We start from the raw sequence: 72,089 nt of genomic DNA on the forward strand, positions 1-72,089 counted from the left end.
ACCCATAAAGCACCCAGTCACCCAGCTCTCTAAAAAGAGAAGCGTTATGGGCTAAACCTCGTTTCTTCCGCAACAAGGCCCGGTTACCATTCAATTCAGCCTAAAAAGACACTTTGAATGGATCCGGTTGCATAGCCTGCCCCAGCAAGGAATATTCCAGTGGAGCTTCAGCATAGCACATCTTTACTCGTGACCAACACCTAAGACATTGGCGAAAAAACTGAGGTACTCCCAGTAGTGGACTTCCTGTCTTAGGGTGTGCCAGTGTCCATCACCTGAAGGTGGCCTATAACCCACATAGTAACTACTATGGCTATGTGTCCCGTGATGTACAATAAACAAAAAAAAAAAAAACAGGACTTTACAATCACATTAATCCCTACTAAACAGGAAATTCAAACACTTTGCTTCAATATAGTGCTATTGTAGAATTAGCATACATCCCAACTTTGGAACTTAAAAAAAAAAAAAAAAAAATACCTGTAAGGCAATTGCATAATGTGCTAGTATGTGCTAGTACTAGCACATTATGAAATACTTAGAACAAAGCCCTTCAGTGGCGCGCTGTCAGCGCTGATAGGGCTTCCATCTTTCCCCGGTCTTTCCTCCGAGTTCGCGGGCTCTGGCTGTATCAGTGTCTGGAGCTGCGATGACGTCACTCCCGTGCATGCGGGAGCCCTTGGCTCTGACACAAAACTCTGAAGGTCCGGCACGGTATGAAGGTCCGGACCTTCAGAACACATGCGCCAGTGATGTCACTGGCTGCATCCAGGGTGAATATCTCCTAAACGGTGCACGTTTAGGAGATATTCATTTTACCTACAGGTAAACCTTATTATAGACTTACCTGTAGGTACAAATCTCAAAGCGGACTTTAGTACCACTTTAAGAAAAAGAAAAAAAGAAGAAAAAGAAAAAGGGACTGCAGAGAGAATATAGAGCAGCTACATTTTGCTAAACTTCGGGTGTGGATTAAAGAAGCATGGGGAAATAAAGTCTAAACACGCTACATATTGTATACATTGTACACAGTTCGCAGTCCTTGTAACACTTTGTCTGAGCTTACCCTAAAGAAAAACGTAATTAAATCAGTTGCAAATTTCACAATAACAAGTAACTGTTGAGACACACTTTGGCCAGGAGTATGTAACATATAACATCTTGGCCTATTTATAAAACATCTGTTGTACAGATGTGAGAAGCGATTGTGCAGGCTGCAAACATTTTCCTTGTAGTTTATTTAAGAGATTAACCACTTCAGTCCCAGAAGGTTCTACCCACTTCCTGAACAGGCCATTTTTTTGTGCCCATTTTTATGTGGCCATTTTTTTTTTTTTGCGGCTACTGAACTCGCTCATTGGCTCCTGCTGTGTCCAATCTCAGCGGGAGCGGCGCTCCGGCAGCGCGTGCATGCACCCTACACCACGTGCACAAAATCACGTACAGGTACTTGATTTTGCACAGCCAACCGCCCTGCCGCAGTATATGTACGGTGGCCGTTAATTCTTAGAGCCGGCAGCTCCATCTAGTGGCCATAATTCAAGATATTTTCTCATTGAAGTATTTCAGAAAACTATACCGCATTTTGGTCACTAGATGGTGCAGGCGATCATAAGAATTAATCTATTAATGCTGAATTCAAGAAATTCATCTCCTTTGTAAAAAGTGAAGGCACACTATGATTTAAAGCAGAGTTCCAAGTTGTTCCAGCCATTTTTTTTTTTTTAATCACCCCTGTGATAGTCGTCAATTATGTTTTAAAAATCGGCATATGCTACATCTAAAAAACGTTTTGTGTGTTATTAAAAGTATTGGTACTCACTGTACACTCCTGATCCAGCAAGTGTCCATCCTGAGTGTGGGCATCTGAAGCCCACTAGGAGTCTCTTCTGGGATAAGGTGCTGCTAGCTACCCAGCAAGCACCTCCCGATCTCGCTCATGTGCAGTGGGACTTTACCAAAACCATAGCAATGAATTGCGTCATTTCAGGTTTAGAAATAATGCAATGCTAGCCGCGGAGGATGCCCATTGACTCCTGGGATTGATTACACTGGTATCCCAGGAACCAATGCGAAAAAGTATAAGCCGCCGCAGTTGTACTGCGGCAGGTTGGCTCCCCTGTGCGAAACCACGTAGCTATACGTCAGCTCGTGGGGTCCGGATAGCAGGCGCGCCCGCACCCGCTGCATAGCGAGGGTGCTGATGCTCGTGGCCGACGGTTACGATGTTCTGTTCTGACAGGAGTGACAGATCGTGTGTTCCTATTAGCTAGGAACCACGATCCGTCACTTCCTCTAGTTAGTCCCCTCCCCCTTCAGTTAGAATCACCTCCCAGGGAACACAGTTAACCCCTTCACCGCAACCTAGTGTTAACCCCTTCACTGCCAGTGACATTTTTACAGTAATCAATGCATTTTTAATCGCACTAATCGCTGTATAAATGCCAATGGTTCCAAAAATGTGTCAAAATTGTCCGATGTGTCCACCATAATGTTGCAGTCACAATAAAAATCGCAGATGGATGCATTACTAGTAAAAAAAAAATAATAAAAATGCTATAAATCTATCTGCTATTTTGTAGACGCTATAGCTTTTGCGCAAACCAATCAATATACGCTTATTGCAATTTTTTTTTTTACAAAAAAGAATACATATCAGCCTAAACTGAGAAAAAAATTAGCTTTTTTTTTTTTAAAACATGGGGATATTTATTATAGCAAAAAGTACAAAACATTGTGTTTTTTCAAAATTGTCGCTCTTTTTTTGTTTATAGCGAAAAAAATAAAAACCGCAGTGGCGATCAAATACCACCAAAAGTAAGCTCTATTTATGGGGAAAAAAGGACATCAATTTTGTTTGGGTACAACGTCGCACGACCGCACAATTGTCAGTTAAAGCGATGCAGTGCTGAATCGCAAAAAACGCTCTGGTCAGGAAGGGGGTAGATTCTTCCGGGGCTGAAGTGGTTAAATGACACTATCCAAAAAGGAATGGAGGAGCGATCAGCAACACATGCGAATGTGCATGCAAATTAGGGTGGAACGCCACTTTAAGTCCAAGGAGCTGCATGATATCTCCTAGGATTATCTCTATTATTTACATCTAACTGTTTTATTGCCTTCATGGAAGACCACGGCTATTTCCAGGAGCCCGATGCTGATGCTTCAGGTCTAAGCATCTTCAACATTAGAATCTGTTTAGCTGCTATGCCTGCCTCTCCCCTCCTCCTGCCCAATCACAGAAGCCTTGTATTATGGGAACTCATTCACAAAATACAAATGCTTCTCTGAATAGACAGAAGGGGCGGGGGTGGGGCATAACTGCTCCGTGTGCCCCTCTCAGCCCCAAGTGTTAGTGTATGCTCCAGCAGAGCTATAAAGCTGTCAGATATAAATAATAGAGATACGTTCAGGAGATATCATGCATCTCCTTGGACTGACGTCATAGTGTGCCTGCACGTTTTACAAAGTGGCTGAATTGCTGGAGTTTAGCTTTAAAGAAAAGATGGTCAAAATGATTGAAGCCAGAATGAATGCTTATGATATTTGTACAACTATAAAAAATTATAAATAGATCCCATAGTCTATAGAGAGCAGGGGTCAGATCTATGTAACATACCATGCAGTAGGGGGAAGGGGGAAAGTCAGCGATCTCTGGGAGGAAAAAAAATGCCCAGATTCGTAGTCAGGGGAGAAAAAATGTCTCGTGTAGAGTGAGAACAAAATGCCCAGTTTCAGTTGTCAGGGGTAGAAACATGCTTGGTGTGGTGAGAAAAATAATGATTTAATTTAATCACCACTGTGTTTTTTATTTTTTGCTAAACAAACTAAAAAAGACCGAAACTTTTAAAATACAAAAGAAAATTTTTCATAGTTTGTTATAAAATTTTGCAAACAGGTAATTTTTCTCCTTCACTGATGTGCGCTGATGAGGCTGCACAGATGGGCACTAATGAAGCGGCACTGATAGGTGGCACGGATGGGAACTGATGAGGTGGCACTGGTGGGTACTGATGAGGAGGCTTTGATAGGCGGCACTGATGGGTACTGATAGGTGGCACTGCTGGGCGGCACTGATTGGCAGCACTGGTGGGCACTAATTGGCAGAACTAGTGGGCACTGTTGGGAATGCACTGACAATCAGGACACTGATAATCAGTGCACTGATTATCAGTGCTGATATCCCTTTAACACAAGCCAGTTATCGGCTCTCTGTTTCACTCCTCATGCTATCAGCGTAAAGAAAGGAAAGCTGATAACCGGCTTGTGTTGACATCCATGATCACCTGTCATTGGACACAGCTAATCATGTGGTACCCTGATCTGTGATCAGCTGAGTCTAAAGAACTCGGCGATCACAGAGGAAGCACGATTATGGGAGGACGGCAATAGATGCCCTTACAGCAAAGTAACCCTGTCATTCAGGTATATCACGGACAGGAAGGGGATACTTACTCCTTTTTGGCACTGCGTTACTTTAACTGACAATTGCGTGGTCTTGCAACACTGTACCCAAATTAAATTGATATTGTTTTTTTTTTTTTTTTTTTTTTTTTTTTTTACAAATAGAGCTTTCTTTTGGTGGTATTTGATCACCACTGGGTTTTTTTTATTTTTTGTGCTATAAACGAAAAAGTTTGAAAAAAACAATATTATCTATTTTCAAACTATGGTATATATGGTATATGGTACAAACTATGGTATATACTGGAATTTCTAGTTTATACAAATAATATCGGTCATCATCGACTTATAAAGGGAATGTGATAGCGTGGAGGGCATTCTGACACTAACTGACACTTTTGACACTTTTTGGGAACCAGTGACACTAATACAGTGATCAGTGCTAAAAATATACACTGTCACTGTACTAATGACACTGGCTGGGAAGGGGTTAACATCTAGGGTGCTCAAAGGGTTAAATGTGTGCCTAACAGTGCTTGGGGCATTCACTGTGCTGTTTTTACTAAGGGATGTGCAGGTTTTTATTCCCTGCTTTGCAGGGAAACAAAAACTGGCACATCCCCACTGTCAGGACAGAGCTCTGTACTGTTTACATTCACAGAGCTCTGTCCTGTCATCCTGTTCGGCCATCAGTGAGTTCTGGCAGTCAGTCATTGGCTGGGATCCAGTGATTGGGTTGTGCTGTGACTAATCACAGCACAGCTGTTGCAAGGGCTCCACATGTGCTACGAGAGGCGGTTGCCAAGCGGTTAAGGTACAACAGTGGATTACGTGCCATATCTTTCTTAGCCTTTTATGAGGTATGGCAACTAGAGGGCGCTGTCAAACAATTCATTGCTACCTAGTGCCATGTCACACTAGCAGAATTTTGTTTAAAGTTTTTTGTTTAAAGAATGTTTGTTCAATTTTCAAATCATTAGTGGGGTCAATGCAATGTTCATTTTTGAGTGCAGTGACAAAAAAATTCAAAAGAGCAAGATGGGAAATAATTTTTGAACAAACAAATTCTAAAAGTGTATGTGGTTTTTTATTTGGGAAATTATTACATTGATTCCAAAATCGACTGTTAAAAGCAGGGGCAGGCAGTTCATTTTGCCATGGGGTTACATGAGAAAAGGGGACTGTTTTAGAGGGCCTACCTTCATTTTGGACCTAGGAAGGTCCATAAGTAAGTAAACACATAGAAAGCAAACACATGTAATAGGCATATTGACTCATGAAATAGGTCCCACTACTGTATAAGTCACTCTCTTTACACCCGTGGGTGGGGGGGGGGGGGGGGGGGGGTCACGCAATTTGTCATCTTTGGCCTGGGCACTGGATGACCTTGTCCCAGCATTGCAGCCAAGCCTTGGTTTTTTCACCCCCTGGTGACCCACATGACCTGTAAAATAACAGCTAGATGGACTGTTTACATGCTGTGGACACAACAATTTTAACTGGAGGTGCAGAGTTTGATAAAGGTACCGCTTGTCAAATTCGCCCATTGAGTTCAATGGGATCATGCCACAACTGTGTGCAATGCACATGATTGTGGCGCGGTAGTGTGGAGGTGATATAACATCTCTTCACCACCTGTCAAATGCTCTCTGATAAACATTGTGACTGGAAGGAAAGAGCCTGAGATTGGTGCAGAGGGGATTTCTGCCAATCCTCACCTGGAGTTAAGAACAGATGCATGGTTCCTAAAGTTGTAAGTTGCAAGCGATAACACAGGAAGATCTTGGCCAGGTAGCAGAGTAGCGGGAGAGTGTTGGGATGTCTCCTAGGCAAAGCTTCCCCATCAGAATCGAGCCCTTCTACTGTACGATCAGCTCCTTGGGCTCTCTCCCTCCAGTTCTTGCATGCTCTCCACATGCTCTCCACACTGGCATCTGTCAACATACTGCTCTGAGCAAGCTAACAGGCTCAGAGAGGCATGCTGACAGTGGAGTTTTTAGCAGTGTTTACAAATGTCTGACAAACGTCAGCCCCCTACTGTAGCCTCCCAACTTGTTACTTGGTACAAAGTTGCAGCATTACAGTCTGATCGCTGGAGCAGAGGTGACAGAGGAAAGGCTACCTCTTGTCTGTAGCAGACAGATAGCATCTCAGGCCTCAGCATAGGACACTGTTGTAGAGCTGAAGAATTATTCATTTTTTTTATAAAATGTACAAAAAACTATACTGTTGCTAAATGCATGTAGCGCACTCCTACATTGACTGTGAGGTAAAAATATGGTATGAAGCTTCTGCTGCAACCACAGGAGACAGGGTTGCTTGGTTTGGTCTGCTCTGGACTCCACCGGCTTGGAGTTTGATTGCCTCCCCCTGACTGTAGGAGAAGCTTCTGGAGATTAGGGTTGCCACCTCATCCCTTTAAACCCGAACACATATTAATTACACAGGTTCTGTGGCTGAATAAGATGGTAATTAAACTCACTTGGTGCCTTATCTGCAAAAAAATTAGCCTCAGAACCTGTGTAATTCATATGTGTCCGGGTTTAAAGGGATGAGGTGGCAACCCTAATCCAATCCCTGGAGAGATTTGCCCAGATAGCGGATGGATTCCTGTTAAATAGGCGGGAATCCAGAAAAGCTTGTGCTTGTTTCCCCTGTGAGGAAATGGATCTGTGAGCTCCAGAGGCTACTTGTCCAGGAGCACTCCAGGGCTGGATGCTGAACTTTTCCTTTGGGGGTCATGCCTATGGACTGTGTATGCTTTGGGCCCCCATGAGTAAAGCCTTCTCTCTTAAGCTGGAGTTTTCTTGGCCTCGGGAGTTGAAACGTGGACTACCTCAGACTTCCAACCTTTGGTGCATGGTTCTCAGTAGGGTTGCACCGATACCGATACTAGTATCGGTATAGGTGCCGATACCAAGCATTTGCACGAGTACTTGTACTCATGCAAATGCTCCGATACCTGATACCTGCGTCCTCAATGTAGGTGGGGTAGCTGCACAGATGATCGGTGCAGGCAGTTACAAGCACAGATCTCCCTGTACACCTTTTAATAAAGCAGCTGACAGCCGCTTCTCCTCTTCTCCATCCCGCGGCTTTCAGCTGCTTTAATAAAAGGTATACAGGGAGATTGGTGCTTGTAGTTGCCCGCACCAGGTTCTTCGACGGCTCCCTGGGTGTGCTTTGGTTCACCTCTGTGCTCCTCCGGTCCCCCCGTCTCCTCCTGCGGCTCCCTGGGTCCTCTGCCGGCTCCCCAGGTCTGCTCTGGTCCCCCTCTGTGCTTTACTGCCCCCTCTGTGCTCCTCTGGTCCCCCCTCCTCCTGGATCTGTCAGGATGAAAAGTGGAGAAAGGAGCCAGTAAAAAATGGTAAAAAATAATAAAAATGAATTGTAAAAAATAAAAAAACTACTGACACAGTCCATGCCTCATCAGTGCCACCCATCAGTGGCCATCAGTGCTGCATATTAGTGCACTGTCACATGATATTAAAAAAAGTATCGGTAATCGGTATCAGCGAGTACTTGACAAAAGTATTGGTACTTGGTCTTAAAAAAGTGGTATCGGTGCAACCCTAGTTCTCAGTTGTGCACATAGAGACTGTCCTAGATGATAATCATTCCCCTGGGAATTACTAGTGCTACTATCAAGATAGAAGTGTTCTTCATTAGCAATCTGCTTAGTTTAGGTGTATTCTGCATCACTCCCTGATCCCCTCCCAAGTTCTAATAGCAATAAATCTACACAAAGACACCCCTAGACTGTTTACTGATCCGGAGTGGATAGATGACTGCTGTGCGCCTGGCTGCCTTGCAATTATTAGAGAAGGAACCTGTTCTAAAATGCAGCGGCCTTTCTTAGGGGTAGCACTACATGCAGTATACGAAAAATATAGTTGCATGTAAACTATTTATTCATACAGAGTTGTAAAGTTACTGAAAGGTACACTTTAACTGCTTGCTGCCCACGCTATAGCCAAAAGACGGCTACAGCGCGGGCCTTAATTGCCTGGATTGCGTCCATGGACGTCCTCTCGAGCAATCGCTGTCTGCGCATCCTTGCGGGTCGTGCACGGCACACTCTGTGATCACCGAGTCTCGGCTGATCACAGATCAGAGTACAGGGTTGATCCCAGCCCCTTACCACAAGATCAGCTGTCAGCCAATGACAGCTGATCATGTGATGTAAACAGAAAATCGGTAATCAACATTTTCCCTCACGCTGATAGCATAAAAAAGACGAAAAAAAAGCCAATCACCGGATTCTGTCAGAGGGACACCGGTCCCTCCCTGCATTTGTGCCAGCTGCCAGTGCCCACCGTGCCACCTACCAGTGCCACCTATTAGTACCCACCAGTGCCATCTACCAGTGCCCAAAGTGCCACCCATCAATGCCCACCAGTGCTCCCATTTAATGCCCATCAGTGTCTCATAATCAGTGCAAACAGTTCTGGCATGAATTTTGTTGACCTACTTTCGAGTGCATCAGTTAACAAAAACCCCTAAACGTTATTTTGATTACTCACAGCAAGCTCTGACTGCAAATTTCTGACCAGATGGATGGAAGAGGACGTGCTTTTCTTTTTTTTTTTGCTTCAGTTTTGTGTAATGTAAACTTCATTGCCACAACATTTCTGCTCTGGTGATAGATGATTCCTGTTATTGAGAAAGAAGATTTCAGTAAGAGCAGGTGCAGACAGCTGGAGCACAAGGCAGAATGGCTTTACGGGAGTTATACATTTTTGTCATCCTCTTCACTCTTTTTAGCATCTCTAATGCTTCCTGCGGTAAAGGTAACTATTGATCTATTCATTTTGTGTATATTTGTGTAAAGATGTAGAAGGAAAGGCTGAAGGGGAAATATTACAACACAATCCCCCATCCATGTAACACAACGTGGATGGACATATCTCCCGCTATGGCTATTGTATTTTGACAGCCAGTTTTTTTTTTTTCTTTACTTTTTATACACCAGTTTGTAATTGTGTGATTTATATTGCTGCAACAAAGTCCCATGGGAGATATCTTTTGTCTGTTGTATTTTGACAGCCAGCCCTGCCAACTGTCAAAATACCCAAACAGTGCCTGCAAATGATTGAATGCGGATACTATTCGGCCAACCTAAATGAGTTGGTGATGATCTCTGAGGTTTTTACTCATTGTGAGTGGATTAGGTCAAAAGTGCATACTCTGAACATCAGTGGCTGGATATTATTATCATACAGGATTTATATAGCACCAACAGTTTGCGCAGCGCTTTACAACACGAGGGCAGACAGTACACTTACAATACAAATCAATATAGGAGGGATCAGAGGGCCCTGCTCGTTAGAGCTTACAATCTACAATCTGGATATGGTAAGTCTAAAGTATTTCAGATTTTTTTTTTTCATTTAGTGACTTGTTTTAATGTTGGTATTGTAGCTGTTGCTATTAGTGATTACTTACTAGGTGTTACGGGTACAGGGCTAATTTTTTACGCTGTATAGTGGTCACAATACATATTGGATGTAGAGTTCGAGTAGTCAGAGTTCATGGAAAACTTCTAACACAGTTGCATTTAGAACTGCTGAATGGATCAAACTGCTTTAGGCTTTCCACAGGACTCAAATTTCCAGGCTGAACAAGAGAAATCATACCTTGTATGGCCAGCTTTGCAATCGTGCTTCAAGCCAACTCCCCTTATTTATTTTTCTTAGCAGGTCTACCTTTAGGTTTCGCATTTTTTCCCTTGCACATTTTTTTTGTTCAATATGGTTTTATTTACCAGATAGAGAACAGTAAAGCTGGCTATACACTAATAGATTTTTGAGTGATATGAAAAATCTCAGCATATTAATAATTGATTTTGGGACTAGTGGACTTTTACAGAACGCAAACCACATACACTGTTATGCCACGTACACACAATCAGATTTTCCAACAACAAATGTTCGATGGGAGCTTGTTGCCGGAAATTCCGACCGTGTGTAGGCTCCATCTGACATTTTTCGTCGGAATTTCCGACAGACAAAATTTGAGATCTGGATCTCAAATTTTAAAACAACAAAATCTGTTGTCAGAAATTCCAATCTTGTGTACACAATTCTGACGCACAAAGTGCCACACATGCTCAGAATCAAGCAGAAGAGCCGCACTGGCTATTGAACTTCATTTTTCTCGGCTCGTTGTACGTGTTGTACGTCACTGCGTTCTTGACGTTTGGAATTTCCAACAAGATTTGTGTGACCGTGTGTATGCAAGACAAGTTTGAGCCAACATCCGTTGGAAGAAATCCAGGATTTTGTTGTCGGCAAATCCAATCGTGTGTACGTGGCATTAGAGATGCATTTGTTTGTTGATTTTACCACACAAACATTTAGAAAATCAAATAAATGTTCCTATAACTAAACATTTCAAACTAAATTCTACTAGCCTTTTTATATAGCCATTTTTTAAACATATATATATTCTAAGTTTTTAGTTTTATATCTTATGTTGGAGCACATACCTGCAGTTTTGTACAATAGCGTGGATATAAGTTCCCAACCACTTCATGCAATATTTAGGACACATGAGATAACGAAATGTAACTACTTTTCGGTGCCAGTTCACACTTGTGCGCTGTAAATTTTCAGTGAATTCTGTGCGGATTCCACACCTCATTCCAAATTTTACCCCATTCATGCAAACCGTTGCGGGTTTATATATTAAGTTGACACCCCGAAATCGGTTTGCAAAACGCAGTGCGATTCACAGAATCGGATTGTATGGGTGCAGCCAAAAAAAGGGTCTTGCACGATTTTGATGTGGATTTTGAGCGATTTGAGCTATACAATATAATGGCTCATGCTGAAGAATCGCATGTGATTTGAACAGGAATGCGGTGCAATTCCTGTTCAGAATCGCATGAGGTTCCTGCATTGCATAGTGTGGACCAGCACTCGATGATACATACAGTAGTAGATCAACAGAAAGGGAGGCAGAACTATATGACAAACTATAAGCTATATCTTTATACAAAGGGGAATAAAGAGGATAGGAAGGAAGGATGAAGGGAACCTGAGCTTGGAGCCGTGACCTGCAAACACACTGAAACAGTTAGAGCACCAGTGTGAACTATGTGAATGCAATGATGGATAGAGCAAGTCACTTTGAAATGTGATACTAAAGTTGTATACTTTGTAGTGATTATGAAGTGGATCCAACCAGCCCAGCTGTAATAGATCTGGTAATCTGTGTTTTTTAACTAGATATTTCTTCAAGCAGACATATTTTGTTGACTTTGTGCAGCCATTCCTGGCTGTAGGGGGGCTTGAGCCTTTCAACAAGTAGGAAATACATTGTAGATGTAGCACCCTGGAGTTTAGGCAGGGTTGCTCCTCACAAATTTATTTTCCAGGAATAATTATCCTGGTTAATTGTTAGAGATCTTTTGATTTCTCCCTAAGTTTGGCCTCTTTTCTCTTCTACCACTAGGTGGCCGGGGACTTGGAGGTACTAGATATGAGAAGGGCAACGCAAGGTCAGGTTATGGGTATATGGGGTATCTCAGCCAATGGGCAGGGGTTTTCTTGAATCCCTTGGTCTGCTGGGAGAGCCTATATATACGGGTAGAGTCATGTAATCAACGAGATGGCGTGGTGACGTCAGCACGTTACCTCCTTAAACATCACCACGCCATCTCGTTGAGAAGGACGGGAGCTTGAATTGTAGCCAGCCGGTTTCGTTTTTTTCCATGTGTTTTAAAGATGTCATAAATGTAAATGCAACTTTTTAATTGATTTAATAAAATCGGGATAGAGACAATATCACGCTATGGTCTGCCTTATCTCTTTTTGGGCTGATTATTGATGTACTGTTCACAGAGCCATGGAGCATATGGTATCCGCCTGAGAACTTTATTACTCCCCATATCATTCTTGGTATCCTCTGCTGAGCAAAGGCCTGGGCTGGATTAAAGCCAAATGTCTATTTGGGGTGTCATCTGGTAAGCGTGCTCTCTGTGAGGTGGCGGTGCACTTGTTTGTGTTAAAAATCACTGGGGTGTTCCGTATACAATACAGTATCACGCTATGGTCTATTATATTTTTTCCCTTTGGGCTGATTGTTAAATCATCTCCTACGAATCTACGGATTTCATGGTATCTGTTTGAGGGTTATATCAACATGTATGCAGAGTCCTAGTGAATCGCGGAAAGCAAATGCCTGGACTGGGTTAAAGCCATCTGCTCGTATTTGCTTGCTATTTGGTAAGCGTGTTTTCGATGAGGTGGTGGTACACTTTCTGTGATCACATCACTGGGGTGCCATTCTTTGAAGTTTTTCAACCATATATACAACTATTGGAACGCTATGCTATGTCCTGCAATTTGATACACGGACTGTAATTAGCGCAATTTTTTCTCCTTTCCGTTTTTGTTTGTGCCATATCTCATAATTAATTGCTGCTTTTGGACTGGTTCATCCATTTATAACACTGACCTCTTGTGTTTTATTCTTAGCGCAATTTTTTCCCCTTTTTTATCTAGAGTGCCAAGCTGGGGACCCAGCAGAGAAACGGGGGTGAGGAAGATACCACCGTGAAGATTGGAGAAGCTCAAGGGATTCAGTGGCAGTGAATAAGCAGGTTTAGTGAGAGACCGGGAGCTCAGTGGGCTGAAGAACTACAAGGAAAGGTTGTAGTGAAGGAGAAAGGAACTGTTACGTTTGTGTTAGGAACTGTTAAAGTCTGTTGCCATAGGAGATAGAATTCCTGCACATGCAGATGTGGCGTCTTGCTGGATGCCTTTTCCTGCATGGCTGTCTTCCTATTGAAGTCTTGGGGTCTGCTAATTAATCTTGCAACTACCTAAGGGCCCTAACCCTCTCTCCCCCAAAAAAGTTTGTTAAGAGAAATAAACTTTCTTTTGCATTTAAGAAGTGTCTGGCGCCCAATAACTTTAACTACTCTGCACCCACAATGCCTCACAACCCACTACATACAGAAGGATGTCAGCTATCCCTGGCTCTGGAGGTTCTCATTAGATCAAAGAAGGCCTGGGACCTTGCTACATTTGGCACCCAACGTGGGGCTAAGGCATTATCTCTGCAGCTGTCACCCTTAGCAACCGGCCTCAGCTTCATTGTGATTTAGTCTGGCTCTGTGGGAAGGTGGCAAGTAATCTTTACACTTACACTGTGTTGTCATGTGTACTATCAATGTTGGGAAGAACCAACAAGTCTCACTACTCAGGGAAGAGGATCAGTCTGGTCTTTTGACACTTCCAGCACCAGCGCTGTGAGGGTTAATACAGACTCCAAAATGGACTCCGGTACAGTTTTGGCGCGCCGCAGCATGAAGAAGGCGGGCGCCACAGTTCCCAGAAAACATTTGTACCAATCTGTTTGCTCTGCAGAGGAGGATAAAGAAGTGCTGCCACGTGTGTCTGATTGTGGGTTGGAGAGAAAGATGGCACAGTTTGTAGGAGACATGGCGGATTGGAGAAAGTACGCTCCGGGTGTTTGTTTGGGTCTGAGCGATACGAAACCTGTCTTGACCGTCACTGGAGTGCGGTATACACCGAGGGGTAAGATTGCCCTGTATACGGCTGGAGGCTATGAGGCTCTGGGACTGATCTGCGAGAGATGTCCTGGCCTGACCACGCAGTTGAGGCCTTGGATCGTCTGTGGACGATGCGGAGAGCAATTGTCCGAGGTTATTTCCCCAACTCGACCTCCGCGGATTCTGCAGGTGGATGGGACAAGAATGTCGCCACCTCGGCTGGGAGTGATATCCCAAGCCCACCTGTCATCACTGGAGTCATGCTGGAGACTGCTGTCCTTGCCTCGGTAACTGCCCCAGGAACCAGTGCACCGATCGCTCCTCGAGGCCGCAGCCGGGCCCAACTGCTCGCTCTGATGTCCGAACCGCCTGGGAGGAAATGACTGGAGCCAGGTAAGCCAGCGAGAAGTAAAAGTGGTGTGCCTGTGGGGGAGGTGATGCCTGTGGATGTCAAGGGGGATGCCATAATGGCGCCAGTCAAGGCACGTGCTAAGCGCAACTACATCCCGGCCGAAAAGTGCTCTACCATTTCTGATTCAGACATTCCGTCTGACGGTCTATCTGAACTCTTTTCGGATACTTTATATTGCACTAGGAAGTGGAGAGACAGTGATGAGGAGCCAATGTGCGATATAGAAGAAGATAAGGTTCCTCCGGGGCATAACACCAGTGTTAATATTGAACTGCCTACTAACCTTGCATCAATTGTGTGTGTCGTCGAGTCCTTTGAAGAGGATTGCTGGGAACGCTGGGCCCCTAAAATTACCAGATACTGTGGCAGGCACATCTGGCTGCTAGGCTGTCTGAGGGCCTATCAAGAAGCAAGAGAGCAGGGCAGGGTTGGGACTGCGGCTTGCAGTCCAACCAGAAGTAACGTTTCTGCCAGCCGGAGAACCTGTCATGGTCGGAGGTAAAGGGGAAGCTGTCACCAGTAAGGGACTATCCTCCTAATTACCAGGGACCACAGTGAGTAACTGAAGCAAGTACCGGAGCAGCATTCTCACCAAACGGGGCGGTGAAGAATCTGGAAACTTCAGTGGGAATCAAGCCAGGGACCCAACCAGTGGGGGTGTCGCTTGCAGAGCAGCTTTGTGTGTCAAGCCAGGGACCGAGCAGGCCAGCGGGGGTGAAGCTTGAAAGGTATCTAGAGTGCCAAGCTGGGGACCCAGCAGAGAAGCGGGGGTGATGCTTAAGGAAGATACCACCGTGAAGATTGAAGGAGCTCAAGGGATTCAGTGGCAGTGAATCAGTGGGTCTAGTGAGAGACTGGGAGCTCAGTGGGCTGAAGAACTACAAGGAAATGTTGCAGTGAAGGAGAAAGGAACTGTTGCGTTTGTTTTAGGAACTGTTAAAGACTGTTGCCATAGGAGACAGCATTCCTTCACATGCAGATATGGCGTCTTGCTGGATGCCTTTCCCTGCATGGCTGTCCTATTGAAGTCTCGGAGTCTGACAATTAATCTTGAAACTACCTAAGGATGTCCTAGCCCTAACCCCCTCTCCTCCAAAAAAGTTTAAGAGAAATAAACTTTCTTTTGCATTCAAGAAGTGTCTGGCACCCAATAACTTTAACTACTCTGCACTCACCATGCCTCACAACCCACTACATACAGAAGGATTTCTGCTATCCCTGGTTCTGGAGGTTCTCATTAGATCAAAGGGGGCCTGGGACCTTGCTACATATCCATAGCCAAAAGTTTTTTTTCTTAATTTGGATAGAATGGGGAAGAATTGGCACCCCTCTCTCCTAACTCACTATCCTGGGACAACCGTATCATCAGATAGGATGGAAAGGAAACTCCCCAAAAGCAACACATACAAAAGTATATATTTTTTTTTCATTTCGTTTTAATTTAATTAAAGCTTCAGATTTTAAAATATTATAAATGAGTTTTAAAATTACGTTAGCTATACAATATTTTAGTGATTGGGATAACATATACCTTAATATATTCTTAGATACCTGAATATACTTCTAGGCTGTATACCTTTTGTAAATGTGTATTTTTATTATTTTACTTTCAATTTTAGTACCATAGCGTATTGGCTTTTTTTTTGGTAGAATATTAACCATATATGTGTTGTATTCATTTGAATACAGTATGTGCATTAGCTGTTTGTTTAGAGTCTTGCTTTAATTCTCCACCAGGTGGAAAGGCGGGGTGGTGACGTCATGCTCTCCTCCTTGTCTAATCTGAGAATACTTGCATTGATTGTGAAAATGCAAAGCTTTCTCTGAATGGTGCCCATGCTGATTGGGCGACTTCCTAAAATCACAATGCAGCAGGACAGTCACTCAGAACAGGACCCTGAAGCTAGTGGAGATTGCTTGAGTAGCAGCAGTATCTACTATAGTGTATTCCACCTTCTGAAGTAATCCCACAGGTGTGGTATGAGGGCCGGATTAAGAACATCATGGGCCTGGTGCTGAGGATTATGGTGGGGCTTTTTATTAAAAAAAAAAATAATTAAAAATGCAAAAATTTTTTTGTTATAACAAATTAAATTAAATAGAGGGAGGATGGGAGAGAGAGTGAAAGGGTGGGAGAGAGGGGTGAGGAGTAAGGGAGGGAGGATGAGAGAGAGAGGGGGGATTAGAGAGAGAGAGAGGATGCGAATGAGCATGCGTGGAAGTGACAGCAACACAGCCCTGCCAAGGCAAGTGACCGAAGGCACAGAACCCGGAAGGAAGACAGGGTGAAGATGGAACAAAAGTGTGCCCATTCTAGAGCTGGTAACATTGAGGATATTCAATATCATTTTAAAGAACTGTTTTGTGTGTTAGAGGCAAAGGGGAGGAGTATGGATTGTATAAAAGTGGGATGTGCAGGTGAGGGAGAGGAATGTGGAGGGTATAACAGTGGGCACTATGTACAGGAAAGGAGGGTGGAGGGTATGCCAGTGGGCAGTATGTACAGGAGAGGAGTGTGGAGGGTATGCCCGTGGGCAGTATGTACAGGAGAGAAGTGTGGAGGGTATGATGGGGGCAGTATGTACAGGAGAGGAGTGTGGAGGGTATTATGAGGGTGGTATGTACAGGAGAGGAGTGTGGAGAGAAAGATAATTGGCAGTATCTACAGGAGAGGAGTGTGGAGGGTATGACAGTGGGCACTATGTATAGAAGAGAAGTTTGGAGGGTATGACAGTGGGCACTATGTATAGGAGAGGAGTGTGGAGGGTATGACAGTGGGCACTATGTACAGATGAGGAGGATGTAGGAATCTGGGAAGGAAAAATGTAAAGGTTTGTGGAAGGATATTTAGGGACTGCGTAGTGGTTAAGCGGGCCATACATGAATTGAAATTAGGCCAATTAAGCAGAGACCAGCTGTAATCTCTGGGATATTTCCCAAAACAGTCAGTGCTGCCATCCATAGTTAGCAACATTGATCATTGTATTCTGTGGATTGGGAAGGCTCCCCACTGGCAGAACACAATAACACTGCGGGATAGATTCCCCCATCCACAGGTCAGCAGATGAGAAGGTGTGTGGGGACAGGCTGGGGAGAGAGGTCTGTCAGCAGGGGGGTATTAGGTGGTCATGGAGGGATATCAATCAGCGGGTGGGGGGAGTAACTGGAAGTGATATCTTTTGGAGTAGGGTCTGTCATCTGCAGGTTGGGAAATGGTCACCTGTGATATAAGTTAAAGGGAGGTGGCAAACATGGGAAGTGGCTGGGGAGTGACCTGGTTTGTGGTAAGTGTGAAATGGATGATGTGTTTCAAGTTTCTTTCACATTTGCAGTAATGCTTACTGCCCTCTGAAAAGTGATCTGCGGTGTATTGCTTTTCAATGAGTGGTATAGCAGCAGCTGACAGGTGTTCATGAGGTGCTACTGCTGCCTCCTTTTTTTTTTTTTTACATTGCTGAATGGCAGTTTTACATTGTTGGACTATGCTGCTACTGCGAGCGAGTTTGACAGGCGGTGCTGCCTGTCATACTTTGCAGGCTCCAAGCTATTCATTGAGCTCAGTGCCTCTAACAAGAAGTGAGGAGAGGTACTGTGAGCTCATCCTCTCAGTCTGCTGCAAACAGAGTGTGCCAGCTTGTATTTAAACTGGAAGCTCTGTATGTAGCTTCTGACAGGCTGCGCAAGGAGCCCCGTATCTCCAGAACCATAGGTGATAGGAGCCCCACATTTTGACCAGTAGTGGGGAAGACATTCAGCTACATACCCCCTAAATTTGGTCTCTATGTATCCCCTGGTCGCCGAGTCACGACCCTTGAAGTAAATTTTTTGGGGTTTTTTTGTGATTTTTTTTTTTTGTTAAATGGGCCTATCTTAAGGTAAGGGGCCTGGAGCTGCAGCTCCAATAGCCCCTATGTTTATCTGGCCCTGTGTGGTATATGCATAGTTATGTTGGTCCAAGCTGAACCAATATAACAAAGTAAATATGTCCATACCTAGAATTCTTTTTTCAACATGTAATGCCTAACCAAGGACTGCCAAAGCAGATCTGAGATGACAGCACAACAGAACCTTATTGCTTCAGGGCTGCTTGCCCTGGTTGGAATCTGAGACAGTCATCCAATAAGCAGTATAAGAAGAGTGATTATTCTGTCTAATTCCCTTGTGTGTGTAAATATCAGCTTTACACACACTCTGTAAAGAGCAGGAGTTTTACAAGTGGTAAGAAAACATAAGAAGGAGCCCAAGGCTCTACCTGCTGACTCAATAGAATATTGATATTTACATGCAATTTTTCACCTTTACCTGGCTATATTTTTTTAGACCTTGAGTGTAATAAAACATAATATAATGAAAAAACACTGTATATCCTCTGTATTCCCTTCCTGAGGGTTGCCGGTAGCTCTTTAAATGGGCTTTAATGGTGGGAGGCAGAACGGCTTTTGGACCACATGACTGCTGTGATTGGCTCTGACAATGGTTGCATGATTAGGTGGTTAGCCTGCTGGCTCCCGATCAACAGCTGTGACTGGGAGTGCACAGGGTGCTGGGAGTGCAGAGTGAGCGCATGCACTGAGCACACAACCTCAGACTGCCATGGATGCACATGTGCGGTGGTTGGGCATTAAAGCCCACTTTTCCTGCCCCAATCGGGAAGAGGTTAAGCAAGTCTTGTAAAAATAGACATTTAGGCTGGGTTCACACTGGATGCCGATGTTGCTCCCAGCAAGGCTCCTGTGCGTCCTGGTTCACCGTTTCAGGGCAGATTTCTGCCTGAATTTTGGGCTGAATTCAGACCTGAAATGGACAAAAACACGCACAGGGCTCCTGTATTCGCACTCCATAGAGAGCCGGTCACATTCTCCTGCTATTGCGAATTGGATGCAGAATCTCCGCATCCAGTTCGCAATAGTGTGAACCCGGCCTCAATCACGTTTATAATACAGTTATTTGTGAGGATAAGTTTGAGGATGTTATAAGATCATGAATCTGGAACCCTGTGCTGTGATTCGGCAGAGGCTGCTCAAATTCAGAACGAGTGCCCAGAGTACCGACTGGGGTCGAGGTCTAGGTTGCGCAGGAGGATCCTGACGTGCTTGATGAACTGGCAGCCACTCAAGGGGTTGGTCGGGAAAGCTAGTAGGGGACTAGATTTCGATTGCCTTGGTAGGAGCGACAGTAAGTGGTCGAGTATCACTACTGGGCACCAGATGTTGTTTGTCTTGAAAAGATGGATGTCGACCCCGGGGCCAGATTGCTGGGTTTTGTATACTGCGAGGTGGAGAATGAAATGATCTTGGAAGCGAGCCAGGTGACATCTACACAATCTACACAGCTATCACAGGTAAACTCGCTAGGTCGCAAAAAAATGTAGAAGGCTAGGTAGATGGCCGCTTGAATGACCAAGCTGGGAAGGAGGCCAAACGGGGAACGAGAGAGGATGGTCGACATGTCTCTAAAGATGGTACTCGTGATGGGCAAGAGTTTGGAGTTGGTTATGGGCTGTTGCTTCTGAATGCCGCGCAGGATGGCTCGGATCGCCTGGGTTGCGAACAAGAACGGCATTGCGGGATCCTGTAAGGCCAGGAAGTGTTGGATTCCAGCTAGGTATAGTCTGATGGTGTTGTGTGATAGAGCCAATTGATTGTGGCAATATGAAATGAAAGCTAGTATGTGCTTAATGTCTGTTGACGTTGCCGCGGGGCAGGATGCCAGAAACTTGCAGAAGGCATTCCAAGCTGTGTGGTAGGCCTTGAGTGTGTTGCGGGATAAGGATTGATTGATGAGCTGGGTCGCAGTGTGAAGGTGCTGCTTTAATCCAATGTCAGCTGAGACCAAGGTGGGATAAGAGATGATGTTGGGTTGGCTCTGGGTTTCTGCTGAAAAAATGAAATGAAGTTAAAACGGATCAGTGCGTCTGCTGCGACGTTGCACTTGCCCGGAATGAATGTGCAGTGGACATTGAACTAATGCTGCAAGGATAATTGTACCAGCCTGCATAAGTAGGACATAATAAGGAGCGACTTGGACCTGCCCTTATTATTGATATCAGCCGTGGCCTGGTTGTTAGTGGCGAAGGCCAATGTTTGTCCGATCCAGGTATGGCCCCAGACCCGAGCGGCTGCCACGATCGAGTATAGTTCTAACAATGAGGAAGACCAGATAAACCAGAGGATTAGAAGTATCTCTGGAGGCCATGGTCCTGTAAACCAAAAATTGCATCAAAGCCTGTGGAGGCTGTGGCATCTGTTACTACCTGCGGTGATAGAGGCGATACTGACGGTATGAACATGGATATGACATTCCAACTAGTAAGGAACTAATCCCACATAGACAAATCTGCTACTGCTGCTGTGTCTAATCTAAGGATTTGATCGGGGTCCTGTGTCTGAAAGAGGAAGACCAAGAGTCATAAAATAAAAGATCGTCCCTGGGGAATGATTCTCATTGCAAAGTTGAGCATCCCTAAGAGGGATTGAAGCTGCTTCTTAGTACACTGTGCATGGGTAAAGTCATGTAGGGGGGAGGCTGGCCTGCATTCAACGAGTGTCCAGGTTGACCCCGAGAAAGGTAATAGAGTGTGCTGTGCCTTCCACTACGTGTTCTGCAATGGGCACATTGAGATTCCTAAACACCACTCTTAACATATGTAGGTCTACTGGGGGCACGCCGGGCTGTTTGATTAGTAAGAAGTCATTTATAGTAATAAATGACCCTCTGGCACTGGGCTTGGTGCGACAGGATCCAGGTGAGGGACTGTGTGAAGGTGTCAAAGAGCCACGGGCTACTTTTAGAGCCAAAGGTCAGTTTGGTAGCAAAGTGATATGTCTCTTTCCATTTAATGCCGTGCCAGCACCAGAGGGAGGGTTGGATGGATAGAAGCTTAAATGCATCTGATATGTCGGCTTTAGAGAGCCAGGCGCCTGTGCCTACTTTGATAATGACCTGAATCGCCATGTCTGCTGAAGCATATTTCAGGGAGAATTCCTCTGAAGGAATTAGGGAATTCAAACTGTGGATGTGGGAAGAATGAGGCGCAGACAGGTCATACACCAAGCTAATTTTATTCGAAAACCTGCCCTTGACAAGCCCAATAGGGTTAACTCTCCAGATTTTGAAAGGGGGCTGAGCGAAGGGGCTAATGATGAAGTCTCGGTCAAGCTCGGCCTATAACAGCTGGTCTATGGCCTGTTCGTCGGTGGCCGATGAGCGGAGGTTCCTGCACTTGTGAGTCGTGTGGGGCAGTGTGATGAGGCCCATATGGAATCCTGCTGTAAATCCTTGGATAAGGAAGGTGGCTATTGAGGGAGTGAGGTGTGAGGTGAGGTAAAACCTTAACCATAAGATGTCCACTCGACCCAGTCAGGACGTTTTGCTTGATCTGTCATAGGGCTTTAGGATGTGCTCTATGACATATAATACAGATATGGAGCAGCCAGCATTGGCTGTAGTTGCACGATCCAAAATTAAAGTTATTACAGATGGATGCTCCCCCTATTGACAGAACGGTACATCCAAACTTATCCACCTGGGGCGTCTGAACTGAACTGTGGAATATGGGATGAAATGAGGACGAAATTAAATTAAGCCGACACGAATCAGAGTGCTGCTAAAGCGACCGGACTCGGATCGGCATGTGGGGTATATGAAATGAATGAATGAAATGTTTGCCATGACAGTGGCATGAATCGGTGTGCTACTATTGCGACTGACAACGAACTAGACTGTGGAGCATGGAATGAAAATGAAAATGAAATGAAATAAAATGACTAGAATGAGCCGGCGCGAATCAGTGCGTCGCAGATACGACTGGATTCGAATCGGAGTGATTTGCCATGACAGAGGTACGAATGGGTGTGCTGCAATTTGCGAATGCTAACGAACCGGACTGTGGAGCGTGGAATGCATGAGACGGAATGACTAGCACGAGTCTACACTAATCGGAGTGAAGGGTATGCGAAATGTAACAAATGAAATGACTTGCCATGACAGAGGCATGAATCAGTGTGCCACAATTTGCGACTGACAACAAACCGGACTGTGGAGCATGGCATGAAATGAGATAACAAAACTAGCTGATACGAACCAGTGAGTCGTTGATGAGACTAGATTCGGATCGAAGGGTAATGCGAACTAAAGTAACTGAAATGATAGGCAGTGTGTTTCTTAAAGTGAAATTTGCCGACTATGTGGCGTATGATGCAGGAAAACTCTCACCGCACAGGCATGGATCCACTCCAGGTATCATATGTGGCGTATGATAAGGTACGAGAATGTTCGAATGAAACCATTGAAAAACGGCTCAGTGTTTGTGCTCACAAACTGAGCCACAAGTTTGTGGTTTTGCTGGCAGCACTCATATGTCTATTTCCCAAAGACAACCTCTGGATATGATGCTGAGCACATGCACTCAGCTCCTTTGGTCGACCATGGCGAGGCCTGTTCTGAGTGGAACCTGTCCTGTTAAATCACTTTATGGTCTTGGCCACCATGCTGCAGCTCAGTTTCATGGTCTTTGCAATCTTCTTATAGCCTAGGCCAGTGATGGCAAACCTAGGCACCCCAGAGGTTTTGGAACTACATTTCCCATGATGCTCATGCACTCTTCTGTGTAGTTAAGCATCATGGGAAATGTAGTTCCAAAATATGTGGGGTGCCAAGGTTCGCCATCACTGGCCTAGGCCATCTTTATGGCAAATAAATAAATAAAGTTGCGCTAGGAAAAATAATTGTGGAAAAAGACATAAATAATACATATGCATAAATAATTAAATGCACTACGTGAACTGTTAAACATAACGTGAAAAGCAATTGCAAAGTGCAGTAAATGAAACATATAATAATGTCCACAATTTATAGCGTGAAGGGATAAGTACACACAACTGATGTGTGATGAGTTCCAAGGTGGGAAATAATACGGTGAGATATTAAGAAACTCCCAGGGGCTTGGATGGTGGACGAATTAATCACAATAGCAGAGCGGCAATCTGTATGTGCAGACCCTTACCAGAAAAGGTGGACCCCCTCCAGCGCAGGGTCATGTGAGCAGACAGATTACCCTCTGTAAGGAGCTGTAGATATGTTAGTATCTGGTGTCTCGGATGTCCGGTTCACTTTTCACGTTATGTTTAACAGTTCACGTAGTGCATTTAATTATTTATGCATATGTATTATTTATGTCTTTTTCCACAATTATTTTTCCTAGCGCAACTTTATTTATTTATTTGACTTTTCACCATGGAGATATTATATGGTTTTTAGTTTCTGCTCCAAACACATTATCTAGCTTGGTATTTTTTTCTTTATTTGTGGCATCTTTATGGCAACAATTCTTTTTTTTCAGATCCTCAGAGTTCTTTGCCATGAGGTGCCATGTTGAACTTCCAGTGACCAGTATGAGAGAGTGAGAGCGATAACACCAAATTTAACACACCTGCTCCCCATTCACACCTGAGACCTTGTAACACTAATGAGGGGAGGGATATCGGGGAGGGAAAATGGCTAATTGGGCCCAATTTGGACATTTTCACTTAGGGGTGTACTCACTTTTGTTGCCAGCGGTTTAGACGTTAATAGCTGTGTGTTGAATTGTTTTGAGGGGACAGCAAATTTACACGGTTATACAAGCTGTACAGTCACTACTTTACATTGTAGCAAAGTGTAATTTCTTCAGTGCTGTCATATTAAAAGATAGAATAAAATATTTACAAAAAAGTGAGGGGTGTACTCACTTTTGTGAGATGTATGTAGATAGATAGATAGATAGATAGATAGATAGATAGATAGATAGATAGATAGATAGATAGATAGATAGATGTATTCACACATTCACACACACTCACTCACTTTCTAAATATCATAAAACACTTGTCTACAAATTTTGGGGAATTATCGACCTTCACAATAAAATGTGCTAATTCTTCAATATTTGATTTGATGAATTAGAAAACAGGTGATAAAGGTGCTGGTTGGCTAAAGTTTTCAAGATATTTCACAATAAAGATTTATACACAGGCTAGTATGTTTGCCTTCAAGGGAGGGAGTTGTCTGATCATGATGGTAACTTCTCGACAAAGTATGGTAGAACAATGAAAATGGTACCACATGGAAGTGTATATATTTATCTTCACTTTGAGACTAAAGATTATTATTAAGTGTAATTTTTTGTTCTTTTATTGCAAGGTACATTTGTCTTAGTCAGATCTAAGAATCATATAGTTACATCCGGTGGCTTGTGAAAGTGCCTTTGCCTAACATTTCCAAGGAACAGTTGTGTAATATTTTCCTTTAAATGCAAGGATGCCTTATAACTGTGTAAACAACGCAGATAACTTCTGCTACATTTGTGGCAAGGTTACATTTGCATCTCAAAAGTGCAGTATGATGGCAGTGGTAAAAAAGGCATACCAACTATATTTTGGATGTAAAATATGGGACCAGGACAAGAATTGGGCCCCTCATTATTGTTGCATTACATGTGTAACTTATCTATGTCATTAGCTAAACAAGAAGAAAAGGTCCATGCCTTTCGAAGTCCCAATAGTGTGAAGGGAGCATGAAAATGTCACATGAAAAAAACTATAAATGAATGGAAAGTTTTCATTGCTATATCACATTTTGCAGAAAAGTTATAGAACATAATCCCACATCCCTCTCACAATTTTGAATTATTTTGATGCAATTTTGATCTGAAGCTGTATCTTGGAAACTGGAGCCAATTAATACTCAGTACTTAATTTTCCTTTATTAGTGACCCAATTTGGTAAAATTTAGCTACTTTCATTTCTGAAGCTTTCTCTTTGTAGACCAGTGATATTGTTGACAGGTGCGTGTTACTGAACCCAGGACCCTGCATTCACCATATCTGGTCTCCCACAGAACTTGGAAATGCAATTACCGTATTTTTCGCACCATAAGAGGCACTTTCCCCCCCCCCAAAAAGGGGGCAGGATGTGAGGCGCATCCTGGTGGGGGCATACCAAGGGGGAGTGGGGGGAGGTGGTCTGCCCCGGCTGCCAAAACATGGGGGGGGGTGTCAGTGGCATCGCTATGCAGGTGAAACACGCCAGAGGTGACACCATCCCAAAAGCGGTGAGAGCACTGGCTGTTTTTATTTTCAGCCGGGACACCCCCCGACGCCGTGATATGGTCCATTCTCACTTCCTGCTCCTTCCACCGGCAGCTGCTGCTGCAAACTATGTCCTCAGTCCTCCTTCCTAGCTGCTGCCCAGGTGCATCTGAGGCTGAGAGCCAGTCAGCCAGCCAGAGGGGGTTGTGCATTGTATTGGCAGTATCCTCCGCTGCCTGAGGTGAGCTGGTGATAAGAGGGTGGGAGGTGTGGGCTGGCATGGTATCCACTACTCAGTCACCTGAGCTGTTGTGATAGAAGAGGCTGAAGGGGTGATTGTGTCTGCCCTGCCACCCTGAGCTGATCTGGGAAGGGGGGAGGTTGCTGTGTCCACCACCAAGGTATAGTGTAGCTGAGCTGATTTGATAGCGGGGCTGGTATTGCTGTAACCCACCTATATTAGTAGCATAATATTAAATATTTTAGTACACCATTTGGTTCAGAATATTTTTTATCTTGTTTTCCTCCTCTAAAATCTAGGTGCATCCTATGGTCAGGTGCATCTTATGGACCGAAAAATACTGTAAATATACTGCTATATACCTTTTCTCATCAGCAGTATATAGCAGTCTTGTGACTTCTATCAGCGTCTGGTTAAAGCTCGTAGGAGGAGTTTTTATTCTAATCTGACTGTCCTATAAGGACCCCCGACCTTCTGTCTAGACAGTGCTGATCACATGCCCCCCCTCCAAAAAAAAAAACAATCTAGCAATACACACTAAACTGAGCATGTGCAGAGTGACTCCCAAAGTCTCTGTCTTATCAGCAGAAGGCTGGAGACAGTGGAAGAAGGGGAGGATCAGAAAAGACGGGATCAAGCAGCCTTTTTACACAATGCAGAGGATTAACCCCTTAGGTTCAACAGTGAGTATAGCAAGCATGCTTTACTGCATATACAGACTGATTTTAATGTTGTGTGTTTAGTAACACTTGAAGGAAAAACCTTTTATTATACAGAGAAAAGACATAGGGGGTTATTTACGAAAGGCAAATCCACTTTGCACTGCAAGTGCACTTGAAAGTGCACTGAAAGTGCACTTGGAAGTGCAGTCGCTCTAAATCTAAGGGGTAGATCTGAAATAAGTGGAAGCTCTGCTGATTTTATCATCCAATCATGTGCAAGCTAAAATGCTGTTTTTTTATTTTCCTTGCATGTCCCCCTCGGATCTACAGCGTCTTTACTTCCAAGTGCACTTTCAGTGCACTTTCAAGTGCACTTGCAGTGCAAAGTGGATTTTCCTTTAGTAAATAACCCCCCAGTTTAACCATAGATGCAGCTACAAACTTATAAACACTGCCATCTACTGGCTGATGTAGTTGTTGCACAAAATACATGAACACTGTATTCCAACAACCCCACTCAACAACTATTCCTTACATTAGCCCCATTTCAGATCTCAGTTCTATAAATCTGTTTCTTGTAAGCGGTTTTGTCAAATGCTGTGATTCACTTTTGTTTCTCATGGGTTGAACATCTTTGCATCTCATCCCATGAGTCTGGCTCTGGTTTTAATGCTACGCGAACAACATAGGACAGACGTGGCTGGGATGCCTATGATGATTCTGGTGAATTTCCTGATCGGAGCCTCTTGTGGCCTGGTTTCTTCTTTTACAATATTTGAGTTGTATGTGTTAGTTTCTATTTCTGTGTCACTTTGTTGCTTATCTTCATCGACAATTACACTTCTACTGATGCATACCTTTTGTTTGTGTCTTGGTGTACAATTCTGTATCCCTTTTGAGATTCACTGTACCCCACACGTACACCTTCCTTTGCGCAAGCATCCCATTTTGTATGTTTTTTATGTTTTTCTTTTGGGATGTGCACATAGGCTGTGCTTCCAAATTTTTTTAGATGGTTCAAATTCGTGGCTTTTTCATTCCACAGTGCCCTTAAGATATTGCAATGTCAGTTCATCATCTGGACATGCAACAAGTGCTGTGATAAGCGTTTCATAACTTTCTGGTAAAACACTTAAGACACAGGTGTGCCTTATGGATTCCTGCATTTTCTGGCCGTTCATCAGCTTGGTTTGGTACAGCTTTCTAATCAAATATAGTTTATTGCTGAGATTAGCTCTTTCATGCACCTTTTGTAATCCTTGCCACATTTCTAAAGCAGTTTCACACTTACAGTATATATACTATATGTATGATTTTATCATCTTCCTTGCTAAGTGCGATTGTGCTTTGAGCTTGTTGGTCTTTCTCTATCCACTCATCTGAAGGGTGTTCTGGCCTGACTTAATTTATACATTTCCATGTACCTTCTCCTATTAGCAGCATTTTCATCTTGAATTTCCAAGACTGGTACTATAGTTTTGGTTGGTCAGGTTTGCAAATGGATGCTTTGTTGCAGCTGTGTTACTGGCCATCTTTATTATTTTGCATTCATCTTTCTGTATGAATGGACACAGGGAGCTGTGGGTCGGCTCTGGGCCCTTGTAGCAAGCTGTTTGCTGTGGCGGCAGTCAACAGGAGGGAGGGGCCAGGAGAGCCGAAGAGGGACCTGAGAAGAGGGGGATCTGGGCTGATCTGTGTAAACCCACTGCACAGAGTGGGTAAGTATAACATGTTTATATTTTTGACCTAAAAAAAACAAACGAGATTTTACAATCACTTTTACTGCAGACAGGAAATGGGAACCTTTTATTATACAGAGAAAAGACAAAAACTTTTACCATAGATGCAGCTACAAACTTATAAACACCGCCTCTACTGGCTGATGTAGTTGTTTCAAAAAATACATGCACAATGTATTCCAACAGTTTGTGCTTGACTATTTGTCTTTACCATTAGGAATTAGCTACTAGTTTGGGTTTGGGCTGAATTTCAGCTGTTCAGAAGATTCAGTGAATGGCTGCACTAAATTGGTGTTCGGCCAAGCTGAACCTCCAGCTGCAGCAGGAAGTGAAACATTTAGCAGCAGTATTACTTAACACTAAGGGCCGGTTCACACAGGGGCGACTTGTCAGGCGACCTAGTCGCCTGACAAGTCGCCTCCCGTTCTGTGCTACGGAACCGTTCTAATAGGAGCGACGCAAGTCGCTCCGACTTAGAAAAAGGTTCCTGTACTACTTTGGGGGCGACTTGCATAGACTTCTATACAGAAGTCGTCTTGCAAGTCGCCCCGGCAGTCGTGTGCAGGTCGCCTCGGTGAGGCGACCTGCAAGTCGTGCCGCGTCTAGTGTGAACCGGCACTTAATGTGACAGATTTCTGCTCAAGGCTCCTGGTAGTTGGGGAGCCAGCAGGGACAAAAAGACAAAATGGAGTTCCCCCAAAAATGAATACCAGGTCCTTCAGGTCTGGATTTTAAGGGGCACCCTGCCAAAAAAACTGGGGGGTGTCCCCCCAAATTCTATATCAGACCTTTCAGTGCTGGTATGGATTTTAAGAGGGATTGCTTCACAAATAACTTAAAATAAAAAAAGTGTGGTCCCCTCCAAAATCCAAAGCAGACCCTTGTGCACCCCTCTTGAAATATATCATGGCACATGCCCTCAACAAGGGTAGGGGACCTTTCTACAAAAAAAAATCCTTGTAAACCACCCTCTGAAAAGTAATCTACCATGGATCACTTTCAAAGGGGTAGCAAGGGCTGCCGCCTGTGCAAGCAAGGCCTTGCTGTTTCATTAACATCAATGAGGTTTTAGATTTGGCATTGGGTTTGCGAACTTACTCCAAATCCAAACCCTGACCAATCGACTCATCAATAGTAACCATGTTACAATAAGGAGAAGAGAGAAGATATCTGTAGAATAGAAAAATATGTTTGTTTTGTTACACCGTTGTCAAGTAATCACTTAGTGGAAAAAACTCACATACTGTAGGACCTCACCCAGATTCAGGCTAGGGCCCTGAACGTCCTCTTCTGGGGTTCCCCGTGGATGCTCTTGTCTCCTCCCCTTCTTGGTGCGCCCCTATAGGGAGCTGCTTCCTATGGTGGTGCACCTGGGGGCTTGCTCCCTCACACAGCGTGGCTCGGCCTCTTCCCCTCTCCCTCCTTACAGCATTTGATTTGATAGCAGCAGGAGCCAATGGCTCTCACTGCTGTCTCTGAACCTGTGAGAGGGGAAAGAGAAAGCCAGCGCTGCTGCAGATGGCACAGCGTTGGATTGAGAAAGAAAGTATTTAGGGAGGGGGGTGGGGGTAGCAACTTTAAAACTTTTTTCTACTTTTTTTACTATGAATGGTTATATTTAGAGGTGTCATTGCATAACTTAAAGTGATTATAAAGGTAATTTATTTATTTTTAATAACAAACATGTCATACTTACAATCTCTGTGGAATGGTTTTGCACAGAACAACCCTGATCCTCTTCTTCTGGGGTCCCCCGCCAGTGATCCTGGCTGTTCCCCCCTTCTGATTGCCCTCATAGCAAGCTGCTTGCTATGGGGGCATTTGTGCAAGCTCGATCCTGAGACAGGCTCTGTATGTCCATTGACGCACACAGCACAGCTCCTTCCTGCCCTTTGCTGTCTCCTCACAGGCTGTGATGATAGCAGTCGGAGCCAGGGCCGGTGCTACCACTAGGCAAACTAGGCAGCTGCCTAGGGCGCACTGCTGCCTAGGGGCGCCCGGCCGCTAGTTTTCCTCCGCGTCTGCATGCTCTGCAGGCTGCAGCATGTAACTAACTCAGTCTCAGGCAGCTGCTCCATCTGACAGGTAGAGTAATTAGAGGTGCAGCACAGCATTTGAGCCAGCGCTAGAGGAAGCAGAGCTGATGCTTCTTGTATAGCGCCGCCTCCTGTCACATAGGCAGGGCAAAGGGGGTGGGGTCAGGGGTGGGGCCAATGGGGCAGCCTAAATGAGGTTCCGCCTAGGGTGTCAAAAATCCTTGTACCAGCCCTGGTCGGAGCCAATGGCTCCCATTGTCACCTCCATGGCCAGTAAGAACAGAGAGAGCGTTGATCGCTGCTGTTCTCCAGTACAATGCTAGATGGAGATTGGGCTCAGTTAAGTATTTTGGGGGGCTGTGGGGGAGCAGAACACAGAAGAAAAATAGGATTTTTTAAAACAGCTTACCTGTAAAATCCTTTTCTTTCGAAGGACATCACGGGACACAGAGCCACAGTAATTACTGATGGGTTATATAGGTATCACTGGTGATTGGACACTGGCACACCCTATCAGGAAGTTCAACCCCCTATATAATCCCTCCCCCTTGCAGGGATACCTCAGTTTTGTAGCCAAGCAATATAGTGTATTAGAAGAGGGGCGGGACCTCTGTGTCCCGTGATGTCCTTCGAAAGAAAAGGATTTTACAGGTAACCTGTTTTAAAAAATCCTATTTTCTTTCTCGAACATCACGGGACACAGAGCCACAGTAATTACTGATGGGATGTCCCAGAGCAATGCTACCTGAGGGGGGGGAACCACGACCAAGTAGGGTGCAATCAGACCTGAGGACCCTGTACCGCTGCCTGCAGCACACTACGCCCAAAGGCGATATGCTCATGCCTTCTCACATCCACCTGATAGAATCTGGTGAATGTATGAACTGAAGACCAAGTTGCGGCCTTGCAGATTTGAGCCATAGAGGCCCGGTGATGCACTGCCCAAGAAGCACCAATAGCCCTTGTGGAATGTGCCCTGATCTGAAACGGAGGAATCTTCTGTTTCAAACCGTAAGCTTGAATGATCAACTGTCGAATCCATTTAGAAATGGTAGCTTTTGACGCTGCCTGTCCTCTATTGGGACCCTCTGGCAGCACAAACAAAACATCCGTCTTGCGGATCTGAGTAGTTGCCCCTAGATAGGCCTTAACTGCTCTTACTACATCCAACGAATGTAGAGATCTCTCTTCCAGAGAACAGGGATCTGGAAAAAAGGAAGGTAGAACAATGTCTTGGTTTAAATGAAAATCAGAAACCACCTTCGGTAAAAAACTAGGATGAGGGCGTAGTACCACTCTATCCTTGTGTATAATCAAATAAGGCTCCTTACAGGAAAGAGCTGCTAATTCTGATACTCTTCTAGCAGAAGAGATGGCCACCAGAAAAATTAATTTCCTTGTCAACAAGACCAAAGGAATCTGACTTATTGGTTCAAAAGGCTGTTTCTGTAACACAGCCAGGACCAAATTCAAGTCCCAGGGGTTTAGGGGCGCTTTAACCGGAGGATTAAGACGCATCACCCCCTGCATAAAGTTTCGGACCAAAGAATGCGAAGCAAGTGGCCGCTGAAATAATACTGATAAAGCAGAGACCTGGCCCTTGATGGTACTCAAGGCCAGCTTCATCTCTAATCCCATCTGTAGAAAATCAAGGATTCTACCTATGACATATTTCCTGGGATGCCAACCTCTGGATTCACACCAGGTTATATAAGCCTTCCAGACTCTATGATAAATCATCCTGGAAGATGGCTTCCTTGCATTAATCAAGGTAGATATGACAGGACCTGAGAGCCCACGACTCTTCAGAACGTGGGTCTCAATAGCCAAACCGTCAAATTTAGCGTTTGTAAGGCAGGATGGAACACTGGACCTTGGGATAACATGTCTGGGCATACCGGTAGGGTCCACGGGGAACCCACCGTCATTCTTACTATTTCTGCATACCAAGTCCTTCTGGGCCAAGCGGGGGCCACCAGAAGTACCGACTTCCTTTCCTGCCTGATCCTGCGAAGGAGTCGTGGTAGTAGCAGAGTAGGCGGGAATGCGTAAATCAGTGAGAACCGATGCCACGGAATCACCAACGCATCCGTCCTGCATGCAAGAGGATCTTTTGTCCTTGCCACAAATCTGTCTATCTTTTTGTTGAATCGGGATGCAAAGAGATCTACATCTGGAACCCCCCATCTTTGGCATATGGCCCAAAAGACGTCGGGATGCAGAGACCATTCCCCTGGAAGTAACTGCTGGCGACTTAGATAGTCCGCCTGCCAATTTTCTATTCCCGGGATGAAAACTGCCGATATGCATGGCACATGCATCTCTGCCCAGACTAAGATCTGGTTCACCTCTTTTTGAGCAGCTCGGCTCCGGGTGCCTCCCTAATGATTGACATAAGCCACTGCTGTGGCATTGTCGGACTGGATCCTGACCGGACAACCCTGTAGCCTGATAGTCCAGGCTTTTAGAGCTAGATGTATCGCCCGGATCTCCAGAATGTTGATGGGTAAGGTCCTCTCTGTCTTGGACCATACCCCTTGGACCGCAGCCTGTTCCAGAACTGCTCCCCAACCTGACAGACTGGCATCTGTTGTTACCACCGTCCAGGTAACCGGTAGAAAGGATTTCCCCTTCTGCAGGTTTTCGGGTATGAGCCACCAATTGAGGCTCTGACGCACCGCATGCGACAGGTGCATCGGAAAGTCTAATGCCTGAACCTTCTTGTTCCAGGTCGACAGAATACTGTGTTGCAGCATTCTTGAGTGAAACTGAGCATAGGGAACTGCTTCGAATGAAGACACCATCTTCCCTAGTAGCCTCATACAAAGGCGGACTGAGGGACCCTTCTTGGTCCTTACTGTCAGAATCAGCTCTCTCAAAGCAGTGATCTTTGCCTGGGGTAGAATATTTTCTCCTGGCTCGTATCTATAATCAGACCTAAATACTCCAGTCTTCTTACTGGTTTTAGGAAAGACTTTTCTAAGTTGAGGATCCAATCCAGGTGTTCTAGATACCTGACCGTGGTCCTCAAGTTTCCATTCAAAGAGGCTACCGACCGGTCTATCAAGAGCAGGTCATCTAGGTATGCTATGACAGCTATACCCTGAGCCCTTAATCTGGCCAGAGGAGGAGCCAAGATCTTTGTGAACACTCGAGGTGCAGTGGCTATCCCGAAAGGCAGAGCCACAAACTGGAAATGGCGCCCTCCTACCTCGAAGCGCAGAAACTTCTGATGAGCAGGAAAAATGGGCACATGCAGATATGCATCTCTGATGTCTATTGATGCCAGAAATTCTCCTCCCTGCAGGGTGGGAACTACTGATCGAATTGATTCCATGCGGAAGGATTGAATCCTTAGGAATCGGTTCAGATCCCTTAAGTCCAAAATGGGCCTGACATCCCCATTTGGCTTTTGGACCGTAAAAAGGTTGGAATAGAAGCCCAATCCCTGGTCCTTTGCGGGAACTATCATAATGACCTCCTGCGACAAAAGTCGCTCTAACGCTAGAAGGAGCGACTGCTTCTTCTCCGGGTCTCTGGGAACATTTGATCTGAGGAACCGAGGAGAAGGGAATTCCTGAAACTCCAGCTTGTACCCTAAGGTTACCGTGGAGACTACCCATCTGTCCTGGAAGTCCTCGTGCCAGAGCTCTGAGAACTGTCGCAGTCTTCCCCCCACTCGAGTGAGCGGGGGCACCCCCTCATGCAGAGGTCTTAGTGTTTTGCCTAGTAGGCTTCTTTCCCCAGGACTTCTTTTGTCCCTGGGGTTGACTCTTGTCTCTGGACCCCGATGGAGGCGGCCGTCGAGACTGCCTGGAGGCTGAAGCCCCCGGCGCTGGGGAAAGAGTCCGTTTGAAAGAGGGACGCTTACTCTTCTTCTTGACAGGTAAGAGAGTGCTTTTCCCACAAGAGATTCTCTTGATATAGTTATCCAAGTCCTCTCCAAACAACCTTGCACCACGAAATGGAAACCCAGCCAGTAGCTTCTTACATGGTGCTTCGGCTGACCAATTTTTCAACCATAGGATTCTACGTATATGCACCAACCCCAGTGAAAGACGGGAGGTTTGCACGATAGAATCTCTAATGGCGTCAACCACAAAGCATAAGGCCGCTGGAAGGTTAGCAAACCCCTGGGCCTGCTGTTCAGGTAATACTTTGATGACCTGCTTAACATGGTCTCTTAAGTATTGACAGACTCCAATCGCTGCTACTGCAGGTTGAGCCACTGATCCTGCTAAGGAGAAAACATCCTTCAATAGGGATTCCATCCTTTTATCTACAGGATCCCTGAGCATCTGAGCATTGTCTACAGGACAAGTCAGGCTATTATTTACGGAGGAAATGGCGGCATCAATAGCCGGTATTCCCCACATTTTAATAAACTTTTCTTCCATCGGATAAAGTGTTGAAAACTTTCTCGGCGGAAAAAAACGTTTGTCTGGGTGATCCCACTCAGAATAAATAAGCTTTTCAAGTAAAGTATGAACAGGAAAAGCATGTGCTGCTTGGAAAGGTTTCAGTGACCCCAAAGCAGAAGAGGATTCTTTAGCAGTTTCAGGTATGGGCAACTTAAATGTGGAGCGGACCAATCCAGTGAGGATCTGCACTAAGACTTTCTCCTCTTGGGAAGTCGCAGAGGGTCCCTCTCCACCTGAATCCTCCGAAGAGGAATCATCCATCCCATCCCGATCCTCTGAAAGGGATTCATCTCCTTTATCCCAGAGCTCCTCTGTCTGAGGGTCTTGGGGAACAGAGGAAAGCCTAGTGCGTTTTCTTCCACTGAGTGAAGACGTAATCATGGCCATTAATCTTTCCTCTAGACCATTAATGGTTGAGGTAACAAGATCTGCCTGAACGGCTATCTTGAGAGATGGTGGCCATTAGGCCGCAGAGCCCGGGTGGTATAACCACTTTCTAGACCCCTGTGGCCCCTCTCTAGCCTGGGGGGGAACATTCAAACATGAGAAATCCCCCTTTCCACCTTACCTGTTTGCAGCCTGCTTGATACGCTGGGACATAAACAGCGATTACAACACCTGAGACAGAGTCAGCATGTGTAGGTTTGTGCTCTTGGCAGCCCCCGGTGGTCACAATAGGCATAGCATGCATTTACCTTAAAGGAGAAAAGCCACTAGAACTCAAAAATTCTGTGGAATCTCCTCTTACCTTATCCAGCCGCAGGGTGCTGTTTACACAGACCCAATCTTCACCTCTCACGGTGGGCTCCGTTTGAAAAAACCGTCAGAGACTGGGGCCCCCATCAGTAGGGGGATCCAACAGTTCTGGGACCGTAAAGCACCTCGCCAGAAATTAGGAAGTTTAAAGCCATTTTCTGATCTGCGGGGTCCAGCTCTCTAAAAAGAGAAGCATTACGGGTAAAACCTCGTTTCTTTGGACACGAGGCCCGGGTACCATTCAATTCGGCCATGAAAAGACACTTTGAATGGATCCGGTTCGCCTGGCTTGCCCCAGTATAGGATATCAGGATATTCCCTTTGGAGCTCAGCACAGGACATCTTTACACGTCCATCACCTAAGACACTGGCGTAAAAACTGAGGTATCCCTGCAAGGGGGAGGGATTATATAGGGGGTTGAACTTCCTGATAGGGTGTGCCAGTGTCCAATCACCAGTGATACCTATATAACCCATCAGTAATTACTGTGGCTCTGTGTCCCGTGATGTTCGAGAAAGAAATTAAGATAAAAAACCTTCTGCTTTTAGAACCACTTTAAAGCCCAACTCCAGGAAATCTGAAAATGCTCCCTTGCAGTGGGGCTGCCCATGATTGCTAGGGTTAATTGCTCATTTAGTCTAAGAGAGAGTAAGGCTGGCCATACACCTATAGATTATCTGCAGATTTTCTATGGTTAGATGGAAAAAGTGCAACAGATTTCTCCATGTATGCTAAACTGTGTGCACACGAGCGGAATGTCCGACAGAAAAAGTCAGACGGAAGCTTTTCATCGTCTATTTCGATCGTGTGTATGCCTCAGGGCTGGTACAAGGCAGGGGCGGAGGGGCCACTGCCCTGGGCGGAGTGTGGGAGGGGGCGCCAAAACAATGGAGCATCATCATGCATTGTCTCAGCCTCTGTGATGCTAATTCTGTCCAAAAGCAGAGCCGAGAATATGCCCATACCTGCTGCAGGCTTCCCAGAAAGGACAGAGACACTCTCCTGGGCACAGATCCCTGACAGGCTGGGCGGCTGGATCAGACAGTGAGAGCTCCAGTACAGGTGGGCGGAGCAGGCAGACAGCACTACACTGAAGCCCTGATCAGTGCTTTACATCAGAGCTTTCCTCTCTCCTCTGGCCAACTGAAGATAAGAAGTGACAGATAACAGACTGATTTTCTCCTCCTGTAAATACAGACCTGTTCTGCTATCCACACTGTGCAATGCTGTGCTGTAAACCTGTACTGACCATTGCAGTGCAGGTTTACTAAAGTAAAATGTTAATAAATAGGTTAGAAATATACTGGGACTTTTCAGGCTCTACATAGATGTATTATACACACACACACACTGTATCTTTATGAAAATCGTGCATTCTAATAAAACATAGTGTGTATGTGGAATACATCTATGTAGCACCTGAAAAGTCCCAGTATATTTCTAACCTATGGAAAGATGTGACCGCAAACAGCAAGTGATGTAATGCAGCCCAAAGTAAAAAAGTCCACCCTTGCAGTGCTGGGGGAAAACTTGTACTTGCTCCAGCCACTTGCAGTGCTCTCCTCCCTCCACCCAGACCTCAGCATTATCATATACCATCTAGGAACATTAACCCTGTATGGTATGATGAGGCTTACGTGTGACCACAGCCACTCACAATTCACCCAGGAGCTCCGCAGGACCAGTCACAGCACTGGGAGAGCCTAGTGGACCAAGAAATAAGGTAAAGCTGGGTACACACAGATCACAATTCTTTTGGTTTAGCAGGGACCAGCTGAATTTTGATCTATGTGTGGCCTTGCCTGTTAAGCCTCATACACACAATAGGACTTTGTACAAACTTTCCCTTGGATTTTTGTTCAAAGGGCGTTGGCCATAAGTTTGTATTGCATACACACGGCAGAACTTTTTCAGCCAACTTTCACCAAATCACGTGTTTTTTCAGCTCTTTACCACCACCCTTTGGTCAACTTCTGTATTGTTGACTGATATTGTGTGCAATTTTTTTTTTTTGTGCATTTTTTTGTGTGCTATTTTTTTTTTTTTTGTGCAAATACCATGCTAATTATACGAAAATCTTTCATTCTGTTCTCTTACAAGAATTTTTTTGTGCTTATTTTGTGATATCTTCACATGAACTGCCGTAATCAGCTCTTGAAAGCTGTGTACTATTGATCAGATTATCAAACAATTGCTCCAAATGCCCATGTTCTCATCATGTGTACTAAGCATTATTGAGCATTTAACCAATGCACAACCCGGGGGGGGCGCAGTTTGGCATGTTCGCCCTGGGCGCTGAATGACCTTGTCCGGCACTGGTAGGCCTCATCGGACTTCTTTTTTTGAAAATTCTGACGGACCTAGAAATGGAACATGTTCTAAATATTTCCGACGGAACCAATTCCTATCAGGAAAACCGATCGTCTGTATGCTGTTCCGTCGGACCAAAAATGCCGCATGCTGTGAAGCAAGTACGAGACGGAAGCTAATGGCTACAGGCTATTGAACTTCCTTTTTCTAGTCCCGGCGTAAGTGTTTTATGTCACCGCGTTCTGGACGGTCGGACTTTGGTCGGACTTTGGGTTGACCGTGTGTAGGCAAGACCGCTTGAATGGAATTCCGTCTGAGTTCCATCGGAGAAACCTTCGGAGTTTAATCCTGACGGCTAAACCGGTGGTGTGTACGCGGCATTATACTTACCTGCTCTGTTGCAGTGGATTTGCACAGATCAGCCCAGATCCTCCTCTTCTCGGGTCCCTCTTCTGTGCTCCTGGCCCCTCCCCCCTGTTCAGTGCCCCCCCACAGCAAGCAGCTTGCTATGAAGGCACCCGAGCTGAGTCACCGCTCCCTGTGTACATTCAGACACGAAGCCCCAACCCGGCCCTGCCCCCTCTCTTTCCTGATTGGCTTGCTGACTTTGATTGATAGCAGGGGTAGGCAACGGCGCCGTTGCTGTGTCTAAGCAAATCAGGAGGGAAAACTTCGGACAGCTGGACATCGCTGGATAGAGAAGGACCTCAGTTAAGTATTCGGGGGGCTGAAGGGAGCTGCTGCACACAGAAGACTTTTTATCTTAAAGTGGAGTTCCGCCCACTTTTACAACTCTTCAACATCCCTCACTAAACTGTGCACTGTAAACGAATTGGATATTTTTTTATTTTTTTTCTCAGCACCTACTGTATATCTGCTGTATTCATTTTTCACTTCCTCCTCCCTGGCCGCGGCCCATCGCATCATTTCCTGTTTGCAATGCCTTCTGGGAGGGGGCGGCAACTTCCTCTGACACTGCCGTTGCTATGGAAACCTGACCTGAAACCTATTACACTGCTTGTGCTGCACTGAGCATGTGCGAGATCTGCAAGGATGAGGAAGTAATACAGTCTGGCTTCAGATGCCCACACTTAAGATGGCCACGGCCTGCTGTAAGTTTATAAAATAACAAACTACTGCTATAAACTAACAAAACAGACCTTAGTTTACAGACTAACTTTACTAGAATACATTAAGCTTGTGTATTATAGGGGTATTTTTATCTAAAAAGTAAAATTTCGGCCTGAACACCACTTTAATGCATAGAATGCATTAAAATAAAAAACCTTCTGCCCTTACAACCACTTTAAGTTTGCAGCATGAGCCCTACTGCAGTTCCTGCACAATTGTTAATGCACCTTTCTGCACTGTAAACATTTTTCAGTGCCTATTATATATAGGTACACATTAAAGTGTTTTTCAATTCTGGACCCATTTCAGTTCTTTGAGAACAATAGCTTGTCTGCAAAAAGCACACAAATACATTTGAAATCCTTCTGACAAAAGCACTGTGACATGCACACTGGAAACCTAGATGTGCCCTTTAGCTTTAAAGAAAAGGTGTACTGTTTAAAGGCTGACATTGCTGACCTCTCCCTCTGAAAATGCTTCTAACCTGATAATCATGTTAATCTACTGACTTTATTACTGTACATTGTGAGTCACAGTTATTGGTTATTGGTCAGCTTGTAAAGGTGGGTACACACGGATCGAAATTCAGCCAGTTCAGCAGGATTTCTATCTCAGTCTCAGAGGCAGGTCGTGTGGCATGTCAGGGGAGGGAACGATCGGCGTCACGAACGTCAAGTCACATGTGACTTGTTGAGCTTGTGGGCTGGGGCCAGGCACTGGCTTGAGGAGTGGCTGCAGAAAAGAGAAGACGTGACAGAATGAATCATCACCCCTCCCCGAAGAGGTGCAAGGACCTGGCTCTCCACTGAAACACACAGCCCTCCCCAGCCTGAAGTAAGGTGTGATGACCAAGGTTGTGATAAAACTGATTTACTGTAAAAAATCCCCTTCAGTAGTAAAATTAAGAAATTATGCATAGCATAGTAGTCATCATGACAATTTTAAAGTTTGGCAGTGGCGGCTCATGGGTAATCAACCAACCCCCCCGCCAGCGGACTCAGTCAGAACCCCCCCCCCGCCAGCGGACTCAGTCAGCACTCCCCCACCAGCGGACTCAGTCAGCACCCCCCCACCAGCGGACTCAGCCAGCCCCCCCCCACGCCAGCAGACTCATCCAGCACCCCCCCTGCCCACGGACTCATCCAGCAACCCCCCCCCCAGCGGACTCATCCAGCAATCCCCCCCTCATCCAGCAACCCCCCCAGCGGACTCATCCAGCAATCCCCCCCTCATTTAGCAACCCCCATGCCAGTGTGCTCATCCAGCAACCCCCCGCCAGCAAACTCATCAAGCAACACCCCCCCCGTGCGCGCACAGATGCACATAGCCACCTCACCCCCCTCAGCGGAGCAGACTGATCCAGGAGGACCCCCGCCCACTGTCTGCCCGGGACTTACCCTATCACCTAGCTCTAATCAGATGTTTAAAAAAAAAAAACAAAACCTGGCCGCTGTAATTCATGTGCCCGGGACTCAGTCAGCACCCCCCCACCAGCGGACTCAGCCAGCCCCCCCCCACGCCAGCAGACTCATCCAGCACCCCCCCTGCCCACGGACTCATCCAGCAACCCCCCCCCCAGCGGACTCATCCAGCAATCCCCCCCTCATCCAGCAACCCCCCCCAGCGGACTCATCCAGCAATCCCCCCCTCATTTAGCAACCCCCATGCCAGTGTGCTCATCCAGCAACCCCCCGCCAGCAAACTCATCAAGCAACACCCCCCCCGTGCGCGCACAGATGCACATAGCCACCTCACCCCCCCTCAGCGGAGCAGACTGATCCAGGAGGGCCCCCGCCCACTGTCTGCCCGGGACTTACCCTATCACCTAGCTCTAATCAGATGTTTAAAAAAAAAAAAACAAAACCTGGCCGCTGTAATTCATGTGCCCGGTGTCTCGAAAGGGGCCAGATGCATGAATAGGGGGCGGCAGTGGATAGATTCATGCTAGGCATGAATCTATCCACTGCATATAGGGGGTGAAGAGGAGAGAGGGGGCGGCGCCCGGGCACCCCTAATGGGCCACCACTGCATTTTGTTTCTGCTGTTTTGAACTGAGCCCTCAGTGCTTCATGTGAATGTAACCCAGTCATACATCGAAGTGTATTTGGACTCTAACCGTGAGTTGCACCAACACTACACTAACATCAGTACACACCGGTACACTTGCCACCCCCCCATCACCCCCCCCAGTTAACTCCTACACTCCCTGTCACTGTGTCACCAATTGCAATTTTCAGATTTTTCACTGATCACTGCATTGATGTCATTTGTGACTGAAATAAGTGTTAGGGCAGTTAGTAGTAGCCCCCATTAGGTCTAGGTTACCCCCCTAAATCCTCGTAACATAGGTTTAACCTCTTGATCACCCCAAGTTAACCCTTTCACCCCCTGTCGCCAGTGTCACTAATCGATCGCCGTGTTTGTGTCACGGGTGACGCTAGTTAGCCAGTTAGTTGAATAGTTTCACCGTCAGGTACCCCCATATACTACCTAATAACGTATTTAACCCCGTGATTGTCCCCAGTTAACCCTTTCACCCCCTGTCACCAGTGATCACCATATTAGTGTTACGGGTGACCCTGGTTAGTTTGTTTTTTATAGCATCAGGGCACCCGCTGTATATTACCCAATAAAGGTTTAACCCCCTACGATCCTGTAGACAGCAGCGGCACCCTGACAGATAGCTCTGACGACGGAGTTGTGGTCCCTGCTAAGGTCAGGCGTACCTGACCCCATTCTTCTGCTGTCGTTGAGGTGCAAGAGCTGCAGGGCTCTCGTATGGAGCAGAGAGCCAGTACTCATCCTTGAACAGTGAACTGGCAAGCACCAGCGGCCTAGTACACCCTGGTCGTAGTCAAGCCAGCACTGCAGTAACACGTGCTGACGTGGCGAGTCCCATAAATGCAGTTCAAGCTGGTGAGGTAGCTAGCACAACTAGTGTGCCACAGCCACCAAGAAGACAAGGACAGACCCGTCGAGCCCATAGTGCCCTTCCTGCTGCATTTGCCAATTCTAATTGGGAGCCCACCACTTCTGCAGTGGGCACTGAGGGCTAGGACAGACGTGCAGAGATTTGCTATACTACATAAAACTGTGAGTTCGCTATCCCACAAGAATGATCAGTGATGGACACTGATCAGGCTGCATTGATGGGCACTGCACTGGTGAGTCTGCACTGATGGGCACTGTCTGCACTGATCGGGCTGCACTGATGGGCACAGTCTACACTGGTGAGGCGGCACTGATGGGCACTGTCTGCACTGGTGAGGCTGCATTGATTAGGAACTGATAAGGCTGCACTGATGGGCACTGTCTGCACTGGTGAGGCTGCATTGATGGGCACTGATCAGGTTGCACTGATGCCTAGGCACTGTCTACACTGGTGAGGCTGAACTGTCTGCACTGATGATGGGCACTGCACTGGTGAGGCTGCATTGATGGGCACTGATCAGGCTGCACTGATGCCTGGGCACTGTCTGCACTGGTGAGGCAGCAATGATCAGGCTGCACTGATGGGCACTGTCTGCACTGGTGAGGCTGCATTGATGGGCACTGATCAGGCTGCACTGATGGGCACTGGTGAGGCTGCACTGATGGGCACTCATCAGGCTGCACTGGTGAGGCTGCATTGATGGGCATTGCTGAGGCTGCATTGATGGGCACTGGTGAGGCTGCATTGATGGGCACTGGTGAGGCTACGTTGATGGGCACAGGTGAGGCTGCATTTATGGGCGCTGGTGATGGTGAGCTGATTTGGTGGTTTAACCACTTCAGCCCCAGAAGGATTTACTAACTTCATGACCACGCCATTTTTTGCGATGCGGCAATGCATTGCTTTAACTAACAATTGCACGGTCAAGTGACGCTGTAGCCAAATAAAATGTATGTCTTTTTTCCCCACAAATAGAGCTTTCTTTTGGTGGTATTTGATCACCTCTACAATTTTTTTTTTTACGCTATAAACAAAAAAAGAGCGACAATTTTGAAAAAAAACAATATTTTTAACTTTTTGCTTTAATAAATATCCCAAAAAAATTCTTCATCAGTTTAGGCCAGTGGTCTCCAAACTGTGGCCAGATGCGGCCCTTTGCTTGCCTCTACTTGGCCCTTGAGACATTATTCCTCTAACTGACACCAATGATGGGTCGCCCTTCCTTCCACTGAAACCATGGATGGGGCACTATTCCTCCTGATAAGACCAATGATGGGGCACTATTCTTCCCACTGACACCATCGATGGGGCACTATTCTTTTCATTGTTACCCATCATGGGGCACTGTTCCTCCTGCTAAGACCAATAATGGGGCACCATTCCTCCCCCTGACACCATTAATAGGGCACCCTTCCTCCCACTGACAACATTGATGGGGCACTGTGGCAGACCTAGCCGGGACAGAGGCTTTTGGAGAGGACTGAATGCAAGCCTCTTGCCGACCGATTATGGGCCTTGGATTTTAAGGGAACAATACTCTTTGCAAGCTGAATGAGAAATCCAGTCTGATCTGTACTAATCGGACTCAATCTTGTTTATATGTATATATTGTATATTGTCTCATTTTGTTCATCTAAGACTGTTTACTGAGGAGAAGTTTGAACTCACCTGACCTGTGTGTCTATTGTCATTGGCCAGTCTAACCCACCCTGTTTTCCAAGGGTGGGGTGAAAGATTCTCTGAGTCATTTAATCTGTTGTGTCCATGTGTGATAATAAATGAGTTTGTTGTTTGCCACTCCAAGACTGGTGTTGTCTGGTGACTGGGTGGGCGAAAGGATCTTGGATAGTGCTGGTTCTGGACAGAGGAAGCATTTACGGTGGACAGAGACCTGTTTGAGGACAGGGGTTCGTCACAACTGGTTGGCAGCAGCGGGATTGTGCTTCCTGGCTCTGAAGACGTCCAAACCTCTACCTGGATCCAAGATCGGCATAGCAGACTTCAGTCACCCCAGCGGAGATATGGATCCGGCATCAAAGTTCCCGGGGCTGCTGTGGATTGTCCTTTCAGCAATCCCCAGGACTGTGTCTGCGGATGAATACCTGGAGCTCAGGCAGAAGATTCAGGTAAGACACTGGATTAGAGCCCTCCAGGTTGCTGGTATGCGACAGGGCAAGTGCTTTCCAACCCCAGAGCAGCAGGCCAGTGAACAACGGGAGATACGGATGCAATTCCTGGCAGAGCGGCCCCAGGAGCAATGGGTGACTGAGTTGGACAGGCTGGTCCAGCCGGAAATAGAGCTGGACAATCGGTATCGGGCTCTGAAATGGCACGCGGAGGAGGAATATTTAGTGGAGACAACAGAATGCTCTCCGGAGGGATATGACTTTGGTGGCCCTGGATTGCTGTGGGAGAGCCTTTCAGATTATTTTGTGTATGGCGATGAAGGGGAACCTGCCCTTGAGGACCTGCGAGGATACAGAGAGGCTATGCTCAGTCTTGCAGGGGTCTCGGAGCTTAAACCTGATCTAGACTATTTGCTAAGGAAGGAACATCATCTGGAAAGGGCATACAGGAAACTGCTATAATGCGTTCAGCAGCATGCCAGAGAATCAGCAGTGGAAACTCCGGAGATTGCCATCTCCAAAGCTGAAGTGTTGACAAAAGGGCAGAGCTCTGCTAACCTCTGCCCAACAGCAGCTTCAGCCTCCCGGAGAGAAGAGGCAGTTTGCCTTTCTCCCACAATACTGACAGAGACATGGTATTTTCTGCCAGCAGCATCGGTGGCGTCACCAGAAACTTCTGCAGCTGAAGCGATGGCCACCGGACAGAGGGTCCAAGACCTCTGCCCCACACCTGTGGCAGTTCTGGAGGCCCAGGGTGAGGAGGTGGTGGTCACTCCCGAGCAGCAGATCAGGACCCAAGGAGAGAATGCAATCTGCACCTCACAGCTGCAGCTTGAGCTGATATCGGTGGATGGGACTGCGGTCTCCACTCACAGCAACCCAGCAGAAGGGCTGGCAACAGAGCAGAGTGCTGCTAGCCTCTGCCCTCACCTAACAGAAGAGGGAGTTCCTGTGGTAGTGGAGGGCACTTTGGTCTTTACTGACACAACCCAAAAAATTGGTGCGGCATTGGGACAGGAGGATGTCAGCCATGCCTTGCAAGCACTGGGGGATTTTCACCTACCAAAAGTGGATGGGACTTCAGTCTCCACTTGTATACCCCAGGGATGCTGGGCGGTCAGCCCAGATCCCCAACAGCATGATGGAGTGAGCCCAGTCACCCTGTCTTCTCTCCAGTGGCTGAAAAGACTCCAGGGAGAAGGGCCAGTCCAGGCCTCTCCCCAGCGGCGGGCGTGTTCTCTGAGAGAGGCAGAGGTTGACTGGGTGAGTAATGCTCTGTTTGGGACAATTTATTAGGGGTACTGTGTGGATACCGGCATTGGGGGACTGGAACTATGGACTAACTTTGGAGTCAACCCGTCTGGGGTCTCCTCCTGTGTTAGTCTCCTGCCTAAAGGGGAGATGTGTGACAGACCTAGCCGGGACAGAGGCTTTTGGAGAGGACTGAATGCCAGCCTCTTGCCGACCGATTATCGGCCCTGGGTTTTAAGGGAACAATACTCTTTGCGAGGTGAATGAGAAATCCAGTCTGATCTGTACTAATCGGACTCAATCTTGTATATATGTATATATTGTATATTGTCTCATTTTGTTGTGGACTGTGATCGGTTAGGGTGTGGCTGTATTCCAATGTTCTATTGTGTCTGTCTGCTCTGGATATTATGGGATGTTTCTCTCTATGGAGGGAGGGGGGATTCCTCCAGCAGCCCCCTGCTAAGACTGTTTACTGAGGAGAAGTTTGAACTCACCTGACCTGTGTGTCTATTGTCATTGGACAGTCTAACCCGCCCTGTTTTCCAAGGGTGGGGGGAAAGAGTCTCTGAGTTATTTTATCTGTTGTGTCCATGTGTGATAATAAATGAGTTGATTCCTGTTTGACCCTCAAGACAGAGCCTTGTCTCGTATTTGGGGGGAAAGAATTATTGGTATGGGGTTCTTGTTCAGCTGATCAGAGTGTTCGGTAGCTGCCTTTGTGTTCAGAAATGGAATGTCCTAAACGGCTTTAACCCCTTTCATACTCGGGGTGTCATTACAGGCACCATTCCTCCTGCTAATACCAATGATGGGACACTATTCCTCCTGCTAAGACCAATGATGGGGCAGTATTCCTCCTGCTAAGGGGCACCATTCTTCCCACTGACACCATTAATAAGGCACCCTTCCTCCCACTGACACTATCGATGGTGTTCCTCCTGCTAAGACCAATGATGGGATGCCGTTACTCCCATTGACACCATTATTAGGGCACTCTTCCTCCCACTGGCACCAACGATAGGGCACTATACCTCATGCTAAGACCAATCATGGGACACTATTCTTCCCACTGATACCAATCATGGGGCACTGTTCCTCCTGTGAAAACCAATAATGGGGCATTGTTTACTCCCAGTGATGTTGGGACATTTTCTACTTACACTGACCACAGTCCGGCCCCCCTAAAGCCTGAAGGACAGTAAATTGGCCCTTTGTTCAAAAAGTTTGGAGACTCCTGGTTTAGGCCAATATGTATTCTACAGATTTTTGGTTAAAAAAAAATCACAATAAGCGTATATTGATTGGTTTGCGCAAAAGTTATAGCATCTACAAAATAGGGGATAGATTTATAGCATTTTTATTATCATTATTTTTTTTTCTAGTAATGGCCGTGATCAGCGATATTTAGCGGGACTGCGACATTGCGGCAGACAGATCGGACACTTTTGACACTTTTTTGGGACCATTGACATTTATACAGCGATCGGAGCTAAAAATAGTCACTGATTACTGTAAAAATGTCACTGGCAGGCAAGAGGTTAACACTAGGGGTTAAGTGTTCCCTAGGGAGGTGTTTCTAACTGTGGGGGGGGGGGGTTTGTACTGACATGGAGTAGAGAGAGATCACTGTTCCTGATCACTATGAACAGCAGATGTCTCTCTAGCTCCCCTGTCAGAACGGGGATCTGTCTGTTTACATTGACTGGCTCTCTAAGGAGCGATTGTGGGTTTCCGACGGATATCGCGGGTTGCCAGCAGATATCGCGGCCACGTGCATCCGCTCCGGCGTCACGCCGCGGGCACAAGGGAGCCAACCTGCTGCCGTATGATGACGGTGGCTGGTCAGCAAGGTGTTAATGGGCCACTTGACTGGACTTGCTCCCCAGGCCTAAGGCTGCCAGCCCTCCCCTTCAGGATACAATAGTGCAGTGGGGGAGATTCCTCTATCCACATCACTTTCGTAGATGCAGGAATCTTAAAGCCTGGTACACACTATATAACTGTCAGCTCCGGTTGGAGCCGCTGTACTAACTATACGATGTTAGAATAGTGTCTCTCCCCTGCTGAGGTGTTGTATTTTGACAGGGGGGGGGGGGGGGCGGTCCCCCCACCAGAACGCTCCGCTATTGGCTGAGAGTGATTGGGAGTCGATTGGCTACTGGTTTTCCAGCATGCTCGTCTAACAGAAGCCGGCCAAACGAAATGTAGAGGAGAGAAGACTACAGATAAGCAGGTACAACTTATTAAGAAGGATTTGTTTCATCGCTGTGTATCACCTGAGGCCAATCACTTCACTGGGTCTATGTAAGGGTTTACTACCACTTTAACTCTGAAGTTAACATTTTGGTTTGCAGAGATGCCAGAGAATTAGTATTAGTTTATGTTGTATACAGTATGTTCAAACATAAACATCCTATCAAATTGTTTATAGCCAAAACAGCTGTAGTCCTAAAAAATCCACCAGCAAGAGGAAATATTGTAACTGCAAGTAAGTGATTCAGTGAACTTCTGTAATTCAGGAAACGTTGCAATATGGCTAAACTCAGAAATTACACTTAATTTACTTTTTTAAATGTTTCACATCCTTTACCTATTGCCACACCATGCAGGGCCTTGATAAGCTGCTGAAGCTTTAGAGCTGGCTGTGAAATTGTAAAATAAAAGTGGCATATTTTTAGGAAAAAGTGTTATAAAAGACAAACACGTTTGCATATTTGCCATGTCGTAATGCCATACCGGACATGCTAACCTTTTGTTGTCAAAGTCCATTTACATCTCCTTACAAAATGAGCATATTTTTAACAAAATACAGTACAAATAGCTATAACAATTTAGAAAACAGCAAATGCTGAAGGGGAAGAGGCTTTTATCAACACAGTAAAAAAAAAAAAAGCTGTAAAAGATCAGTTTAGCAAAAAAAGTGATCACATTTATAAAACCTTTTGTAGTGCAATGCCTAAAAGATAACTAAACCCAAAACGGAAATATATTGCAGCCTACCAGTCCTTAAATGTGGTGGCTACATGAGTTTTCATTTTTCAATAACATTTTCAGCAAGTACAAAAAAAAAATCTTGTTGAGTTTATTGTTTAACAACCACTCAGTTTGCTGGATTTCTCTAAAAGAGTTTAAAGTGATTGTAAACGATCGCCTTGTAAAACAACCCATTCAGTTTAAAATAGAAATGAAAGGCAAAACATTTTAGTATAGATATAAAAATACATTAGAAATACCTTTTGTTGGGGGGGGCGTGGCCTGACGCAGCATGGAGTAGGACGTATAGACACAGAGCTCCGTCCACCACTCCTAATCCTCATTAATCCTGGACATCCTGCACTAACAAACAGGCTGGATTGTGTCCCTGGGACATCTGGAGCAGAACTATCCGGCTCCCGCGGAGAAAGAGCGCGTGACGGCCCGAACGGAGCGGCGATCTCCCGTCCGGCGGCACATTAAATTTAGACCGCGGCTTCGGCCTACCACCGGAGGTCGCGGCCATCTTGGTCCTCCTTGTCTGCGGCCCTGCCTGAAGCCTGCATCAATACACAGGTACCTGGCTGCGGGATAACCCACTGGGAGAACGGGACTGCACCCATCCCCCTGATTACTAACCCACATAATCATCAAAGGCCCAGGGAGAACGGCCTGGATTGCGGCCTAGACCTCTAGGCTATGACCGGCGGCCATTTTGGTACACCTACCTCCTCTGCCTGTATTGTAACACAGCCTACGGCCCTGCTCTTCCCCTCCAAATAGTACCTACTCGGCCCTCTGTGTCTCACAGGGCATAGCTCCAGTCTGCCAACATCTCTGAGAAAGGAGGGGTAATACCCCACACACTGACACAGCAAGATTAGCTCCTGTCCCCATTTCCTCAGATACCCTAACAGCTGGACATCATGTCGCCATCGAAGGCTCAGAAAACCGCCGCATCTAAACTAGATCAATACCGCCGACAAGACAAGGAGGAACAGGCAGAAAATGACGGCGACGCTGCACATGGTGAGGAGCGCACATCGGGAGACACAGAAAAGCTGCTGGAAGCAATAACCCTCTGCAGAACATCACTTGCCTCACAGATAGAAGAAGTCAAGGTAGATATATCCTTGATTAGACAAGACTTCCACAAACTCCGAGACCGTGTTAAAGAAACCGAAACCCGCATCAGTGACATGGAGGACACTATTCCCCCAATGAGAACGGAGGTGCACCACATGAAGCAGCAAATCCAACAACTATTCTCCAAGCAAGAAGACCTTGAGAACAGAAGCAGGAGATGTAACCTCCGCCTCATTGGTCTGCCGGAGGGGGCTGAAGGTAAGGACCCCACGCTTTTCCTGGAGCAATTGCTCATCAAGACCTACGGTAGAGAGGCCTTCTCCCCCATGTTGACAGTTGAAAGAGCCCACCGCATGCCCGCCAGACCGCCGCCACAAGGAGCCCCACCACGTACTTTTATAGCTAAAATGCTCAACTACAAGGATAGAGACGCTGCCCTGCGACTTGCAAGGGAAAGGGGCAACATCCCCCTAGGCAACGTAAAAATTGCGGTGTTCCCTGACTTTTCGGCGGAGGTGCAGCGACGCAGACAAAATTTCATGGAAGCAAAGCGCAAGCTTAGAAACCTCAACATGAAATATGCCATGCTGTTTCCAGCGCGTCTCCGAGTGGAACACGACGGCCGTGTTTCCTTTTTTGAAGATCCCGCTGAGCTGATGGCCTGGTTGGAACGCAGAAGCAACCTGGAGAAGGCGGATTAAAGTGTCTGTGAGTATGTAATCATACGTTAATCTTTCACATGCACACCCCTGAAATAGTTGCAACAACAACCCACTATCAATTTCCACTGAACACCTACCCCTATTTACTTCACCAGTTGTTACCGTTGTGAGGAATAGCCCAAGGGGTAGAGAGACACAGTGCCTACACAAATATCTACGTATACTCTCCTGTGTGGGCTTAGATCCAGTTTGTATCCTGCGGATCATTTCTGAGACACAATGCTGGAACTTTCCTGGGACAAATCCCTAAATGATCGAACTACACTCATTACTTTTACATTTCAATGGAGCTCTGGACTGATGCAGTCCTACAGTCCACAAGCAGAGTGCAGCGTACTCTGCCCCCATACAAGTCTGGAACTGGCGGCCTAAGAAGAAAATACCACAACAGCACCAACCTTGATAATGTGCAAACTCCAGTTACACACTTGAGTGAAGAGAGGTTAGCCCTCTCTGTGTCTCTTCTTCCACGGAAGGAGAAGTTTAGAGGTGCGCAGACAATCACCCTACTTCAAGTACTTTACTTTCATTATTTTTTCTTTCAATATGCCGTCAGGGCCGAGACTGTACAGAAAGTTTTGTTATGGGTGAATGCTAGCATCAGTTGGGGAAGATGCAAAGCAGGGAGGGGGGAGGGGGGAGGGGAAACCTACAAGTTGAATTTCAATGTAAGTGTTTTAATGTTCAAGCGTACGGCGCTGACATACCATTTGTTTCACTGGTGTTCAGACGCTGCATGCAGTGAGTCACATCACATAACCAAAAAGAATATAACCATTTTTGCTTTTTTCCAATCAAGGAAAGAAGGGTGTAGATCGAAATCACAAAAACATATTCTATTACAACTCCCGTTTCTATATAAATATGTTACCTTTCAATATAGCGTCAAGTCTGGGTTCATAGGGAAAGCATTGTCATGCATACACACCGAGACCAATTGGAGAGAATACGCATCAGGGGAGGGGGAGGGGGAGGGGGAAACTAAAAAGCCAAATTCAACTACAAGTGCTCCGGTTAACCTGTGTGTGACAATGCCATACCCTACGTTTAACTGGTGCTCAACTGCTACCCATAGCATGATATATTGCAGATGTATTAGGAGCCTGATACTTTCAGTTCTGTTTCTTCTAAGGAAAGGGAGCCTCAGGCTGAGTGCACAGAAGTCCGTCCCATTTCATTTATTGCCCTTTTATTATTTCTTCTTCTATCACACTATCAGATGCAAAAACATAAAGAAAAATCTGTTACTGATGCAGGCTAGCACTAACTGGGGTGGGGACGTTGCTGGGAGGGGGGAGCGGAAAAGGGGAGCTGAAAAACTGAACTTAAATGTGCACACTTTAACTGCAATATCTATAACACCAACACGTCCCGGTTCCATCAGGTGTCTACTGGACAAATACAATATGTTGTATCACCCATCTCTGCTATTTAACCATCCTACATCGCCTCGCCACAATGGGGCTAAAAGCTACATCAGCATACCAATATATAGACACAAACAACAATGCCTAGAATATCACTGAAGTTCCTTACATGGAACGTGAGGGGATTACGTGATAAAATTAAACGGGCGGCAGCCCTCGCATTTATTAAAAAGCAAAGAGCGGATGTGGTGACCCTGGTTGAGACCCACATAGAGGGTAGACTCCAGATGACACTGCGTCGCCCGTGGGTGGGTTGGGCATTCCACTCGACCCATACAACACACTCGAGAGGTGTCTCGGTACTTATTGCAAAAACAGTGCACTTTGAATTATGCGAGCTACACACTGACCCACAAGGTAGATATATATTTATATCCGCTAAATTGCACGGGGAACCCTTCTTAATCCTGGCAGTCTATGTCCCTCCCCCATTTTCCACTTCCATACTACTAGAGGGAATCTCCTTTATAGCAAAATACCCAACAGCTCAGACAATATGGATGGGAGATTTCAATAGTACACTTAATGAGGAACTGGACAGACTGAGACCAACTCCACTTGCTACAAACCCCCCCAAAGATACTAAACTAGCCAGGCTTTTCTCACCCTTTCACTTGATAGACACCTGGAGGCATAAACACCCACACACGCGTAAATACTCCTGCTTCTCAGCAACACACAATACCATGTCAAGAATTGATTTTATTTTTATATCCCAAAATCTGTTAGCACGTCTCCTTGAGACAGAGTTTGGTCCTAGACTGCTCTCGGACCACACTCCATATTGGATCACCCTCACCTTCCATATAGATAAACCACCAACTTCATGGCGCCTTAACCCGTTTTGGCTGACGCTGTTGCCAGAGGATGATGACTTGTCAGCCGAATGGGAGACCTTCTTCCGAGAAAACACAGACTCTGCCTCTTTCCTGATAGTTTGGGAAACTTTCAAAATACACGCCAGGGCTTCCCTAATAACTCGCATCAACAAGATCAAAGCGAACTCATCAGATATATATGAGAGGGCGGAGACTGAACTCTCACGCATAGAACACACATATCAAAATGACCCATCCCAAGCTAATGCCTCCCACTTAAAACTACAATCTAGGATCATGAACCAACTCCAATACGAAAAAGCAAGACAGAAATTATTTTTTGCTAAACAGAAGTATTTTGAGCAGGGTGAGAGAGCTGGAAAACTCCTGGCGTTTCTAGCTCGAAATGAGGACAAACCCCCAGTGGTAATTGCGCTTCATAGCCCACAGGGACAAAAAAATCACAGACCCTCCTGTTGTGTCATCTAAATTTAGGGAGTTCTTTATGGACCTATACAATTCTAGGACCCAAGAGGGATCAGACGATATGATCCCCTTTCTGGAAGGAGTAACATTCCCTCAACTCACGCTTGAACAAAGGGAGCTTCTAGAAGCCCCTCTCACTAAAGAAGAAATAGACACCGCAATCGCAAGTTTTGCCAAATCTAAATCCCCTGGCTCCGATGGGTTACCCATAGAATTTTACTCACATTACAACGAAATTATCACCCCCAAACTGCTTACCCTTTATAATGCCATGTTTCAACAATTCACCCTCCCATCCTCTATGAGCGAGGCCACAATTGTCTTGATACCTAAACCGGGAAAAGACCTGGGTCACCCGGAATCCTACCGCCCTATCTCGTTACTACAGGCTGATATTAAGATTCTGGCCAAAATTCTAGCCATGCGACTCAATCAAGCGATACTCAACCTTATCCATGCTGACCAGGCAGGTTTCATGCCGGGACGTAACACTTCCTTCAACCTACGGAAATTATTTATAAACCTGCAGGCTATACATGAGAATGTAGGCACAAGAGTGATAGTCACCCTTGATACAGCCAAGGCTTTCGACTCGGTTGAGTGGGGATACCTCTGGTGCTGTCTGGAACGATATGGTTTTGGTCCAAACTTCATTCAATGGGTACAATTACTATACCAGAATCCCGCAGCCAAAGTGGTGGCAAATGGATGGCCGTCTCAGAAGTTCGACCTCCACAGAGGCACGAGACAGGGCTGCCCGTTGTCCCCACTATTGTATGCTCTGGCTGCGGAACCACTGGCGATTTCTATCCGGACAGACCCAGAGATCATAGGATTAAAAACTGGAACCCTCACAGAAAAAATCAGCATGTACGCTGATGACACATTACTCTATTTGGCGGACCCAGGTCCTTCCCTCCACCGGGCTCTTCAGACAATTGAACGATTTGGGAAATTCTCGGGCCTTAAAATAAATTGGGGGAAATCCCAAGTTTTACCAGTAGACACTTTCCCACTCACAGAATTCCAAGCCACCCTGCCATTACAAAGAGTAGACACAATTAAATACTTAGGAATAAATACCTCCAAAAACCCAGCAGACTATATAACACTCAACATCAAACCATTATATTCCCTTATTAAAACTAAAACACAATCGTGGACTAGACTACCTTTAGGAGTATGGGGCCGCATCAACCTAATAAAAATGATACTACTCCCTAAAATATTATATATACTTTGGCATACCCCAACATACATACCCCTAAAACACTTTAAAATAATGGAGTCCCTTCTCAAGCCCTTTGTGTGGGGGAAAAACAGACACAAGATTGCATGGCAAACCCTCAAAAACCCAACAAACATGGGAGGTACAGCACTTCCAGACCTTAATCATTACTATATTGCGTCCCAACTCTCCCAACTTTACCATATAGATAAGGTGGACAGTGAAAGATTCCGGATGCTACTCTGCCCACAATGGGCCCAAGGAATCTCAGATTCCATATATGCTATCACCATGGGCACTAGGACCAACGAAGGTAACACACACAAAACATCCCTGTTGTACCAATATAGATGCATCTGGGAACTCGCAAATAACAAACTCAATATACCCAGACATAACGACTTCACTCCCTTATGGTGTAACAGAGGCCTACCAGAGCTCCACAATATCCAAGACCCGAGACCCTGGATGGAGAGGGGTGTACTCTACTTGCACCATATCTGGTCAAACGGAACCCTTAAAAATTTTGACACCCTTAAAGAGGAATTCCATCTGGCCAGCAATATGGTATTCAGATTCCTCCAATTGAGACACGCAATACAGGCACAATTTCCACAACTCCCACTACAGTCAGCCCCCAATCCTCTAATAGCAATCATAAAAGACATAGACCCAAAAAAATTAATCTCCTGTTTCTATAACATGCTCACTATCCCAATAGCCACAAAAATAGCATACGGCCTCAAATCCCGCTGGGAAAGGGATCTGGGTAACCTAGCAGATGAGGAATGGGAAGAAGCATTGGATACATGTAAAGAAGTATCTCCCAAGCTGTCAGATAGGTTGACACAATTAAATATAATACACCGTACATACTTAACCCCGCATAGGATAGCCAGATACAAACATAACTGCTCAACATTGTGTCCCATGTGTAAGTCCACAGAGAGTTCGTTCTACCATCTCCTCTGGTCATGCCCACAGATACAGGGCCTATGGAAACAGATAGTGACCTTCCTTCACGACAATATGGGCTCACCTGTGGCACTGGACCCCAAACAATGCCTGTTAGGTGTGTTCCCGAACCCACTGGAAAAATACACCAAGGTATTTCTGCAGGAGACCCTGTTCTCATGCAGAAAGATAATAGCCAGGAAATGGATGCGTTCCTTACCACCCGAGACTAAAGAATGGAAAGCAGAGGTAAATGGGACACTCCCATATAAACGGGTGATATATATCAATAGAGGGTGCCCAGACAAATACAACAGAATATGGGATCGATGGCTACAGGACTCGGAAACCTGCTCATGACCACTGTAAATTTCTTTCCACTGGAGAAATAGCTCCCCTCAATGAAAATACTATAATCATACCCTACATTAAACGATAGTATCAATAGTGAACATCAGAAGCAACGTACTACAGACCATTCATGTATGTAAACATCTTTACTTTACGTACAATTACATTGCAATGTATACATGTATAAATATGTGCAAATGATATGACTTGTACGCATTCTGATTTACAATAAAAAACTTTGTTGGAAAAAAAAAAAAAAAAAAACATAATTGGATGGAAAAAAAAAAAGAAATACCTTTTGTTCCCCCTTTTTATAAGGGATCACATTCCCTCTGCTCTCAGCTGCATAAGAGCTGAGGGGAGGAGAAGTAGCAGCACACTGAGCTTTCCAGTAAGTAGCTGTGCAGTGGGGGAGGTGTCCGGACAAGTCTGATCATTGGAGTATAGCAACCTGAGTTCCCAGCATAGCTAGAGAACTGATCATGGTGTATTCTCCTGCTTAGTGTGATCAGTTTTTAATATGAAAGCAAAGGGACTAGCAGGAGCTCCAGGGATTTCATACAAAGGAAGCAATAAAAAGAGAACAGGATACTTTTCCATACAAGTACATGATACAGCAGGCATATATCAGGAATATGAAGTGTTGGTAGCAAAAGCTTTAAGTCTATGTGAATTTCACACTCCTAATGCATTCGCTTTCACACTACGTTTGGAGATTTACCATTGTGTTTAGGCCCCCACACCTGCCCCCAAGGAGAGATCTAATCCACCTGTGACCGTGTTGCACCCTCCCCTTGGTTCTGGACCCATACAGCTTGCTTCCCTTACCTCCTGAAGAAGTGGGGCACTCCCGCGAAATGCGTTGTGATATGGCAAGTCTGCTACCCACCAGAGACACCTCAATTGCTGTCTGTTTATTGTTTAATAAATCATCTATCTTATTGATGTGTTAGGTGTCTACACCTTGCTGTGGTAGGGTCACAAGGAAGGACTAATTTTTTGATTGTGCTATTTTATGATTTTAAAATAACTTTTTGGAATAATATAATATAACATATTGTTTTTTATTGATGAGTTGTTTGTTGGCACCTCAAAAGTCCATCTTGTTTCTTTTTCTCTTTATCCTGTTGATCTTGCCAGAAATGCAGTCCCATGTCACTTTTGAGCTCAGATGCAAAAAAAAACAACATTATTTTTCTTCTGCAAACTACTAATCTCCCCACTTCCCATGTAATGGAGATAAACAAAGGCAGACATATGAATCAAATAAATGTGTTGCACTATCACTTTAAACTCTTAATTATGAAAAAACACATGTAAAAAAACAATCAGAAACTGACAATAAAGAAAAAACCCACAAACATATGAAGTGCTTAAGTCAGTGACATTAAATACATAGGTGTCGATACTCCATGCTTCAAAACTTGTGACTTGTCTTTAGAGAATAATCCTCCAGGTGTTCCTCCACCATCACATCAAACTGCTTGCCAAAACTAGTGGACCCAACAGATTAAAAAAAAAAAAGATAAATACTTACAAAACTTTAGTGCACAGCAAGGTGTACAAATGAGCATTGTACGCCTGTACATTTCATCTCAAAAGATGTCTTCCAGGGGCATTCAGGTCATGTATTCAGACATGTATTTGAAGTCCAGCCTGGGTGACAACCAGGGTTCTTTCCATAGATACAGTGGAGATACAAACGTAGCCACCAAGAGCCAGGAAATGTGTTATTCAGAGGAGCAAGGTTACCAAATAAAAATGAAGGGAAGAAGCCTGGAAAAAATGATAGCAGCTACTTCAGTTGAGGACTGGTACACTGCAGTATATTAAATTATTTTTTTTTTAGGTTTAGATAAGATAAACTGGGGTGGAGCAAGGACATAATTATTTTCTTATGATAGCTTGGGTAGGTGTATATATTTAGGAGACATAAGCTGTATGATGGGCAAAGTTGAGAAATCCTGTACTGTAGAATTACAAGCTTGGGTTTAATTGTTTCCAGAATAACAGTTTAGTAACAAGCAGAGGGTTTGATCAGATACTCTCAACCAACTGGGTGGAAAGCAAAAGCCATTAACAGCCTATGCACCATACTTGTATTACCATGTTCATTTTTATGTTTACCTGAAATGAACCTTTAAGAAAAGTGCCTAGTATTAACTTTTTGTTGTTCTTTTTTTATTCTACAGTTGAGAAAAGGAAGGAAGCAAGAGTTTTCCGCCCAATACCAAACAATTGTAACTCTTCGGTACTTGATAAGGATATTCAGTACTATCTAACGTTTCCCATCACCATCCTTGTTGTGCCATCCTTCTACGTAGTCATATTCCTTTTGGGTCTTCCAGCTAATGGGATTGCTTTCTGGGTACTTCTCTTTAAATCAAAGAAGATGCCATCTACTCTTCTACTAATTAACCTGGCAGCTGCAGACTTGTTGTTTATACTGCCATTGCCTTTAAAGTTCGTTTATCACTTCCTGGGAAACAACTGGATTTTTGGGGAAACCATGTGTCGGATAGTCACTGCGTTGTTCTATGGGAACATGTACTGCTCTGTGTTCTTTCTCATGGCCATCAGCATTGATCGATACTTTGCTCTGGTCCATCCTTTTTTGGCCATGAGTCTACGAAGTTGGAGAAGTTATGCATTTGTCTCTACTGGAATCTGGCTGGTTGTAATAGCTGGTGTCTCAATATTCTTTGTAGTCCCCCAGTCAAAAACATTTACAATTCCAAATATGACAACCTGCCATGATGTCTGGCCGACTTGTGATGGTTATGAATGGTACACCAAATATTTCCTTGTGCTCTTCATCGTGGGATTTGCCATTCCTTTGATTGTTATTTTGTTTTGTTATGTGTCGATTTTGGTCACCTTGTCAAAGAATAAGGGATCTCACAGTCAGGTGATAAGGCTCATGATTTTGGTGGTTGTCATGTTCATATTCTGCTTTACCCCCAGTAATATTATGCTTATATTTCATTACTTGCAAACAGAGAGAGATTGTCACAACCAACTGTACATCTGGTTCATGGTGGCATTATGTTTGACATCATTCAACAGTTGTATCGATCCTTTCATATACTATTACATGTCGGAGGACTTTCGAGCAATGGTAAAAAATAGCCTTTACTGGAGCAGCAGTGGAAACAGTGAGTCAGTAGAGAGCACAAAACGAACCAAACTGGTTTCAGAGATGGGCAGAATAAGCACTTAATACTGTCACATGAGCCCATGTTTGCCCCACATCTCATAATACTGACCACATATATAAAATATGCATTTACTTTTTGGACAATTAAAAATATATATTTTTCTTTGTGGACATTTATAAATTATATTTTTCTTCTTGGACAATTATAAATTATGTTTTTTCTTCCTGATGAATCTTAAAATGATATTTTTCTTTCAAGGAATTTTACTGACAAATAAAAATGCACTAAATTTAAATGGCTGTTTTTGGTCTTATGAGCAACATGCTATAGCGTGCTCCTGCCCCCCACGCACAGAGCGCTTCCCATTTATTCCCTGTCCAGTGCGGCTGAGGCTGCAGAGAAAGTCATATGTGTTTGAGCTTAAGGACGCACACCCCAATTTAATAGGCTGCACACTCCCATGATGTTATAATGTTTGTATGAAAGGTCCATATTATAAATGTGTTTGTTTTCATCTTTTCAAATACCGTAGTTATTAAATATGTCAGTGCAATGAAAATAGTGGTGTTTTTCTGTGTCTTTTAAGGTTCTTTGCAGTAAAAGCAAGTTAGCATAGAAACCTCTGCAAAAGCAATAACGTGGTCAGACTGGGGTGTAGTAATCCAATGCTACAAAGGAGCTTTTAGTTTATTAAATGTATCGGGTTATAAGTAATGCATAGTTTCCAGCTATGCCGTGTTAGGAGGGACTGCCCTTGTTTTGGAGCTAAATTTCTCTGTCCCATTTCCTCCTTAGTTGTTCTTTTTTTTTTTTGTCTGATGTATAGACCTCTATTTTAAAAAATGCACTATTTAACTACCAAAAGTGCATTACACTAAGGGCATATTTATAACATAGTCAATGTAACTTCACCAAACATTTCACCAGTGGTAAATGTCACTGTCATTTAAAACGCACGCAACAGGAAAATTTAACTGTAGTGAATACAAATATGTAGTGGTGCACCGAAATGAAAATTCTGGATGCACTTGGCTGAAAACCAGAATGGACAGGTTTTAAAATACATGCTTATACATTATTTATATGTGATTGTATTACATTTGGCTTTTTAAATAATAGTTTATAAAGCGCTTTTGCGCAAGTAAAGTTCAAGAAAAATGAATTCTACATGTCTTCACACTGGTCTGTTGCACTTTTGCTGCAGTGTAATGCACCTCCCAATTGAAATGCATTAAAAACGCTGCAAAAATGCATCAAAAACGCACCCATGTTGTGTTTTTGATGCAGGTTTTGAGTTACATGACCTATTAAAATCACAGCAAAATCACTGCTGTTTTTTCAGCGGCCATTATCGGCACCTTTTTTTTCTATTGGCAAAACGCTGATAACCCTATTCTCGGGTTGAAAATTTTCAGCAGAAGATATATCTATGCATCCCTACAAATATGTCCTTATATTCAGCCTCTATATTATTGTATTTGTTTTAAAAAGTCAGGTAAGGGAAAGGTAGTGGTGAAAAAAAAAACACTTGTGAGTTTAACCACTTGCTTACTGGGCACTTAAACCCCCCCTCCTGCCCAGACCAATTTTCAGCTTTCAGCGCTGGCGTACTTTGAATGACAATTGCGCGGTCATACAGCACTGTACCCAAATGAAATTTTTATCATTTTTTTTCCCACAAATAGAGCTTTCTTTTGGTGGTATTTAATCACAGCTGGGATTTTTATTTTTTGCTAAACAAACAAAAAAAGATGGAAAATTTTGAAAAAAAAACAAAATCATGTTTCATAGTTTGTTATAAAATTTTGCAAACAGGTAATTTTTCTCCTTCATTGATATGCGCTGATGAGGCAGCACTGGTGGGCACTGATAGGCTGCACTGATGGGCACTGATAGGCACAGATAAGGTGGCACTGATGGGGCCAGATAAGGCGGCACTGATGGTCACTGATAAGATGGCACTGACGGGCCCTGATGGGTGGCACGGATGGGTGGCACTGATGGGCTCTGATAGGTACCACTGATAGTTGGCGTTGATGGGCACTGATAGGTGGCATTGATGGGCACAGATGGGTGGCACTGATGGGCACTGGTAGGTGACACTGATGGGCACTGATAGGTGGCACTGATGTGCAGCACTGTTGTTGGGGCACTGATTGTGGGCACTGATAGGTGGCACTGTGGGCACTAATGGGTGGCACTGTGGGCACTGATGGGTGGCGCTGGCGGCCACTGGTAGGCTGCACTGTTGCCTACTGCTAGGTGGCACTGGCAGGGGGCACAGGTGGGCACTGAGGAGCTGGCGGCAGCTTGCCATGATCGGTACTTATGTCCCTCTCACAGCCGTCGGTGATCGGCTTTTTTTTTTCTCCTCACGCTGTCAGCGCAAGGACAAAAAATAGCCGATTCTCTGTTGACATCACATGATCAGCTGTCATTGGCTGATAGCTGATCACGTGGTAAGGGGTCAGGAACAACCCCTTACTCCGATCTGTGATCCAGCGAGTCTCATAGACTTGCTGATCACAGAGCGCGCAAGCTGGGGGCGCGCAGGCCGCTCGGGCACGGGAGGACGTCATTCGGCTATAGCGTGGATCTGAAGAAGTTAAAGCATATTTAAACCCAAAAGTAAACATTTTTTTTATATTGCAGTTTACCAGTCTTAACCACTTCCATACCGGACCTATTCTCCTACATTTAAAAATCTATTTTTCAAACGCGTTTATTTTGGGGAAAAAAACTGTTTCATGAATTAAAAAATAACAAAACAGTAAAGTTAGCCCATTTTTTTTTGTATGTGAAAGATGATGCTGCGCTGAGTAAATAGATACCTAACATGTCGTGCTTTAAAATTGTGCACACTTGTGGAATGGCGCCAAACTTTGGTACTTAAAAATCTCCATAGGCAATGCTTTACATTTTTTTACAGGTAAGCAGTTTAGGGTTACAGAGAAGGTCTAGTGCTAGAATGCTCTCACTGTAACGCACGCGGCAATACCTCACATGTGTGATTTGAACGCCGTTTACATTTTTTTTTATTGTTTATTTTACTTAAATTTTTTTATTTTTTACACTTTCTCTTTAAATTATTATTTTTTGATCACTTTTATTCCTATTACAAGGAATGTAAACATCCCTTGTAATAAGAAAGATGCGTGACAGGTCCACTTTATGGAGGGATGTGGGGTCTATAAGATTGAGATAAAAAAAGTTTAAAAAATGGAACAATCTCTTTCTTTCCAGCCGAGTTCTCGGCTTTGTTTACTTCATAACGTTACGCCCGGGCCTCCGAAGGTCTTAGAGATGACTGGGGACCATCTGCTCACAGGAAATCTTTATGATCAACGTCCGGCGGCGGTGAGTTCTTTCTCCGGCTCAGCGATGGCACGGGCAAGCCCGGAGAAGCGTCGGGAGGGAGGATGTCCCACCGCCTGTAAGAACGATCAAGCAACTGAACAGCCGATATGATTGCTCTTACGGTGCACAGAATCGCCGGCTGTAAAAGATGATATCTGAATGATGCCTGCAGCTGCAGGCATCATTCAGATATCCCCACTCAAAGTCAATGACGTCATATGATGTCCTTGGGCTAGAAGTGGTTAAAGTGGAATACCAGGTTAACCCTAACTACTCTAAAAACTATCCCCTCTCCACTCCTAACACCTATGCTAGATTACTTGTGTAAAAAAGATGTATATACTTACCTATTTTCAGGTGCTGCAGTCCAGTCATGTGATCTGACTCCCCTGTATCGGCAATGGGCCTTAAGGTGCTGTTGCAGAGTTTTTTGGCGCAGAAGTCAGTGCTGGGACAGCATGGAGTGAGAGGGAGTGTGTGAGCAGCGAGCAGAGGACCGGAACAGAGCCCCCACCCCCCCACCCCCAAGAGCGGCAGCGCGGCGGACGGACCCCTCCCCCCGACCGGATCAGACCCCTCCAACGACCAGATGAACCGAACTCATGACTAAGAGTGGCAGCAGGTGACCTGGGGACCTACACCGGTGGCAGAGCGGGACATCATGGTGCGGGAGCGGGTGTACTGAGGACAGTAATCACCCCGCAGACGCGGACAGAGGACATCCAGCGGGACCGGGAGGTGGAAGGCTGACAGGGAGAGGCGGCGAGTAAGTGAAGGGCAGGCCGGAGGAGAGAATGTGAGGCTGATCAGTGAAGCGGCGACACTGAAGGTGACTGACTGCTAGTGTAAGATTATAAGGGGAGGCTGTGCAGAGTGACACAGAGACACAAACACCAAAACCTGACTGATAGTGTATGTGAGTACCTTAGTATTGTGCGTACCTGAGTATTATGCATACCTGAGTATTGTGTGTATCTGAGTGTTGTGAGTACCTGTATATTGGGAGTACCTGAGTGTTGTGTGTATCTGAGTAGTGTGTGTGGATTGTTAGTACCTGAGTATTGTGTGTACCTGTGTATTGTGTGTACATGTGTATTGTGAGTGCACGTGGGCAGTGAGTACATGAGTGCTGCGAGTGCACGTGGACTGTGAGTGCACGTGGGCTGCGAGTGCACGTGGGCTGCAAGTGCACGTGGACTGTATGTACACTTGGACTGAGAGTACACTTGGGGTGCGAGTGCACGTGGACTGCGAGTGCACGTGGACTGTGTGTGCACCTGGACTGCGAGTGCACGTGGGCTGCGAGTGCACTTAGGCTGTGAGTACCTGTGTATTGTATTGTTGAGTACCTGTGTATTGTTGAGTATTAGTGTCAGGAAGCTAGTTGTTAGTTAATTTGGACAGAATATAATCCCCAATCCTCATTAAATTAGTAGGCACGATGATTGGCGGGTGTGGAGATGCGACTCGGTGTATATCTTGCAGCATGTATGCGTTCCTTGATCATCTAAACAAGGGCAAATACTGTTGTGCAAAATGTAAGCACATTGTTTCCCTGGAAGCCCAGGTTCTGAATATAGGGAAGCAACTACCAGCACTGAGAAGACCCTCCATACTAAAGGAGAGCTGGGAACGTACCCAGCAGGTGCAGGCAGGGGCCAGCACAGAGGCAGGTCTAGACAAAGAGGTGCAGGCACTAGAAACGAGTAGATGGGTGACAGTCAGGAAGGGTAGAGGGGAAAGTGCCAGGGAGGCCGATCCTAGGCTGGAACATCCCAATAAGTACGCCCCGTTGAGTGACATTGGTGAAACCAGTCAGGGACCAGCACTGCTGGAGCTGAAGGACTCCCCTAGCTGCCAGGGGAATATCTCCTCCAGTGAGAGTGGGGGGGGGGGGGGGGGGAAGACAGATTCTGGTAGGGTTGCCACCTCATCCCTTTAATCCAGGACACATATGAGTTACACAGGTTCTGAGGCTGATTTAATGCAGATAAGGCACCAAATGAGTTTAATTACCACCTTAATCAGCCACAGAACCTGTGTAATTAATGTGTGTCCTGGATGTATGGGATGATGTGGCAACCCTAGATTCTGGTGGTAGGGGACTCAATTCTTAGAAGGACAGAAAGGGCAATGCTGTCTACTGGGCGCTCGGGTTCGGCACATCACGGATTTGATGGACAGATTACTGGGAGGGGCTGGGGAAGACCCGGCTGTCATGGTGCACGTTGGCATCAATGACAAAGTCAGATGCAGATGGAGTGTCCTCAAGAACAATTTTAGGGACTTAGGAGCTAAATTGAGGAAAAGGACCTCCAAGGTAGTATTCTCAGAAATACTACCGGTACCTCGAGCCACATCAGAAAGGCAGAGGGAGATTAGGGAAGTAAACAAGTGGCCGAGGAGCAGGTGTAGTAAGGAGGGGTTTGGGTTCCTGGAGAACTGGACCAGACAGCACACTTGAGGAGGGTGCAGATCTGCTTGGAGTGAAGATGGCCGAAAAGTTAGAGGGGCTTTTAAACTAGGCAATGGGGGAAGGATCCAGAGGTAGAGATAGTCAGCGCGGAACATATTCCAGAGAGTAGCATTGAGGGCATTAGTGGTAGGTTGACTAAAGCACATAAACCCAAGGTAAGTACAGTAACAAGTCCTATTTGCAATCTCGGAACACCCAATAAGAGGACAATATGCGACCGGTTTAAACTACATGGCATGCTCACCAATGCCAGTAGCCTGACGGACAAGATGGGAGAACTGTTGTGCAAGGAGGATTTCGATTTTGTGGGCATTTGAGAGACTTAGTTCAACAGCTCTCATGATTGGCTGGCAACCATTCAAGGGTATTCCCTTTATTGCAGGGATAGAGAGGGTAAAAAAGGGGGAGGGGTATGCCTGTATATCAAGAATAATGTACAAGTCAATGTGAGAGATGACAAGGGAGCTAGGGAGGAGGTGGAATCCTTATGGGGAGTATGCTATAGGCCCCATAACCTGAAGGAGGAGGGGGAGACGGACCTACTATCACAATTTGGATTAGCAGCAAGGATGGGAAGTGTCATCATAATGGGGGATTTTAATTACCCAGACATAGAATGTGCGTAAGGAACGGCGCATTCGTCTAATGCCGCATACACACGGTCGGACTTTTCGACTGGACTTGTCCGACGGATGCCAACGGACCAAATTCGGCAGACAATCCGATCGTGTGTGGGCTTCACCGGACCTTCAGCTGACTTTTCCAGTCACAAATCTGACGGACTTTAGATTTGGAACATGCTTCAAATCTTTACGTCGTAACTCCGCCGGACCCAGAAATCCGCTCGTCTGTATGCTAGTCCGACAGACAAAAACCAACGCTAGGGCAGCTATTGGCTACTGGCTATCAACTTCCTTATTTTAGTCCGGTCATACGTCATCGCGTACGAATCCGTCAGACTTTTGTGTGATCATGTATAGGCAAGTCCGGTCGTTAGAAAGTCTGTTCAAAGTCCGCCAAAAGTCTTTCGAAAGTCTGTCGGACGGGCTGTCGGACTTTTGTAGTTGAAAAGTCTGACCGTGTGTACGCGGCATAAGGCTCACCAGTTCCTAAATGTCTTGCAGGACAATTTCATGGGACAGATGGTAGACGCACCAATTAGAAACAAAGCGTTACTAAGACCTACTGATTACCAATAATACAGACATGATCACGAATGTGGAAATAAGGGGCAATTTAGGAAACAGCGATCATAGCTCAATTAGCTTCAGTATAAATCACACAAATAGGTAACATAAGGAGAATACAAAGACACTGAATTTCAAAAGAGCAAACTTCCCTAAACTACAAACCTTGCTAGAAGGTATAAATTGGGATAAAACCTTAGGAACAAAGAACACGGAGGAGAGATGGGTTTGCTTTAAGAGCATATTAAATAAGGGCATTAGCCAATGCATCCCATTGGGAAATTAAAAGAGCGAACAAAAGTTCTGGGTGGCTTAACTCCAATGTAAAAATGCATATAAAAGCAAAGGAGAAGGCCTTCAAAAAATACAAGGCTGAGGGATCATCATCAGCATTCAGACTTTACAAAGAATGCAACAAGAAATGTAAGGGTGCAATTAGGGCGGCTAAGATAGAACACGAAAGACACATAGGGGAGTAGAGTAGAGCAAAAAAAATCCCAAGAAATTCTTTAAGTATGTAAACAGTAAAAAAGGGAGGACAGACCATATTGTCTCCATAAAGAGTGAGGAAGGACATCTGGTTACAAAGGATGGGGAGATGGCGAAGGTATTGACTTTATTCTTCTCCTCAGTCTTCACGAGGGAATTGGGGGGCTTTAGTAACCAAAACTGCAGTGTTTATCCTCGTGACACATCACAGGAAGCACCCTCGTGTCTAACAGACATGGACAGAATTAGATTTGGGAATCTTAACATTAATAAATCACCGGGACCGGATGGCTTGCACCTCAGGGTACTTGGGGAACTCAGTCAAGTAAGTGCCAGACCATTGTTCCTAATTTTTACTGACAGTCTACTTACTGGAATGGTGCCAGCGGATTGGAGAAAAGCCAATGTAGCACCAATATAAATCCCTGCGATTTACAGACCAGTTAGCCTAACATCAATAGTATGCAAGCTCTTGGAGGGGATGATAAGGGACTAAATACAAGATTTTAGTAATGAAAACGGATCATTAGCAGTAATAAGCATGGATTCATGAAGAATCATTCGAGGTTAGCCAAATTTTGGATTCCCGACTCTGTAGAGGCATTCTCCAGTACCTCGTGCATTGGAAGGGGTTTGGTCCTGAGGAGAGGTCGTGGGTCAAGGCTTCTGAGGTCTTTGCACCTCGTCTGTTGAGGAAGTTTCATTTGAAGTTCCCCTCTAAACCTGGTCCCAAGCGGGGAAGGGGGAGACCTCGTAAGAGGGGGGGTACTGTCATGGTTATGCAATAGTGTTGTCTATCAGCTTACCTGTTTCCATGTGCTCATCTCTAAAGACCAGCTGACTCTCACCTGACTGCTTTTATTAACTCTCCTCTAGCACGGCTCCACCCCAGCTCCTATCAGAGAACTCTATATTAACCTCTGCACTGCAGGCCAGCCCTGCTGATCAACCTTTGTGTGTTTGGCTTCCTGTTCCTGCCTGCTGCGTGCTCTACGTTTGTTTCTGTTACCGACCTTGGCGTGTTCCCTACTATTCCTGTCTGCTCGTGACCCTGACCTCTGGAGTGTCCCCGACTATCCCTATTTGCCTGTGACCCTGAACCTTGGCGTGAACTCTGTTGTCCTTGTCTGCTTGTGGCCTGACCTTGGCTTATTCCTTTACTATCCCTATCCTCCTGTTGCCTACTTTGGGTGTGAGCTGGGGGACCCTGGGGGTCGCGACCTGGAGCCAGTTGTAGCCCAGTCCATCCTTACCTCTAGAGGCTCTAGTGAACACCTGCTGGCTCTTAGACTCCGCGCCCCAGGGAATCCTACGCTCTAACCCCGGTGGGATCAGTGTTGGTGTCCCAGGGGCCCTGCCTTCCTTACCACCCAGACTCCCATCCGCAGCAGTCAGCCGTAGGGTTCACTGCCTTGTGGTGCACTCCCGGTCCCAACGGTGTGCATCTGTCACCCAACCTCTAGGTGACCTGACAGTGAGTTGCCATCTAGATAAAGGAAGGCTCGTAGACGTTGTGTACCTGGATTTTGCAAAAGCATTTAACACAGTTCCCCATAAACGTTTACTGTACAAAATAAGGTCCGTTGGCATGGACCATAGGGTGAGTACATGGATTGAAAACAGGCTACAAGAGAGAGTTCATAGGGTGGTGATAAATGGGGAGTACTCGGAATGGTCAGGGGTGGGTAGTGGGGTCCCACAGGGTTCTGTGCAGTTCAATCTCTGCATTTGCGGACGATACTAAGCTAAGCAGGGCAATAACTTCTCCGCAGGATGTGAAAACCTTGCAAGAAGATCTGAACAAATTAATAGGGTGGGCAACTACATGGCTAATAAGGTTTAATGTAGAAAAATTTAAAATTATGCATTTGGGTGGCAAAAATATGAATGCAATCTATACACTAGGGGGAGAACCTCTGGGGGAATCTAGGATGGAAAAGGACCTGGGGGTCCTAGTAGATGATAGGCTCAGCAATGGCATGCAATGCCAAGCTGCTGCTAACAAAGAAAACAAAATATTGGCATGCAATAAATAAGGGATTGACTCCAAGGATAAAATGATAATTCTCCCACTCTACAAGACTCTGGTCCAGCCGCACCTGGAGTATGCTGTCCAGTTCTGGGCACCAGTCCTCAGGAAGGATGTACTGGAAATGGTGCGAGTACAAAGAAGGGCAACAAAGCTAATAAAGGGTCTGGAGAATATTAGTTATGAAGAAAGGTTGTGAGCACTGAACTTATTCTCTCTGGAGAAGAGATGCTTGAGAGATATGCCACTTTTACAGTAAAGAACCCTCTATGTAGTTTAAAGTTAAACCTCTTTTTTTATTTCAATGAGTGGCCACGTGTCTCCCTTCCGCAAAAAAGTTTTATCCCTATTGTGGGGCAATCAAAGGGTTAAATGTGTTCCCTATGTGTGCTTTCTAACTGTGGGGGGTGCTTTGACTAAAGGAAAACAGAGATCCGTGTTTCTGCTTAGAAACACAAGATCTCCATTTTCCCCTCTGGCAGAACGGCATTTCGCCATTCTGCCTCTCCTCAGAACGATCAGCGGGTCCCAGCAGACGTCTCGTCCACTGGACCCGCTGATTGGCTCCGGCTGTGTCGAATCCCAGCGGGAGCGCGTCGCCGGCGGCGCGCGCCAGCCCCAGACCCCGTGCACAAAACCACGTACAGGTGCATGATTTCGTGCAGGAAGGCCACCCTGCTGCAGTATGTCTGTGTGGGGTTGTCCTTAAATGGTTTATTTATTAGTCAAACCCATCAAAATCTGCCAGTACATTTAACCCTACCTTCCCCACAGGTTGAGATCAGTGGCGGTGCGTCCATCAGGGGCCCTCGGACGCCGCCCCCTCTCTCCAGCCACTTTCCTCTGTGTAATAAGGATAGATTCATGCATTGCATTGCATGAATCTATCCATCGCCGCCCTCTGTTCATGCATCCGACCCCTTTTCAGATGCCGGGCGCCTGAATTGCAGCGGCAGGTGTGTTTTTTTGAAGCACCTGATTAGAGCCATAGGCTGCAAAAAAGGTGGACTTGTGGCGCAGAGCATTGCGCTACAAGCTCACCAAGATGTGTTAGAAAAACAAATTAATATTTGCTTTTCTAACACTGAAACGCCTCTCAGCCAATCAGGAGGCACGGACCTAATACCCTGATTGGCTGAAGGCACCAAGGCTGTGATTGGACACCTAGCAGAAGGAAGACAAGGCAAATGGAGGACACAGGAGCCGATGCCGTCAACAGCTGCTCATCCCACAGCTTGCCGCCTGACCCACTGCCTGATCCCCTACGAAGATGTGGTAAGTGCCGGGCAGTCAGCGGACGAGCGGACGGGCACAGTGGTGGCATTTGACAGGTACAGTGGCTGTATTTGATGGCACAGTGGCTGCATTTGATGGGCACAGTAGCTCATTTGATGGGCACAGTGGTTGAATTTGATGGGAACAGTGGTTGAATTTGATGGGCACAGTGGCGGAATTTAATGGACACAGTGGCTGCATTTGATGTTTTTTTTCTGTATTTTTTGGAATTTTGCGCCCCACAAAATTTTGAGCACCAGCCGCCACTGGTTGAGATGTTGCTGTCCAAAGGTTTCTCCATAGCATCTCCATCCAGATTGTGGTCCCTCTAAATCTGGCCATAGATGGGTTGAAATTCAGCTGGTTCAGCAGGGACCAGCCAAATTTCTATACATGTATGGCTGTGTCTGTTGGACAGAAGTCGATCATTAGAACAACTTCTGTCGAGCGGCTTGTTGGAAAATTTTCTCAATCAGCTGTTCACTTTTGATGACACCTGAAAGGAGCATCATTGTTCAAAAACCTTTCCATGCACTGAAGCTTCCACTGTGTATGCTTAATGACATCATCATCAGACACATTGATTAAATGTAAAGCAAAGCGTGGTTGTGTAATTTTATATAAAAGATGAAAAAATGATTTTATATAAGGTATGAAGATATAAAAGATAAAGAAAGGGCATTTAGACATTTTATCACCATGAATTGGCGTAGATTCACTTAAATTTAGAGGATGCTCCTCTAAGCACATATTTAAAGTGGTTGCAAACCTCAGACATTAAATATGAACAAAGCATATTCCTCTATAGTGTGTACTTGTCTCAATCCAGAGCACTAAGTGTCATTTCTGTCTCCTGCTTCATTCCTCTGCTATTAGCATGACCCAGAATACACTGGGCATAATAGTATAGAGCTGCTTTCACACTGATGAGATGTCAATAATTTCCCTTTGGGATTATTAAAGTATACTAAATATGAGCTGCGGTTTACCCACACCACGGGTGCAGTGCAGTGTACCTGCAGCTTTCCTGACGGTTTGCGGCGCATAGCCATAGACTTTAATTATAGCCTGCGGGTTTGGTGCACTTTCTGAATGCAGGAGTTTTGGTGCGCTTTCAGAAAGTAGGATATATGCAGGATATAACTGAAGTCTATGACAAAGTGCAGCTAACCCAGAAAAGTTGCAGATACACTGCGCTGCATCTGCGGTGCAGGTAACCCGCAGCACATTAGTGTGAAAGCAGCCTTATAGGGGGCTCAGAACATTAATGGTTTTGTTTACATTTGTAGTTGGGGGGGGTGGTAAATCACTAAAGCTAAGACATATTTTTACCAACCCCGCCCAAACCGTACCCCCTTTAGCTGCAGTGGCCAGGGGTGCCACAGCAAGAGTTATATGCCCGGTCATGGTTGGTGGGTGTAGCACCTGCCAAGCATTCAAGTCAGTGAGGCCACTCTGCAACTTTGTGCAGTACAACAAACAAGGGGTTAAAGCAGGCAGCATTGTGTGGTATAACAGTAAACCTAGGTCGGACTTTAAAGGCATGGGAAACAACGAAGAAGTATGAGAATAAACACTATTTATTGAAAAATACACAACATGAATAGAACAGTACAGAAAAATTAAAAATTATGTATATTGATACATAATGTGCAGTGAGCCCTTGTGTATCTACGCGTTTCACCGTTAGGCTTCTTCATGATACAGTCGAGGCTCTACAGGTAGCAAATAAAGAGAACGGATGTCTAAAAATAGAACATATAGGTTTTAAAATGGTGATATACCACTGTACATTTAAAACATTGATTTTCGTCAACAAGAAATAACCATAATGCAGGTGGACAGGGCTTTTTTTCAGGGGGAACTTGGTGGAACTCAGTTCCACCACCTCTGGCTCAGACCCTTTGGTGCCTGCTCACCACAATCACTTGTAAACACAGAAGTCTGGTTTCTGTGTTTACAAGTGACAGCTCCGCACTCTGTATGTAATGCAATCCCGATATTTAATGCCCCTTTAAGACCCTCCTTCTGTTTTTGTGAAATTTGACTGAACACACCCACTATTTGATGTGATTTGGAGGGTGTGTGTAGGGGGAGGGGTTTTGTGGGGCCGTGGTTAAGTTCCAGCACCTATTCTTTGAGAAAAAAAGCCCTGCAGGTGGATATATACAAAAAAAAAAAACAAAACGATAGAATACATTTAAACAAACGGCCATACCTTGCAGAGAGATAAGTCTCAATTATAAGTATAAAGAAACTGCTTCAGAGGGTACCAACCAACTGGAAACAGGTTCTACTACACCACCGTCAGGATCTATGCACAGATAGGTCAGGCCAGCCCAATCTAGTAGACAATGTAAGATGATATAAATATATAACTACCAACACACAGAGTAGGCTCCTTTAAAGTATATAAGTATACAGCACCTAATGACAATAATCATATGAAAGGGGTACCTGCTACTAAGAGAGGAGCAGGAAAAGCCAGACGGTTCCAGGGACAGGGGCAAAATAATGCACAAAGAATGGACTCAGTACCAAAGAGGGAGGGGAGCCAACTATGGGCTTCAAAGACCACCAAGCAATGAGAACACCCACCAGGAAAAATAGTCCAAATATGAGACTGAGAAATTGTCCACAATGTGTAGCAAAATCTATAGAACATAAAACAAAACCAAGAAAAATAGTAAGCAAGAGGTTAAGTAACCAAGTGATGCACTAAAAGTATCCATCTATAGCTACAAAGCAAAAGTACTTACTTTAATATTTAGACAATGATGTATGGCCCCTGGGAGACAGCCTTGTGCTAGTCACATGTCCCTGTGTGTGGCAGCCATTTAAAGCCCAAATTCGCGCCAAAACAGCGGGGAAAAAGTCGCCAAAATAATGACATTATAAGGGGGGACGACAAAAAAAAAAATTTTTTTTTGCATAATATCCACGATACATTCAGCTAATCCCATGAGTAGACCAACATATCTAAAAATCCAGTGCATGTTCGTTCGTTGTCCATACAAGGAGTTTTAAACAGTTACAGCAGTGTTGTTTCCATAGATATGATTA

At 45.4% G+C, this 72,089-nt stretch overlaps 1 protein-coding gene across 1 annotated transcript; it reads left to right on the top strand.

Annotated features, from left to right (window-relative positions):
* The first annotated feature begins 8,901 nt into the window (after nucleotides 1-8,901).
* LOC141132502 (proteinase-activated receptor 3-like) lies at nucleotides 8,902-58,508 on the top strand. Its single transcript, XM_073621027.1, has 2 exons — nucleotides 8,902-9,194; nucleotides 57,248-58,508. Exons 1-2 carry the CDS (start codon nucleotides 9,119-9,121, stop codon nucleotides 58,273-58,275), a joined length of 1,104 nt encoding a protein of 367 aa, XP_073477128.1. The 5' UTR covers nucleotides 8,902-9,118; the 3' UTR covers nucleotides 58,276-58,508.
* Nucleotides 58,509-72,089: the final 13,581 nt, after the last annotated feature.

The sequence above is a fragment of the Aquarana catesbeiana genome, linkage group LG03, assembly GCF_042186555.1.
Source record: "Aquarana catesbeiana isolate 2022-GZ linkage group LG03, ASM4218655v1, whole genome shotgun sequence".
NCBI lineage: Eukaryota > Metazoa > Chordata > Amphibia > Anura > Ranidae > Aquarana > Aquarana catesbeiana.

Bases quoted from the DNA above. Each gene is read 5' to 3' on its own strand.
- LOC141132502 (XM_073621027.1), top strand. From the start codon at position 9,119: ATGGCTTTACGGGAGTTATACATTTTTGTCATCCTCTTCACTCTTTTT. The intron at 9,195-57,247 runs GTAACTATTGAT...TTTATTCTACAG, and splicing joins TAATGCTTCCTGCGGTAAAG to TTGAGAAAAGGAAGGAAGCA.